This window comes from Nerophis lumbriciformis, linkage group LG10 (genome assembly GCF_033978685.3).
Source record: "Nerophis lumbriciformis linkage group LG10, RoL_Nlum_v2.1, whole genome shotgun sequence".
Taxonomy (NCBI): Eukaryota; Metazoa; Chordata; class Actinopteri; order Syngnathiformes; family Syngnathidae; genus Nerophis; species Nerophis lumbriciformis.
This window is the reverse complement of record NC_084557.2, coordinates 4137614-4209702: the sequence shown is the minus strand read 5'-3', so window position 1 is coordinate 4209702 and position 72089 is coordinate 4137614. Positions and strand designations below refer to the sequence as shown.

At 41.9% G+C, this 72089-nt stretch overlaps 2 protein-coding genes across 3 annotated transcripts; one reads left to right on the top strand and one right to left on the bottom strand.

Moving 5' to 3' along the window:
• Positions 1-12174: 12174 nt before the first annotated feature.
• slc35b4 (solute carrier family 35 member B4) lies at positions 12175-41682 on the bottom strand. 2 transcript variants are annotated; one of them, XM_061970406.2, is made up of 10 exons: positions 41015-41682; positions 36213-36326; positions 36040-36142; positions 31124-31173; positions 30970-31051; positions 30831-30891; positions 23229-23338; positions 19782-19857; positions 12565-12710; positions 12175-12446 (listed from the first exon to the last, which is right to left on the bottom strand). In XM_061970406.2, exons 1-9 carry the CDS (start codon positions 41089-41091, stop codon positions 12580-12582), a joined length of 804 nt encoding a protein of 267 aa, XP_061826390.1. In that variant the 5' UTR covers positions 41092-41682; the 3' UTR covers positions 12175-12446; positions 12565-12579. The 2 variants fall into 2 exon arrangements, with proteins under 2 accessions (XP_061826390.1, XP_061826389.2); XM_061970405.2 differs by having other exon boundaries at positions 12175-12564; positions 12635-12710.
• Positions 41673-71660, top strand: golt1bb (golgi transport 1Bb). The gene is made up of 5 exons (XM_061970407.2): positions 41673-41844; positions 61502-61593; positions 61679-61857; positions 61936-62017; positions 71216-71660. Exons 1-5 carry the CDS (start codon positions 41820-41822, stop codon positions 71252-71254), a joined length of 417 nt encoding a protein of 138 aa, XP_061826391.2. The 5' UTR covers positions 41673-41819; the 3' UTR covers positions 71255-71660.
• The last annotated feature ends 429 nt before the right edge of the window (positions 71661-72089 follow it).

The following is a 72089-nucleotide window of genomic DNA, read 5'->3' as shown; positions in this document are numbered from 1 at the left end:
ATTGCACTTTGAGAAAAGTTGTTCTTAAACTGTTCGACAATTTGCTCACGCAGTTGTGGACAAAGGGGTGTACCTCGCCCCATCCTTTCTTGTGAAAGGCTGAGCATTTTTTGGGAAGCTGTTTTTATACCCAATCATGGCACCCACCTGTTCCCAATTAGCCTGCACACCTGTGGGATGTTCCAAATAAGTGTTTGATGAGCATTCCTCAACTTTATCAGTATTTATTGCCACCTTTCCCAACTTCTTTGTCACGTGTTTCTGGCATCAAATTCTAAAGTTAATGATTATTTGCAAAAAAAAAAAAAAAAAGTTTATCAAAAGGTTCAGAGAATATGTTGTCTTTGTGGCATATTCAACTGAATATGGGTTGAAAATGATTTGCAAATTATTGTATTCCGTTTATATTTACATCTAACACAATTTCCCAACTCATATGGAAACGGGGTTTGTACTTCTCAGACCAGCTCCTAGTATCTTTTACAATCTAGCAAAACACAACAATCCATTGTGGTCGTCCTGCCACCGACACGAACCTCTTCCGTGTGTTTGCCATCATGTCAGCATAACTAACACACTTGAAGGACAAACACAGCAGCCGGCAGAAGGATTGACGCAAGAAAGCGAAACAAGTAAATAGCTAGTAGAGATGCGCGGATAGGCAATTATTTCATCCGCAACCGCATCAGAAAGTCGTCAACCATCCGCCATCCACCCGATGTAACATTTGATCAGAACCGCACCCGCCCGCACCCGCCCGTTGTTATATATCTAATATAGACGATGCAAGGCATTAGTGAGGTTATAAAGCTTTTGCCTGTTAAAGAAATGAGACTGATCCAATGCAGCACAGACATTCGCGTGCCACGCTGTCACGACCCAGACGCACACCAGTGCGCAATCATATGGGAGCCGCGCTGAGCGCACCTCCAAGCGCGTCTCGCTGCCGGCGACGGCCGGGTATGTGCCTGACGCTCCAGCGCCATCCATTTTCAGGGCTAGTTGATTCGGCAGGTGGGTTGTTACACACTCCTTAGCGGGTTCCGACTTACATGGCCACCATCCTGCTGTCTATATCAACCAGGGTGAGCCCCACCCCTTTCGTGAGCGCACTGCGCGCGGAGTGACCCCTGTTACGCGCCCCCGGCAACAGGGGTGGCGGGCAGGTAAGCTGCGCGGGCGGAGCGCGCGGAGTGACCCCTGTTACGAGCCCCCGGCCACGGGGGTGGCAGGCAGGTAAGCTGCTTACCTGCTGCGCGTGACGCCGGCCGCGGCGAAGGCGGACGAGGCGGGTTGTCGGTGCGGTGGGCGCGGTGGTGACCCTGGACGTGCGTCGGGCCCTTCTCGCGGATCGCCTCAGCTACGGCTCCCGGTGGGGCCCTCTCGGGGGAAGGGGCCTCGGTCCCGGACCCCGGCGAGGCGTCGGGGGCCTTCTCCGCTCCGTAAAAGTGTCCATCTCTTTTTTTTTTTTTCTTCTGTTGTGGCATATGCAGCAGGTGCCTGCTCGTTTTTCGTATGTGGGTAACAACATTTAACTATGTATATATATTTCCCAATTGGTTTAACTGCCACCCGCCTGAATCTATTTAAAATCTAATTTTTTTTTATTTCAACCGCCCGACCCGACCCGTGGATAAAATCTAATTTTTTTTAATTTCATCCGCCCGATCCGCGGATAATCCGCGGTTGTGCCCGCAAACCGCGCATCTCTAATAGCTAGCATCGGATCGTGCTAAGTCAACAACTTCTTTATTTTCATTCATCAAGATGTCCAAAGTCGTGACTGATTGCTTGATTGATTGATTAATTGATTGATTGATTGATTGATTGATTGAAACTTGTATTAGTAGATTGCACAGTTCAGCACATATTCCGTACAATTGACCACTAAATGGTAACACCCGAATAAGTTTTTCAACTTGTTTAAGTCGGGGTCCACGTTAATCAATTCCTGGTGACAAACTCACCATTACTGAAGCCGTCGTGTTTGCCCTGCTTCCGCCCTGTCAGTCAAACTTGGCGCCCTCGCCGAGCTCCTCAGACCACACCAGTCGAACTCAGATCAAACGATAAAGCCAACATGTATTTTTTTTTTTTTTTTTTTACATACCTTTATTTACAATATTCAACATTTACATACAAGCAAAGAAATAATAATAAACAAAACAAGTGCAGAAAGAGTACAAAAACAGTATAAAACAGCACCAGGGGGTTGTAAACTCAATAAAGCAACTAAAGTAGAATGCTAAATATATATAAAGTTTTTGGTGTGGTTTTTTTTGCCGGTGCTTGGGCTTGATGACGCAAAGCGTGTCAACCAATCATTTACCATATTTGTTATTTTATGTGTCATATTTTTTGTTGTATAATAATCATACTTGCCAACCCTCCCGGATTTTCCGGGAGACTCCCGAAATTCAGCGCCTCTCCCGAAAATCTCCCGGGACAAATTTTCTCCCGAAAATCTCCCGAAATTCAGGTGGAGCTGGAGGCCACGCCTGAGTCCGCTTTCCAACAATATAAACAACATCTACAGTAAAGCAGTTTGTCTGCCGTAAACAGCAATGTTGTGACACTCTTAAACAGGACAATACTGCCATCTAGTGCATTTGATGAAAGCACTTTTGTGCGTGCCACACAGCAATGCATCATCAGAGTTCAGCATGGTTAGAAAGATAGTGACAGAGAATAGAACAAGGATGGACAATTCAACCCTTAACTCAACAATGAGTAGATGAGTGTTATGTGTGTGTATATGTGTAAATAAATGAACACTGAAATTCAAGTATTTCTTTTATATATATATATATATATATATATATATATATATATATATATATATATATATATATATATATATATATATATATATATATATATATATATATATATATAATAAAACAAATATATTTTTATAGCTAGAATTCACTGAAAGTCAATTATTTCTTATATATATATATATATATATATATGTATATATATACATATATATATATATCCATCCATCCATCCATTTTCTACCGCTTATTCCCTTCGGGGTCACAGGGGATATATACATATATATATACATATGTATATATATATATATATATATATATATATATATATATATATATATATGAAATACTTGACTTGGTGAATTCTAGCAGTAAATATACTCCTCCCCTCTTAACCACGCCCCGCCCCCAACCACGCCCCTCGACCCCGCCCCCACCCCTCACCTCCCGAATTTGGAGGTCTCAAGGTTGGCAATAATGATATTAATATGCGAATAAGAATGCATGTTTGGGTAGGGTTTATTTTCCCGCAAATGTAGCCTTACGTAATTACGTCATCAAAAGTCGTTATATAATATTTTTCTTATATAATAATATGCGAATATAAATGCATGTTGGGGCAGGGTTTATTTTTTTTAGAATTTTATAAACCTTTATTTATAAACTGCAACATTTACAAACACTCAAAAAATAATAATATTCAAAATAAGTACAAAAACAATACAAATCAGCGCCAGGCGGTTGTAAACTCAATAAAGTAACATAATCGAACAATGTTTGCATGCTTTTAAGGTGACTAATTGTAAAAATGAGAAAATTGATGTATTCCCCTCGTCTATAAAGTAATGCGTCCTCCGACGCTTAGCAACCATTCTAACCTACTGTTGTACACATAGGAGAGTATCGGCGTCTGTGATTGGCTGTAAATGGTCAGCACTTCCCAATGGCGTCTATGATTGGTTGGAAAAAGTCAGCACTGCCCAATCAGCGCATCGATTGAAGATAGTTGAAAATTCGATGGGTTCGGTTAAAGTTGCGTTACTAAAACGCTGTATATGTTAATTTGCGGGTTTATAATGTAACCGAGGGTTTATATATGTCGCCTATACTGTATAAAAGTACAAAATAAGGAGGCTCCAGTTTTACACGAGGACCACTTTATTTTGTTTGTTTTCAAAACTCCGCTCCGCCACAGCGTGTCACCACTTCCGCTCTTGGCGCATTCAAAATAAGAGCTCAAGGCATATACTGTATAAAGACTTATAACAGGAACGTAACATCACAAAGAGATAAGTCCATAAAAATAGTGCAACCGAGGGTTGATATATGTCGCCTATACTGTATAAAAGTACAAAATAACAAACACGGAGGCTCCAGTTTTACACGAGGACCACTTTATTTTGTTTGTTTTCAAAACTCCGCTGCACCACAACGTATCACCACTTCCGCTCTTAGCACCTTCAAAATAAGAGCTCAAGGCATGCACTGTATAACGGCTTATAACAGGAACGTAACATCACAAAGAGGCAAGTCCATAAAAAATAGTGCAACCGAGGGTTGATATATGTCGCCTATACTGTATAAAACTACAAAATAACAAACACGGAGGCTCCAGTTTTACACGAGGACCACTTTATTTCGTTTGTTTTCCAAACTCCGCTCCGCCGCAGCTTGTCACCACTTTCGCTCTTATCGCCTTCAAAATAAGAGCTCAAGGCATGTACTAACAGCTTATAACAGGAACTTACATCACAAAGAGGCAATTCCATAAAAAATAGTGTAACCAAGGGTTGATATATGTCACCTATACTGTATAAAAGTACAAAATAACAAACACAGAGGCTCCAGTTTTACACGAGGACCACTTTATTTCGTTTGTCACCACTTCCGCTCTTAGCGCCTTCAAAATAAGAGCTCAAGGCATATACTGTACAACAGCTTATAACAGGAATTTATCATCACAAAGAGGCACATCCATAAAAATAGGTTACAATAATAATCCGAATTACACTTAAATCGAGGCACTGAACTCAACATAACACAGCATCGCGTACTCAGGCGTCTATTAGTTTTTTTATTCCTTTCGTACGTTAGTGAACTTTAAAGTGCTTGTCATTCTGCACTGTTGGATGGAGGAGACATTTGGACATCGTCGAACAATGTTTGCATGCCTGTAAGGTGACTAATTGACTTCATACCCGGCGGAAATATGACCAAAAAAATGATGTATTAATGAAGTCTTACGTCTTCCGCCGCCACAGTAGCCTACTGTTGTACAAGTGGGGCAGTATCGGCGTCTGTGATTGGTTGAAAGAAGTCAGCGCCGTCCAATGGCGTCTGTGATTGGTTGGAAAAAGTTAGTATTGCCCAATCAGCGCCGAGGGCTAAGCTAACTGATGCTAGGAGCACGATGTCGCAATAAAGACGTCATGTTGTAGTTGATGTAAAGATTGTGATGACGTAAAGGCGATATTGTCATGTTTTTTAGGGTATTGTCTTGAAAACACGTCTCCTTGTCGTGTCGCGCAAGTGCTGGCTTGATTGTTTGGCCTGTGAACGATGGCACGTCAATCGATTAGTCAGGTCTGGCAGGAAACCCGAGCAGGGATGACCACGCCCCCCGCCGCTCATGATTGGTCGCCGCAAAAGTGCCTTGAAGTGCTTACTTTGATTATTATTTCTCAACTGTTTGTAAATGTTGAAATTTATAAATGAAGGTTTATAAAAAGAAAAATAAACACAACTCTATTTTTATTCATGGATTACGTGCATAACTTGCAAAAAGGCTAAAATCTGTAGTTATTCTCACAGAGATCTCTACAACAAAAACTACAGAATGGCGGCCAAACGTAGCTATTCCCCCAATCTATACTTTATAAAGTATAGTTTGCCCAGCCCTGTGTTAACATGCTCATGTAACTGAATTGTGAATAAGTTTTTATGCTATTGGTAGTTCCATCCATCCATCCATCTTCTTCCGCTTATCCGAGGTCGGGTCGCGGGGGCAGCAGCCTAAGCAGGGAAGCCCAGACTTCCCTCTCCCCAGCCACTTCGTCCAGCTCCTCCCGGGGGATCCCGAGGCGTTCCCAGGACAGCCGGGAGAGATAGTCTTCCCAGCGTGTCCTGGGTCTTCCCCGTGGCCTCCTACCGGTCGGACGTGCCCGAAACACCTTCCTAGGGAGGCGTTCGGGTGGCATCCTGACCAGATGCCCGAACCACCTCATCTGGCTCCTCTCCATGTGGAGGAGCAGCGGCTTTACTTTGAGCTCCCCCCGGATGACAGAGCTTCTCACCCTATCTCTAAGGGAGAGCCCCGCCACCCGGTGGAGGAAACTCATTTCGGCCGCTTGTACCCGTGATCTTGTCCTTTCGGTCATGACCCAAAGCTCATGACCATAGGTGAGGATGGGAACGTAGATCGACCGGTAAATCGAGAGCTTTGCCTTCCAGCTCAGCTCCTTCTTCACCACAACGGATCGATACAGCGTCCGCATTACTGAAGATGCCGCACCGATCCGCCTGTCGATCTCACGATCCACTCTCCCCCCACTCGTGAACAAGACTCCGAGGTACTTGAACTCCTCCACTTGGGGCAAGATCTCCTCCCCAACCCGGAGATGGCACTTCACCCTTTTCCGGGAGAGAACCATGGACTCGGACTTGGAGGTGCTGATTCTCATCCCAGTCGCTTCACACTCGGCTGCGAACCGATCCAGCGAGAGCTGAATATCTTGGCCAGAGGAAGCCATCAGGACCAAATCATCTGCAAATAGCAGAGACCTAATCCTGCAGCCACCAAACCAGATCCCCTCAACGCCCTGACTGCGTCTAGATATTCTGTCCATAAAGATTATGAACAGAATCGGTGACAAAGGGCAGCCTTGGCGGAGTCCAACCCTCACTGGAAACGTGTCCGACTTACTGCCGGCAATGCGGACCAAGCTCTGGCACTGATTATACAGGGAGCGAACTGCCACAATAAGACAGTCCGTTACCCCATACTCTCTGAGCACTCCCCACAGGACTTCCCGGGGTACACGGTCGAATGCCTTCTCCAAGTCCACAAAGCACATGTGGACTGGTTGGGCAAACTCCCATGCACCCTCAAGGACCCTGCCGAGAGTATAGAGCTGGTCCACAGTTCCACGACCAGGACGAAAACCACACTGTTCCTCCTGAATCCGAGGTTCGACTATCCGGCGTAGCCTCCTCTCCAGTACACCTGAATAGACTTTACCGGGAAGGCTGAGGAGTGTGATCCCACGATAGTTGGAACACACCCTCCGGTTCCCCTTCTTAAAGAGAGGAACCACCACCCCGGTCTGCCAATCCAGAGGTACCGCCCCCGATGTCCACGCGATGTTGCAGAGTCTTGTCAACCAAGACAGCCCCACAACATCCAGAGCCTTAAGGAACTCCGGGCGGATCTCATCCACCCCCGGGGCCTTGCCACCGAGGAGCTTTTTAACAACCTCGGCAACCTCAGCCCCAGAAATAGGAGAGCCCACCACAGATTCCCCAGGCCCTGCTTCCTCATAGGAAGACGTGCTGGTAGGATTGAGGAGGTCTTCGAAGTATTCCCTCCACCGATCCACAACATCCGCAGTCGAGGTTAGCAGAGCACCATCCCCACCATACACGGTGTTGACACTGCACTGCTTCCCCTTCCTGAGGCGGCGGATGGTGGTCCAGAATTGCTTCGAAGCCGTCCGGAAGTCTTTTTCCATGGCCTCCCCGAACTCCTCCCATGTCCGAGTTTTTGCCTCCGCGACCGCTGAAGCCGCACACCGCTTGGCCTGTCGGTACCTGTCTGCTGCCTCAGGAGTCCCATGAGCCAAAAGAACCCGATAGGACTCCTTCTTCAGCCTGACGGCATCCCTCACCGCCGGCGTCCACCAACGGGTTCTAGGATTACCGGTAGTATAATCCATCAGATTATTGGTAGTTCTAAATAATAAATTAATTTGAATGCTTTTACTATTTTTTTTTACTCATTTCATGATTTGAAACACAATTGTTGTGTACTTGTAGGATTTTGTCCTGTTTCATTACTATATTGTTTATCACACTGCGACCGCAATATCATGAAATAACTATGTCCTGTATTGTTTATGCCAGACCTGGGCAATTTAAGGCCCGCCGGACATTCCCAAATAATTTTTTTTAGATCTTTAGAACCTCTAAAACAGGCCTGGGCAATTATTTTGACTCGGGGGCCACATTTAGAGAAAATAATGTGTCTGGGGGCCGGTATATCTATTTTTAAGAACACTAATACAAAACCTCACAATAATGTCTAATTGAATGCTAAAAACGTTATGACAGACCGCCTTAAAAAAACGTAATGGAATTTTAAATTTTTCTACGAACGATAAAACACTGAATATTGACAAAATATGAACGTCACACCCTCTTTCGATCGACATATTTTACAATGAAGCGAACGCAACAAAAAGGCAACAAACGGTGAAATATGAACGCGAAGGGTACAAAATAAACCCACCTACAATCTGATACATCACGAAGCTTCAGAACTTTGTTGTGAAAATCTCCTTCCAAGTCTGTGGAAACGCTTCCCTCCCACACTGCTTGGTGCCTTGTCTGAGCTGCTGTGACGTAGATGACCATAGTAACTAACTAGATGACCATAGTAACTAATTAGATTACCATAGTAACTAGTATATCATCCATAAGCGCAGATTCCAAGCACTGAAAGACTTAGTATTGTTGTAGACTAACGGTCAATAGAAAACATGACTGCACATCATAATGGCAGCTACACTTTACATCTTAAACATCTAAAAACAATTATTTGGGAATGTACGGCGGGCCAGATTGAAAGGCTTCACGGGCCCCATGTGGCCCCCGGGCCTTAATTTGCCCAGGTCTGCTCTAAAGGCTTAGTGGCCACATGCGTGGACAGCACCTTTTAGCTCTTTATTTCCGCAATTGTGTACACTACTGAATTTGGGGTCTTATGGCCCGCTTATGTGGACACTTATACTGCCACCTGGTGGTGTCAGAAGAGTATAACATACAATGGAATTTGGGAAAACAAAAAGTGTAAAAATAAGAATTAGCATGTCACTTAACATGATGTACACGTTTGTGTACTTATGGACTAAGTACATCATATCAAAAGATGATTGTTAGTTTTTATTCTAATTAGGGTCCAATAAGCCCAAATAGCAAAGAGAAATAATAAAAAAAAGAAAGCATGCAAACAAACAGCTTGGGCCTTAAGAGGTTAAGATGTAAAGTGTAGCTGCCATTATCAGTGTTGTGAGGGGGAGAAGGGGGGCAGCTTTCTTTGTGTACAAGGAGTGGGCTTTTCCGTTTGAATGTCAGATCAACTAGAGCAGGCGATATGAATGTATTGGTTAAGTTGACCTTCTAAAGCTTTAGTAAAACTTGAAAATATTCCAATTCTGTCTTGATGGTCCTTCTTACTCAGCATATACATGTAAAAGCCAGTAAATTAGAATATTTTGAAAAACTTGATTTATTTCAGTAATTGCATTCAAAAGGTGTAACTTGTACATTATATTTATTCATTGCACACAGACTGATGCATTCAAATGTTTATTTCATTTAATTTTGATGATTTGAAGTGGCAACAAATGAAAATCCAAAATTCCGTGTGTCACAAAATTAGAATATTACTTAAGGCTCATACAAAAAAGGGATTTTTAGAAATGTTGGCCAACTGAAAAGTATGAAAATGAAAAATATGAGCATGTACAATACTCAATACTTGGTTGGAGCTCCTTTTGCCACAATTACTGCGTTAATGCGGCGTGGCATGGAATCGATGAGTTTCTGGCACTGCTCAGGTGTTATGAGAGCCCAGGTTGCTCTGATAGTGGCCTTCAACTCTTCTGCGTTTTTGGGTCTGGCATTCTGCATCTTCCTTTTCACAATACCCCACAGATTTTCTATGGGGCTAAGGTCAGGGGAGTTGGCGGGCCAATTTAGAACAGAAATACCATGGTCCGTAAACCAGGCACGGGTAGATTTTGCGCTGTGTGCAGGCGCCAAAAACTTGCTGGTAGACGGCTGCGTTGACCCTGGATCTCAGGAAACAGAGTGGACCGACACCAGCAGATGACATGGCACCCCAAACCATCACCCAACCATGCAAATTTTGCATTTCCTTTGGAAATCAAGGTCCCAGAGTCTGGAGGAAGACAGGAGAGGCACAGGATCCACGTTGCCTGAAGTCTAGTGTAAAGTTTCCACCATCAGTGATGGTTTGGGGTGCCATGTCATCTGCTGGTGTCGGTCCACTCTGTTTCCTGAGATCCAGGGTCAACGCAGCCGTCTACCAGCAAGTTTTAGAGCACTTCATGCTTCCTGCTGCTGACCTGCTCTATGGAGATGGAGATTTCAAGTTCCAACAGGACTTGGCGCCTGCACACAGCGCAAAATCTACCCGTGCCTGGTTTACGGACCATGGTATTTCTGTTCTAAATTGGCCCGCCAACTCCCCTGACCTTAGCCCCATAGAAAATCTGTGGGGTATTGTGAAAAGGAAGATGCAGAATGCCAGACCCAAAAACGCAGAAGAGTTGAAGGCCACTATCAGAGCAACCTGGGCTCTCATAACACCTGAGCAGTGCCAGAAACTCATCGACTCCATGCCACGCCGCATTAACGCAGTAATTGAGGCAAAAGGAGCTCCAACCAAGTATTGAGTATTGTACATGCTCATATTTTTCATTTTCATACTTTTCAGTTGGCCAACATTTCTAAAAATCCCTTTTTTGTATTAGCCTTAAGTAATATTCTAATTTTGTGACACGGAATTTTGGATTTTCATTTGTTGCCACTTCAAATCATCAAAATTAAATGAAATAAACATTTGAATGCATCAGTCTGTGTGCAATGAATAAATATAATGTACAAGTTACACCTTTTGAATGCAATTACTGAAATAAATCAAGTTTTTCCAAATATTCTAATTTACTGGCTTTTACCTGTATGTTTAAGAGTTCTTTCTTTTTACATAGCCATGTTTAGAGTGGGTAGTACTTTTCCTTTGTATATTCTACCAGTTTCTTTCGACATTTCAGATGCCTGGTTAGTGTCTTCACCCTTGGAATGTGAAGACAACCCTCACGTCTTTTTCCTTATCAGTGTTGCGAGGGGGAGAAGGGGAGGGGGCTTTCTTTGTGTGCAAGGAGTGGGCTTTTCCGTTTGAATGTCAGATCAACTAGAGTAGCCGATATGAATGTATTGGTTAAGTTGACCTCCTAAAGCTTTAGTAAAACTTGAAAATATTCCAATTCTGTCTTGATGGTCCTTACTCAGCATATATGTGATCGAAAGAACTTGGGATTGACCAGTAACTTAGATTCTCTGGGAGGAAGAACTGGTCTGACGCAACAATAGATATACCGGCCCCCAGATACATTTTTTTTTCTAAAATGTGCCCCCCCCCAAGTTTTTTAGCATTAAATCAGACATTATTGTGAGGTTTTGTATTAGTGTTGCTAAAAATAGGACCCAAACACACACACATTGTACAGCAGATTGTCACAGCTTATATGGGTGTGTGTGTGTGTGTGTGTGTGTGTGCGTGTGTATATATATATATATATATATATATATATATATACATATATGAGTTATTTCTTTTTACATAGCCATGTTTAGAGGATCTAGTACTTTTCCTTTGTATATTCTACCAGTTTCTTTCGACATTTCAGATGCCTGGTTAGTGTCTTCACCCTTGGAATGTGAAGACAACCCTCACGTCTTTTTCCTTATCAGTGTTGCGAGGGGTAGAAGGGGGGGGATTTCTTTGTGTGCAAGGAGTGGGCTTTTCCGTTTGAATGTCAGATCAACTAGAGTATATGAATGTATTGGTTAAGTTGACCTCCTAAAGCTTTAGTAAAACTTGAAAATATTTCAATTCTGTCTTGATGGTCCTTCTTACTCAGCATATATGTCATCGAAAGAACTTGGGATTGACCAGTAACTTAGATTCTCTGGGAGGAAGAACTGGTCTGACGCAACAATAGATATACCGGCCCCCAGACACATTTTTTTTCTCTAAATGTGTCCCCCGAGTCAAAACAATTGCCCAGGCCTGGTTTATGCTATGAGACATGTTATTATTTGAAATACAGTTTTTGTGTATGTTTGCACAAAGTATCCGCCTTTCGCCCGAATGCAGCTGAGATGGGCTCCACCCCAAAAGGGACAAGCGGTAGAAAATGGTTGGATGGATGGATCAGATCGCTATCGTTGATACCATCCTGAATTGACCCCGATATTGGATTGGAAATAAAATTGGTGGCATCGCACATCACTGATACAAACACGGCCTTTCATTAGAACACTAACGATGACATAAAAGTCATAATTTGGACTTTTTCATGTAATAATTTCCACATTTTATCACCTATTTTATTTCAGACGTGCAGTTCTCAGGAAAACAGCACAAATGTCAAGTTTATTCCTCGCAAGAACTTCATCCTTTCAAAATGAGGATCTTGTTTTCCTAAAGTTGTTTCCGGTGCCAACTACAAATGTCCACGGAGCTCACTCGGCCTTCTTCTTCTTCCTGGACAAGGACCGAGTCACGCCGGCCCACACCTCCGTGTAGAGCAGCGTGCCCACGAAGACCACCGCCGTGCCCAGCCAGTGCCACGGCGTGAAGGGGTTCTGGAAGTAGACGATGGAGAAGATGAGGCTGAGGAACTTCCTGAGAGTCACCACCAGGGTGACGGTGAGCGAGGCGCACTCTGTGGTCAGGATGAAGACGCCGCGGATGCACACGTACCTGAAGGCCGGCGAGTTAAAGGCTGAAAGAAGGAAGTGGGGTGTGCAGTGACAAGGTGGGGCAAGGATACTGAGTGATGATGTTGACCAGCAGGTAGATCCACATGACTGGAACATGTCCGTCAATGACAGGAACCAGCACTGGAGCTGGGAAGGGAACACATACATACATACATTGAACCGTTTCGGTACGGGGGTTTCGGTTCGGTACCAAACGAGTTTCCACACGAACATATAAAGTAGCCGCCTAAGCTAAAGTCTTAACAAGCTGCTCCAAGCTACTAGTAACATCACTATGAGCCCGTTGACCTTCTAGAAATATATTCTATATATATATTCTATGAATTCTAGCTATATATATATGTTCTTTTATTACATATATATATATATATATATATATATATATATATATATATATATATATATATATATATATATATATATATATATATATATGTCTTAATAAGGTTATCCAAAAAAATAGTGCTCGATACCGTAGTAGAGCGCAATATATGTATGTGTGGGAAACAAATCACAAGACTATTTCATCTCTACAGGCCTGTTTCATGAGGGGGGGTACCCTCAATCGTCAGGAGATTTTAATGGGAGCATTCGCATACCATGGTTTATATAGGGCACAGAGTGGGTGGGTACAGGCTGGCCTAGGGGCGTGGTGATTGGCTCATGTGTTGCCTAGGAGGTGTTTCCGTCTATGGCGGCATGTTGTTACAATTTCGCTGCGCTTGTTGAGGGATGACAGGTCTGGACGGTAAATAATAAACAGTTTCTCTTTCAAGCATAGGTTGCATCTTTTATTACCACTATTGTAAGGTGTGCCGGATGCAAGAATTTGCCATGTTATTGAATATTCAACATTATTGTCTTTGAGGTCCCAAATGTGTTTGCTGAGTTCTGTGGTATTTCGCAGGTTTTTGTTCCTGAAAGAAGCCTTGTGGTTGTTCCATCTGGTTTTGAATTCACCCTCGGTTAATCCTACATATGTGTCGGATGTGTTAATGTCCTTGCGTATTACCTTAGATTGGTAGACAACTGATGTTTGTAAGCACCCCCCGTTGAGGGGGCAATCAGGTTTCTTTCGACAATTACATCCTTTGTTGGTTTTGGAGTCGCTCTGTCTGAGGGCCGACGGCTCATTTGCAATTGTTTTGTTGTGGTTTGAGATGATTTGTCGTATATTGTTCATGCAGCTGTAGCTCAATTTAATGTTGTTCTTGTTGAATACTTTTCTTAGGATGTTGTCTTTGGGAAAGTGTTTGTCAATCAGATTGAGGAATTTGTGTCCAATGTTCGTTGAGACGTTTTTGCTGTATGGGGGGTTGTACCAGATGATGTCATTCCGTTTTCTGTTCTTTTTTGGCTGGTTTCCTGGCGTGGGTTCATAGGTGAGGGTGAAATTGTATCCGCTTTCATCAAGGGCTTTTTGGTACGGGGGGGTTGCTTGGTCAAATTCAACCTATGCTTGAAAGAGAAACTGTTTATTATTTACCGTCCAGACCTGTCATCCCTCAACAAGCGCAGCGAAATTGTAACAACATGCCGCCATAGACCGAAACACCTCCTAGGCAACACATGAGCCAATCACCACGCCCCTAGGCCAGCCTGTACCCACCCACTCTGTGCCCTATATAAACCATTGAGGGTACCCCCCCTCATGAAACAGGCCTGTAGAGATGAAATAGTCTTGTGATTTTTTCCCCACACATACATATATATATATACATAAATAAAAGAAATACTTGAATTTCAGTGTTCATTTATTTACACATATACACACACATAACACTCATCTACTCATTGTTGAGTTAAGGGTTGAATTGTCCATCCTTGTTCTATTCTCTGTCACTATTTCAGAACACACACATTATACAAATATACATTATAAAATCAATAAGAAAACGGGAGCTCTAATTTGGGAGTCTGAATTAGGATCAGAAGTTCCTATACAAACATTGCGCACTCACGTCGCCTTTTTGTAATTGATTACTGCAGCTGTGCACTGGATTCATTCACAAATACAAACTACAACTCACAAACACTTTAGAGTGAGGCTCCACCATCAGAATGTGTACTTAAACTTATAAAGATGACATGGATATTATTCAGTGAGTTGATTCACCAAAACTAACCTGTTATACAGGAGGAAAAAGCACACAGGACGTTTCAATTGTTCACAGACTGGTCGCGCTCATCAGAATGACAAGACACTTCCGGTCTGCAGGTGATAGCATTCAATTGGGAAGAAACGCCCTACTGCCTCCTACTGATCAATGTGAATACTGATAAATGTGTTATGACAGCTCCAAAAACGAATTCAAACCACAAAATAAAATAAATAAATCAACACAAAAATGTGACACATTATGGGTGGGTCACATATGCATGTACAGTAGATGGCAGTATTGTCCTGTTTAAAAGTGTCACAACATTGCTGTTTACGGCAGACGAACTGCTTTACGGGGGACGAAAACTTGACTGCTGTTGTTGTGTGTTGTTACCGCGCTGGGAGGACGTTAATGAAACTGCCGTACAATAAACCCACATAAGAAACCAAGAACTCGCCCTCCATCAGTAGCTGTTTAAATTGTGGGAAAGCGGACGTGTGAACAGGCTGTCAACACGTCACTCAGGTCCGCATGGAGCTGGAGGGGGCGTGGCCTCCAGCTCGGCCTGAATTTCGGGAGGTTTTCGGTAGAAAATTTGTCCCGGGAGGTTTTCGGGAGAGGCGCTGAATTTCGGGAGTCTCCCGGAAAATCCGGGAGGGTTGGCAAGTATGTTTTAGCGTAATGTTAGCTCATTTTGCGGTGTGTATCTGTGTGTGTTACGGACAGCAAAGCCCTGTCTGTCTGTTATTTCACTTTACCTTTTTGTGTGTTGATCGAGCTGTGTTGAAGCAGCAAAAAAGGACATTATGTTAAATGAAGAGTTTCTGTCTCTGATAGTTGATATAATAATGTAAGTGCATCATTTAGCCTACATGAACTCCATGGTGTTCAGGGATGAATAGTCTCTCCTATTGCTATTGTACTATTTTTTCAGCTATATTTACATTAATCATTAGTAATGCAGCAGCCTAGTTTTGAATGGCAGGGTCCCTGCTATCACATGTTAGGAAAAATATAACATTTACATAATAAAAATCAACTACAGGCTTCCCAAATGCTGTAATAAATTAAGCATGATGAGTTGACTTGAAACTGTTTAATGTTGCACTTTTTATATGGAGAAGAAAAGTTTTGTCATTTTATTTAATCTGACATTATTATAGTGTTCCCAATGTTAAAAGGATAAAGCCATTGTTTACAAATTTGGTAAATAAATAACCAAAAAATGTATATATATATTTTTTTTTTACTGTACCGAAAATGAACTGAACCGTGACCTCTAAACCGAGGTACGTACCAAACAGAAATTTTTGTGTACCGTTACACCCCTAATATATATATATGTATATAAATAGGTATACATTTGATTCACTTCCTGAAACATAGACATAAAATCCCTTATTTGGTCCAAAAAAAAAGCTTCCATACTTTCTAAAACATTCAGTTTTTTTAATTTTTTTATTCTATTATATTTGAAAAATGACAATAATGTAGACCAGGGGTGTCCATTAGGTGGATGGTGGAGGGTGTGTCAGTCCATCACCAGCCAGGCATTACAAAAATAGAGCTAAAAATGATGGATCTTAAACTTAAACAAGTTGAAAAACTTATTGGGGTGTTACCATTTAGGGGTCAATTGTACGGAATATGTACTGTACTGTGCAATCTACTAATAAAAGTCTCAATCAATCAAAACGTGACTTTGGTCACTTGATTGACATTCACGGCACCCGAGGGTCTTGTGAGATGACGACAGATCATTATTAAGAAAAAATGACCGACAGGAAGGCCGGAAACACTTTTTATTTCAACCGTACCTGCGTCAAAACTCTAAAGACCGACTGCACAGTTCCTGTCTTCACAATAAAAGCGCTGCTCCATCCTGCCTGCGCTAACAAAATAAGAGTCTCAGAAAGCTAGCAAATGTGGAGAATGCATATATTTTTAAGAGTTTAAAGATTTTCTTTATCCATAGTCATGTTTAAATCAGCTAATATTTTCCCATGTGTACGCTTTATGCTTGTATCTTATGCCCGCAAGTAAACTCTGTGCCTTACCTTAAAGGCGTTGAAATGTGGATGCTGGTATTAGCGCATTGTAAGGGTCTCCTGAAGCTTTAGTAAAACTTGATGATATTCCTATTCTGTCTTGATGGTCCTTCTTACTCAACATATATGTCATCTGAAAGAACTTGGGATTGACCAGTGACTTTTATTCCCTGAGAGGAAGACTGGTCAGACGCAACACAAGCTAGGGAGTTTGCCGCCAATGTATTTCTTGTAAAGTGTATAAAAAGGATAAAGGAGGATTTTTTTTCTCCTCCATTTGAAAATGTGGAGGTTATCATCACTACTGTCTGATTCCAATCAATGCAAGTCATCACAATCATACCAACTTATATTCATGAAAGAAACATGCTTGTATTATCATTCAACACATTTAACTTGTTAACCTCTCTTTCATAAATAAATGAATATAAATGATAGATATAAATGATCCTTCACTTGGTACATTGAGAAGTATCTGGCCTGCAGACAAAGTGTGTCACCCCTGGTCTATTCGGTCCCCAAAAAAAACTTCCATACTTTCTAAAACATGCAGTTTTCTTCAAAATGTTCTTTTATTCTATTGTATTTTAGATGACAATAATGTCGGGGTCATGCAGTCTTCCCCATGTTGGCTGCATGGAGAATGTTTTTGCTTGGTTGTGTTGAAAAGAAGTGAATGAAATGTAAAGTTATGCCAGAATGAGAAAGATTGTTAGAACTTTGGACTGCAGCCTAACGTTAGTTCATGTTGTCCACTAGATCGGGGGTCAGCTAGTGGCTCCCTGGAGCATTTTTAAAAAAGGATTGAAAATGGTAAAAGATGGGGGGAAAATATTTTTTTTGTTTTAGTATGTATTTTGTTTGAGGACAAACATGACACAAAGCTTCCCAATTGTTAGAACTACCAGTTTAATATGTTTGTGTGTATGCTTCACTGATGAGAGTATTTAGTGAACATCGTTTTGTCCTACTAATTTCGGCGGTTCTTGAACTCACCATAGTGTGGACTGTGACGCAACAGTTTGTTTACATGTAAAATCTTCCACTCCTTTGTCTCATTTTGTCCACCAAACGTTTTATACTGTGTGTGAATGCACAAAGGTGAGCCTTGTTGATGTTATTGACTTGTTGGAGTGCCAATCAGGCATATTTGGTCAGTGCATGACTGCAAGCTAATCAATGCCAACATGCTATGTACTAATGTTACTAATTGACTCATGTTTTTTAATGTAAAAATGTGTAGAATATTAAGTTTCAACATTTCTGTCAACAAAGATTTGCTTGAGCCTGCGACACAGTCATTTTGATAGTAGGCTATTATAGCTCGACACTTACATCATGTGTTGCCTTCATTATAACACTTTCTGTATATACGGATTTTCATTTTTTGCGGCTCCAGATGGACTTATTTTTTGTATTTTTGGTCATATATGGCTCTTTCAATGTTTTGTGTTGCCGACCCCTGCACTAGATGAACAAACAATAGAGTTGTTTTCAAAAGCAGTTAACAAGTGTCACATACCAAGTTATATGACTGGAGTAAACACTTGCAAAATTAGCTAAAAAAAGCTAGCACTTTAATGCTAGCGTGCTAACGTAAACATGGTAAATATAGGGGCATTGGAGGGGTGTTTATTGTGAATGTCAAATGTAGCAAATATAGTTCCTGGAACCACAAAGTGCTGCTGATAAATTACGCTTTGAGATCCATTGTGTGGGGCAGCAGGGTGGAACAGGGGTTAGTGCGTGTGCCTCACAATACGAAGGTCCTGAGTTCAATCCCGGCCTCGGGGGCTTTCTGTGTGGGGTTTGCATGTGACTGCGTGGGTTCTACTCCCACCTCCAATGACATGCACCTGGGGGATAGGCCCCTCCCACCTCCAAAGACATGTGCCTGGGGATAGGTCCCTCCCACCTCCATAAACATGCACCGGGGATAGGCTCCTCCCACTTCCAAAGACATGCACCTGGGGATAGGTCCGTCCCACCTCCAAAGACATACACCTGGGGATAGGCCACTCCCACCTCCAAAAACACGCACCTGGGGATAGGCTCCTCCCACCTCCAAAGACATGCACCTGGGGATAGGCCCCTCCCACCTCCAAAGACATGCACCTAGGGATAGGCCCCTCCCACCTCCAAAGACATGCACCTAGGGATAGGCCCCTCCCACCTCCAAAGACATGTGCCTGGGGATAGGTCCCTCCCACCTCCATAAACATGCACCGGGGATAGGCTCCTCCCACTTCCAAAGACATGCAACTGGGGATAGGTCCGTCCCACCTCCAAAGACATGCACCTGGGGATAGGCCCCTCCCACCTCCAAAAACACGCACCTGGGGATAGGCTCCTCCCACCTCCAAAGACATGCACCTGGGCATAGGCCCCTCCCACCTCCAAAGACATGCACCTAGGGATAGGCCCCTCCCACCTCCAAAGACATGCACCTAGGGATAGGCCCCTCCCACCTCCAAAGACATGTGCCTGGGGATAGGCCCCTCCCACCTCCAAAGACATGCACCTAGGGATAGGCCCCTCCCACCTCCAAAGACATGCACCTAGGGATAGGCCCCTCCCACCTCCAAAGACATGTGCCTGGGGATAGGCCCCTCCCACCTCCAAAGACATGGACCTGGGGATAGGTCCCTCCCACCTCCATAAACATGCACCGGGGATAGGCTCCTCCCACTTCCAAAGACATGCAACTGGGGATAGGTCCGTCCCACCTCCAAAAACACGCACCTGGGGATAGGCTCCTCCCACCTCCAAAGACATGCACCTGGGGATAGGCCCCTCCCACCTCCAAAGACATGCACCTGGGGGATAGGCCCCTCCCACCTCCAAAGACATGCACCTGGGGGATAGGCCCCTCCCACCTCCAAAGACATGCACCTGGGGATAGGTTGATTGGTAACACTAAATTGGCCCTAGTGTGTGAATGTTGTCTGTCTATCTGTGTTGGCCCTGCGATGAGGTGGCGACTTGTCCAGGGTGTACCCCGCCTTCCAGGGGGGGGGGGGCAAGCGGTAGTAAGAGAAGTGACTCACCAGTGTGGCTGAAGAGGACGGCGTGTGTGTAAATGTCAGAGGACAGCAGCAGGAAGGCGGGCAGAGGCAGGAAGTGCTGCCAGGGACACAAAGACACAAGACATGAGGACTAGGAAGAACATTGACTTGCAGCAGAGGAACAAACTGTAAATATTATTTTCCAAACTGGTAAGTGGGAGAGAAAGTGGTGTGATGGTGAAAAGTGTGATGCAGCTGTGACTCCAGCAGAGGGCGCACAAGTCCATTTTTATTCTTGAAATGTGCTAAATAAGTCAAGTGGATTGGAGATGTGTTTGTTAGCATTAAATGAGCAATAGATGCATTGTTAGCATTGTTCCTGGTATGTGAGCATTGTTCCTGGTATGTGAGCATTGTTCCTGGTATGTGAGCATTGTTCCTGGTATGTGAGCATTGTTCCTGGTATGTGAGCATTGTTCCTGGTATGTGAGCATTGTTCCTGGTATGTGAGCATTGTTCCTGGTATGCATACTTGCCAACCTTGAGACCTCCGATTTCACGAGGTGGGGGTGGGGGGTGGGGGGCGTGGTCGGGGCGTGGTTAAGATATATATATATAAAAAATATTTGACTTTCAGTGAATTCTAGCTATATATATATATATATTTTATTACATATATATATATATAATAACGGTGGCAGAGGGGTTAGTGCATCTGCCTCACAATACGAAGGTCCTGAGTAGTCTTGGGTTCAATCCCGGGCTCGGGATCTTTCTGTGTGGAGTTTGCATGTTCTCCCTGTGACTGCGTGGGTTCCCTCCGGGTACTCCGGCTTCCTCCCACCTCCAAAGACATGCACCTGGGGATAAGTTGATTGGCAACACTAAATTGGCCCTAGTGTGTGGATGTGAGTGTGAATGTTGTCTGTCTATCTGTGTTGGCCCTGCGATGAGGTGGCGACTTGTCCAGGGTGTATCCCGCCTTCCGCCCGATTGTAGCTGAGATAGGCTCCAGCGCCCCCCGCGACCCCAAAGGGAATAAGCGGTAGAAAATGGATGGATGGAATTATTATTTATTTATCCATCCATCCATCCATCCATCTTCTTCCGCTTATCCGAGGTCGGGTCGCGGGGGCAGCAGCCTAAGCAGAGAAGCCCAGACTTCCCTCTCCCCAGCCACTTCATCCAGCTCCTCCCGCGGGACCCCGAGGCGTTCCCAGGCCAGCCGGGAGACATAGTCTTCCCAACGTGTCCTGGGTCTTCCCCGCGGCCTCCTACCGGTTGGACGTGCCCTAAACACCTCCCTAGGGAGGCGTTCGGGTGGCATCCTGACCAGATGCCCGAACCACCTCATCTGGCTCCTCTCGATGTGGAGGAGCAGCGGCTTTACTTTGAGCTCCTCCTGGATGGCAGAGCTTCTCACCCTATCTCTAAGGGAGAGCCCCGCCACCCGGCGGAGGAAACTCATTTCGGCCGCTTGTACCCGTGATCTTGTCCTTTCGGTCATAACCCAAAGCTCATGACCATAGGTGAGGATGGGAACGTAGATCGACCGGTAAGTTGAGAGCTTTGCCTTCCGGCTCAGCTCCTTCTTCACCACAACGGACCGATACAGCGTCCGCATTACTGAAGACGCCGCACCGATCCGCCTGTCGATCTCACGATCCACTCTTCCCTCACTCGTGAACAAGACTCCGAGGTACTTGAACTCCTCCACTTGGGGCAAGATCTCCTCCCCAACCAATTATTTATATATATATATATATATATATATATATATATATATATATATATATATATATATATATATATATATGTATATATGTATATATATATAAATAAATAAAATAAATACTTGAATTTCAGTGTTCATTTATTTACACATAAACACACACATAACACTCATCTACTCATTGTTGAGTTAAGGGTTGAATTGTCCATCCTTGTTCTATTCTCTGTCACTATTTCAGAACACACACATTATACAAATATACATTATAAAATCAATAAGAAAACGGGAGCTCTAATTTGGGAGTCCGAATTAGGATCAGAAGTTCCTATATAAACATTGCGTACTCAAGTCGCCATTTTGTGTTGATTACTGCAGCTGTGCACTGGATTCATTCACAAATACAAACTACAACTCACAAACACTTTAGAGTTAGGCTCCACCATCAGAATGTGTACTTAAACTTATAAAGATCACATGGATATTATTCAGTGAGTTGATTCACCAAAACTAACCTGTTATACAGGAGGAAAAAGCACACAGGACGTTTCAATTGTTCACAGACTGGTCCTCTCATCAGAATGACAAGACACTTCCGGTCTGCAGGTGATAGCATTCAATTGGGAAGAAACGCCCTACTGCCCCCTACTGACCAATGTGAATACTGATAAATGTGGAATGACAGCTCCAAAAACGAATTCAAACCACAAAATAAAATAAATAAATCAACACAAAAATGTGACACATTATGGGTGGGTCACATATGCATGTACAGTAGATGGCAGTATTGTCCTGTTTAAAAGTGTCACAACATTGCTGTTTACGGCAGACGAACTGCTTTACGTAGACGAAATGCTGTTTTTGTGTGTTGTTACCGCGCTGGGAGGACGTTAATGAAACTGCCTAACAATAAACCCACATAAGAAACCAAGAACTCGCCCTCCATCATTAGCTGTTTAAATTGTGGGAAAGCGGACGTGTGAACAGGCTGTCAAAACGTCACTCAGGTCCGCATGGAGCTGGAGGGGGCGGGGCCTCCAGCTCCGCCTGAATTTCGGGAGATTTTCGGGAGAAAATTTGTCCCGGGAGGTTTTCGGGAGAGGCGCTGAATTTCGGGAGTCTCCCGGAAAATCCGGGAGGGTTGGCAAGTATGCTGGTATGTGAGCATTGTTCCTGGTATGTTAGCATTGTTCCTGGTATGTTAGCATTGTTCCTGGTATGTGAGCATTGTTCCTGGTATGTGAGCATTGTTCCTGGTATGTGAGCATTGTTCCCGGTATGTGATTATTGTTCCTGGTATGTTAGCATTGTTCCTGGTATGTTAGCATTGTTCCTTGTATGTTAACATTGTTCCTGGTATGTGAGCATTGTTCCTGGTATGTGATTATTGTTCCTGGTATGTTAGCATTGTTCCTGGTATGTGAGCATTGTTCCTGGTATGTGAGCATTGTTCCTGGTATGTGAGCATTGTTCCTGGTATGTTAGCATTGTTCCTGGTATGTGAGCATTGTTCCTGGTATGTGAGCATTGTTCCTGGTATGTGAGCATTGTTCCTGGTATGTTAACATTGTTCCTGGTATGTGAGCATTGTTCCTGGTATGTGAGCATTGTTCCTGGTATGTGAGCATTGTTCCTGGTATGTGAGCATTGTTCCTGGTATGTGAGCAAACTGAAGGCATAAACAACCGGGGATTGTGGATGATTGGCATTAAAAGTATCACAAAGAAGTCTTTTAACAACGGTGCTCTAAATGGACTCACGTTATAAAAAAGAGCCTCCCTGGAGTGTTTTCCGTACTTCTTGTAGAGCGTCTCCTGGAAAATACCCATCCTGGCTGACATCAGCAGGGCAAAGGTCAACATGGCGATTCCTGAATGTGGATTGTGAAGCAGACCAAACACAAGAATATTATTATTATATATTATCATCAAGGACAACACACACACTCATCTATTGCAGCCTGTCTGATGGTGGGAGCTAGGGTTGTACTCTATACCAGTACTAGAATAATCACTCAAAAACGGTACTATACCCTGTTTGAAAAGCACCGCTTCCCCATATATATATATATATATATATATATTTTTACAGGCATGACGGCGCGTCAACGTCATGTCGTGACATTGCTGGAGCATGTTGGGCAGCGCACACACACAGAGTACTTACAAGCAGACACAGTGTGTAGACAGAAAAGGGAGAATGGACGCATGTTGGTGTAAAAAGTAAAGATAAAGGTGAAGTTATAACACTGAAACACCCTCAGGAAGAGCTGCTTTAAAACATGAAGCTAACAATCCATTCGCAGTGTTTTAGCTACTTCTAAATCACTAATCCCGGACTCCAAGTAGCATTATCACTGGAGGACGAGGAATAGCTAAACGTGCTTCACTACACACCGTAGGAGGATACAATAGCTCACCGGCGTCACAATGTAAACAAATGCCATGGGTGGATCTACACTGTAATGATACCAAGTACAAGAGCGTATCTAGTCGATACTACTATGATTACATTGATATTTTTTAGCATCACAAAATCTTTTTTTAAATTAATTTTATGTTTATAAAGTCAGTAAATACGTCCCTGGACACATGAGGACTTTGAATATGACCAATGTATGATCCTGTGACTACCGTATTTTCCGCACCATAAGGCGCCCTGGGTTATAAGCCGCGCCTTCAATGAACGGCATATTTCAAAACTTTGTCCACCCATAAGCCGCCCCGTGTTGTAAGCCGCATCTAACTGCGCTAAAGGAATGTCAAAAAAACAGTCATGGAATCGTATATCAACATGGACGGAGCTGCTGAAAAAAGCCACCCGGCCTCTTCGCGTAAACTTAAACTTACCTTAACCACTCGCTCATCTTTTCTTCATCCATCCCTTCGAGTTAGCTTTTATGATGACGCCGGCTGGAAAGGTCTCTTTTGGCAAGGTCTTCCTTTTGAATATCACCATGGGTGGAAGTTTCTGGCCATTAGCATGGCAAGCTAGAACCACAGTGAAGGATGACTTCTCATTCCCTGTGGTGCGAATATTCACCGTACGTGCTCCCGTTGTATCCACAGTGCGGTTCACAGGAATATCAGTTGCTGTGAAATAGTAATCCGTGTTTTTGTGGTCTTTACAGATGTAAACACACAAAGGAAATGAAACGTACGGTATATCCGCGCGCTTTTTCTTCTTCTACGCGGGCGGGTGGTTGCTTACAGTAGAAGAAGAAGCGCTTCCTGTTCTATGGGGGCGGTTGCTTGCGTAGAAGAAGAAGCGCTTCCTGTTCTACCGGGAAAAAAGATGGCGGCTGTTTACTGAAGTTGCGAGACCGAAACTTTATGAAAATGAATCTTAATATTTATCCATATATAAAGCACACCGGGTTATAAGGCGCACTGTCAGCTTTTGAGAAAATTTGTGGTTTTTAGGTGCGCCTTATAGTGCGGAAAATACGGTACTTGGTATCGGATCCATACCTAAATGTGTGGTATCATTAGGGATGATGTTCGAAATCGGTAAGAAAAGAACCGATTCCATGGACTCTAATCCCTTTTTGAGAACTGGTTCCCGTTATCGAGGCCACTGTAGTAAAGAAAAAGAGTTGGTTCTTTATTCGAATCCCTGGGAACGAATCCCTTCCCACGTACAGGAAATGCCCTGTGGGACCTGCAATGTTATGCCCATTTGATTGTAGACTCTTACTGACACCTTGTGGCCATATGAAAATACTACGCGTCATTAGTTTGGGCACTTGAGACAATTGAGAAGTAGACAAGTTGTGTTAGCTCTTACAAGCCTTGGAAAAGATAAGTCTGTAAGTAAACGGTTTAACTTGTTTATGTAACTCAATATTAAGGTGGAAAGTGTTTAAGTTTGATACTAAGATGTTTATTGAAAAACGATTTTTGTGCACTGTTTCAATGGATGTTTTGAGGACTTAAAATGGCTGCCAGTCATGTATTTCCACCATCAAAATAGTTTCAACACTCAGTATTTGTTTGATGCTAGTGCTGTATATTTGTGTGAAGCTCATATTTACATATTGTGTATTACATTTCAGTATGTTAGTTGAATCACATAGCTTATACATTTGTCATTGTGTGTATTTCAGTTTAAAAAATAAAAATAAAATAACAGTCCAGTGCATGACAAAAGTAAAGATAGGAAAAGACAAAGCAAGATCAACAACAATAAAGAGCCGAAATGGATTGTTTGTTAGCTGTCTGCCAAGCTGTATAACCTCAACACGTATAGTGAGGGCAGAACTGGCAATATGCAATTATTGCCAGGCTTCGCTCTCATGTAAGGGGGGAAGAATTGTTGATTGATGACTGTGGTGTTCTTAGCGTCATAGTGTGTGTAGTTAGTATGTTCCAATAGCAGCAGAAGTGCACTTTTTGGAGAGCTGTATTATTTTCAGTTTTGTGCCCAAGGGACTGATTTTATTTAACACTATATTATCATACCTGCCAACTACTCCGGTTTTCCCGTAATTAGTACGGTTTTCATCAACCTATTCCGGGTTACGGTTGCAGTGATAAAAAATACGGTTTTTCATTAATTAAAAAAAAAATTTTTTTTTTAAAGTTTTATTCACGAAATCGCGTAACAACAATGACATTCGACCTGCTTCCCGTAACTTCCTATCGAGCCATTCCGCGAGGCTATTTATAGCACCGCTGCCAAGCACGAGGCACCTGTTGTCATTGTTTCCAAACGAGCGAACGATCATGGAATCAGCCGGAGAAAAATCGCATACGAGTCTTAAACCGAAAAGAAAACTGCAGTCATTCCGTGAAGAATATTCAAAAGCCTATCCGGGAATAATTATCCGTTCCAAAAAGGGTGAAAACCACGCGAATTGCACCTTGTGCAGACAAGATTTTTCGATCGGACACGGAGGAATTACACGTTGGGACAAAAAAACACAAGTCTAATGCCGTTGCTAGCGATACAAGTGGAAAACGTTCAACGTTTTTCGGATTTTAGCCACAAAAAGGTAATGACACCAATGTTATCTATTGGAATTGTTTAGTACTGTTATACTGTTAAAAGTGTTTATACTATTTATGCTTTCAAGTCCAAGTTGAAGAAATCTTGTTAAATGTTGACAGCATAACTACCAAAATACAGAAGTATGTCCTTAATATTTTTGCAGTGCTATTTCTGTTGAAAAGTTAAAATGATTACATTAGAGATGTGATGTGCCACTTTTCAAGTGTCTGATGGCTTCAATTAATTGTCATTCATTTTTCATATTTTGAATTATTTTGAAAGGCTTACAAAAAAACTACATTTGAATTGTAATTCCATGCTATTGACGGGACTATTAATTTTAATGAAGTTAGCTTACCATGTTTACAGTATGATAATTGTGATAGAAATGTGAATTTTAGGCACAGAATCTTTTTTACAATTGAACAAGGCAGTAGATTATACAAGCTTGGACAGAAAGTTGATAATGACACCAATTTTTTTTTTTTAATGGAATTGTTTAGTACTGTTTTACCATTTGTTTACTGTAAAAAGTGTTTATACTGTTTATACTTCCAATTAACAAATTGAAGTCTTGTGAAAGGTTGACAGGATAACTGGCATTAACTGTCAAAATAATTTCAAACTATTGAAGTTAGCTTACAGAATAAACATGTCAATCAACCCATATGATTTTTGCTGTAATATTTTTGTTTTGAAAAGTCACTGTGACTGATAGAAAAGTGATGGTTTTAGCAACATTTTAACCTGTCTGAATGCTAATAATCATTTTGCGTCGGGGGGCGAAGCCTGAACCCCCCACCAGGACTTTGTCCTGGACCTACCGGGGCCTGCGGCCCCTGGACCCTGGCTACTAGGTTTTTCTGATTTCAAAAGTTGGCAGGTATGTATTATTATTTATACACCGATAGTGACCACAGAAACAGGTTGTTTTTGTGTTACTGTATACATTTGTTTTTCTGAAAAATCCCACTTAATATACTTTGGGTACTAACTTGGGATGTCCCGATCCAATATTTGGATCGGATCGGCCGCCGATATTTGCCAAAGAATGCGTATCGGCAAAGCATGGGAAAATGCCGATCCAGATCCAGTTTAAAAAAAAACTCCGGTCCGTGTTTTCCAACGCACCAATTTAAATAATACATTCCACTTTTCTGCTGCTCCGTAATTTCCGTTCCGCATTTTCCAGCACACCTTCAACACATCCACAGGTCTGTGGAATCTCACGCAGTTGCTTTTAGCTGCTGGCATTACACGACAGGCTCTTCTCACTCTTTCCTGTGTCTCCCTCTCACAGACAGCGAGCGCACCTTCTTACACACGTCACATACTGTCACGTCATACGTCACATACTGTCACGTCATACGTCACATACGTATACGTCTTCCCCGAGCAGAGAGGTAGCAGCATGGCTAACGTTAGCTGTGATGCTAGCGCAGCCGCTAAGGTGCGCGCCTGCTCAAGCGTCCTCTGCGCACGGCAAATCTATGCCACGCACAAAATCAAATAAAAAAATAAGCGCATAACAATTTTCGACACACGGACACGACAGAGAAAACCGTTTTCGTCATCGTTGTTCAAATATTGTAATGTCTGTCGAGACGCTTATCTCCGTTCGGTGCCACACGTCCACACCATCAAAATGCTGAGGCAAAAATTTCCACATCAACACCGTCTGAAAAAATTTGTGATCTATTTAGTTGTGATTTCCTGCTCTGCATGAACGTTTAAAAGTAGCATATATTAATGCAGTATGAAGAAGAATGTTTTAATGTAGACATGCAAGCCTTGAAAGAAAATGTTGAAAATCAAGACTACATTTCCTGCAAATGGGTGCATTTCTACCCTATATTTTAACTTTAGATTTATTCTCATATCAAACTCTTTTGGCTGTCTTTTTGGCACTTACATCCGGCGCCCCCCTCCACACCCTGGATTATAAATAATGTAAATAATTGAATGTGATTATCTTGTGTGATGACTGTATTATGATGATAGTATATATCTGATAGTATATATCTGTATCATGAATCAATTTAAGTGGACCCCGACTTAAAGAAGTTGAAAAACTTATTGGGGTGTTACCATTTAGTGGTCAATTGTACGGAATATGTACTTCACTGTGGAACCTACTAATAAAAGTCTCAATCAATCAATCAAAACACATAGAATCATCATACTGCTGTGATTATATGCATCAAGTGTTCATTCAAGGCTAAGGCAAAATATCGAGATATATATCGTGTATCGCAATATGGCCTTAAAATATCGCAATATTAAAAAAAGGCCATATCGCCCAGCCCTAGTTTCAATGATGCCATTTCTGTTTGTCATGTATAATTTTGTCCATTTTGTGTTTATCCTTGAATAAACAGGTCCGTTTCTTGTTACCAACCATTGTGTATTATTCAAACTCCCCTAATTCAGCTGGCTAGTTGTTATCAAGAGTACTAAAACCCTTTTCAACATGATTCTGACAACTAAGTAGGCTAAATAACTTTATACTTTAATACATGCTCGGATAGGCCAGTATCGGTCAGTATTGGTATCGGATCGGAAGTGCAAAAACAATATCGGTATCGGATCGGAAGTGCAAAAACCTGGATCGGGACATCCCTAGTACTAACAGTCAATATTTTTTTCACTTTTTTTTAGGGTGTAACAGTCAATATTTGTTTATTTATTTTATTTTATTTTTTTCTTACAAAATAAAAGTGAGCTTTTGTTAAACCAAATATTGTGTTTTTTTTCCATATACAACAACCTATCTGGATTCGATAAGACAATCCATAAGGAATCGTTTCGATAAGAGGATTCGATAATGGGCTCGAACTCGATAATTTCTTATCAAACATCACCCCTAGGTATCATCCAAAACTAATGTAAAGTATCAAAGAAGAGAAGAATAAGTGATTATTACATTTTAACAGAAGTGTAGATAGAACATGTTAAAACAGAAAATAAGCAGATATTAACAGTAAATGAACAAGTAGATGAATAATCATTTTTTACAGTTTGTCCCTCATAATGTGTACAAATTAATAGTAACACAATATGTTACTGCATACGTCAGCAGACTAATTAGGAGTCTTTGTTTGTTTACTTACCGTATTTTCCGCACTATAAGGCGCACCTAAAAACCACAAATTTTCTCAAAAGCTGACAGTGCGCCTTATAACCCGGTGCGCTTTATATATGGATTAATATTAAGATTCATTTTCATAAAGTTTCGGTCTCGCAACTACGGTAAACAGCTGCCATCTTTTTTCCCCGTAGAAGAGGAAGTGCTTCTTCTTCTACGCAAGCAACCGCCAAGGTAAGCACCCGCCCCCATAGAAGAGGAAGCGCTTCTTCTTCTACTGTAAGCAACCACCCGCCCGCGTAGAAGAAGAAGAAGCGCGCGGATATTACCGTACGTTTCATTTCCTTTGTGTGTTTACATCTGTAAAGACCACAAAATGGCTCCTACTAAGCAACAGGGATCCGGTTCATGAAAAGACGCAATCTCTCCATCCGCACACGGACTACTATTTCACAGCAACTGCCTAAAGACTTTCAAGAAAAGCTGGCTACTTTCCGTGCATATTGTAAAAACAAGATAGCTGAAAAAAAGATCCGGCCAGAGAACATTATCAACATGGACGAGGTTCCACTGACTTTTGATATTCCTGTGAACCGCACTGTGGATACAACGGGAGCACGTACGGTGAATATTCGCACCACAGGGAATGAGAAGTCATCCTTCACTGTGGTTCTAGCTTGCCATGCTAATGGCCAGAAACTTCCACCCATGGTGATATTCAAAAGGAAGACCTTGCCAAAAGAGACCTTTCCAGCCGGCGTCATCATAAAAGCTAACTCGAAGGGATGGATGAAGAAAAGATGAGCGAGTGGTTAAGGTAAGTTTACGCGAAGAGGCCGGGTGGCTTTTTTCACGCAGCTCCGTCCATGTTGATATACGACTCCATGCGCGCCCACATCACGCTGGTTTTTAATATATTATTAAAGTTTGACTGACCTATCTGACTGTTTTTTTGACATTCCTTTAGCGCAGTTAGATGCGGCTTATAACACGGGGCGGCTTATAGGTGGACAAAGTTTTGAAATATGCCGTTCATTGAAGGCGCGGCTTATAACCCAGGGCGCCTTATGGTGCGGAAAATATGGTACTACTAAAAGACAAGTTGTCTAGTATGTTCACTATTTTATTTAAAGACTAAATTACAATAATAAACATGTTTCATGTACACTAAGATTTATTGATACAATATTGACATTTTTTGTGGTCCTCTTTATTTAGAGAAGTATGGAAATACATTTTGGTAGCGGTACCAACATATCGGTATGGAGACAAGCCCACTTCCACTCACCTACAAGCCAGTGTAAGAAGGCGTGAAATCCTTGCTCCTCCGATCCCTCCTGGGCCGTATTCTGTAGGAAAAAAAAACCAAAGTTCCATGACTTCCTCAGTGGAAAACCCAAGAAGAGAAACACGACAAGCTGACTCACCACTTGCTTGGCGGACATGACGGTGCAGATGAAGATGCCAGCTGAAATCAACGCTATAGACAAATATTTGCTGGCTGAATATCTGCAGAAGGACGAGACAAGAAAAGAGGAGAGTTGAAAAGTTTGCGGAGAAGAAGACTGTGAGAGCTGAGACCTTTTCTTCAGGATGATGATCCCCAGAATCATGCTGGCGATGAGAGAGCCCTGCAAGAAGACGCCAGGCGGAAGTTAGCTGACGATACTGAGAGTCGATACCAGAGAGATTTGGAAACTTGTTCTTCATTTTTGACACTTTACTTGAATTTGTGACCATTTTGTCACCACAGTCGTGCAAAATTAAGGACAATAATGTAACAAAACATTATTGGGGGGTGTATTAGAGATGCGCGGATAGGCAATTATTTCATCCGCAACCGCATCACAAAAGTCGTCAACCATCCGCCATCCACCCGACCCAACATTTTATCAAAACCACACCCGCCCGCACCCGCCCGTTGTTATATACCTAATATAGACGATGCAAGGCATTAGTGAGGTTATAAAGCTTTTGCCTGTTAAAGAAAGGAGACTGATCCAATGTAGCAGAGACATTCAATGCGTGCCACGCATCTCTTGGCCACGCATTCGTGGCTAAGAGATGCGTGGCATCCTTCTGTACTGTTCCACATGTTTTTTCACCATGCTTTCTGTAACCAACCGGACCAAACTCACACGCATTACAAACATAGCAGCTAAAATCATCGGCCTACCCACACCCAACATTTCAGACATAAACCACAGGTCCATCACCCGACTGGCAAAAACAATAGTTCAGGATATCACTCACCCACTACACCAATACATCATCCCACTACCATCAGGGCGCAGGTACAGAACAATCAAATTCCGGAGGGCCCGCCTCAGGAAAAGCCTGATCCCTGCAGCTATAGCCGCCCTTAACAGCAGGCCCGGCCGACCTGTCTGACAAGCCTGTAAATGTGTGTTAGTCATGTATGATGTCTTTTTGTTATTTTTTTTTTTTTGTGTGATGTGTAATGTCTAGTGTTTAAATGTACGGCAGTGACAATGAATTTCCCCAAGGGGACCAATAAATCTAATCTAAGAGATATTAATGCGTGATAATATTATTTATCATTATTATAATATTATTGTCATTTCCATTAAGAAAGTGTTGACTATTGTTGCCAATGCCCTCAGATCAGGAGTGCGTTCCTCACACTTTGAGTGCGCAGTTGCAGCAAGCAGAACGAGGCTTTTAAGAAGTTAAAACAATGTTTTAGAAAGACTAGGCCTATATTTTCGTTAGGTAAAAAAAAATTTCTGAATTTATTTCAATGAATATTAACTTGTTAACGTTATAATGCTCAAATAGGGACGAGGGCGGGGTGCGCAGTGAAGCAGTGAACAATTTCGCGACAAAGATGAACCTTTATTGATTGATCTGCAGCCATGACAAAATATCAGACAATCTCCATTGTCAACGACAGGCAGGAAAATAAAGATAAACACATAGCCTATGTTGAAGGCATAGGCTCATACGTTTTTAAGTTGAAATAACAAAATAAATAAAAAATGTGCCTCATAAGCCTTAGGCTGTCAATCACGTGCACAAACTTAAATTATACAATAACATATGTATGTCATCTCTATTTAAACAAAAATAAATTAAATAAATAATAATAAATTACCTGCAACTTATTGGCCAAGGCAAATAGCTGAAGGGGGGAAATCAAACCCATCGGACTGCACTTTATCATCAAACTTGAATTATAATGAAAATAGACGGTCGCGACAAACAAAGCAGGCTAAATATCCTTACATTGTCGCCAATCGGAGATGCGCTTCACTTGAAAGCGAGGCCAAATAATTATTCACACATAGTAGTATATCTCCAATAGAAAAAAAACACAATAAACAACGCAATTGCCTTAATTCCTTTGCATTGTAGTGCGCCCAAACAACACGTAACCATCAAAATTATTTAGCTGACCGAACTCAATATAGGTTAGACATGGGCTTATTTGGTATAGCCTATAGGTAACGTAGACTAATTCCTTTAACATATCCAACCGTATGTCTACTTACTTTTTTTTTTGTTAGCACAAAGCAGGAACAAAATGGCATCTACAGTGCCAGGATTCATGCGAGAGCGCCTGGCCTCTAAAATGCGCCCTGCTGCGCTGAAGGAGCGCTCACTTTGCGCCACTTGTTGCTGGGACGCGGTGCCTGATGAATAATTGACTGTTTCAAAGAGTGCTGCTCGTTTTTTGTATGTGGGTAACAACATTTAACTATGTATATATATTTCCGAATTGGTTCAACCGCAACCCGTCCGCATCTATTTAAAATCTATTTTTACCCGCCCGACCCGCGGTTTATCCGCGGACTCCGCGGTTGTGTCCGCAAACCGCGCATCTCTAGGGTGTATATTGTAGCGTACCGGAAGAGTTGGTGCTGCAAGGGGTTCTGGGTATTTGTTCTGTTGTGTTTATGTTGTGTTACGGTGCGGATGTTCTCCCGAAATGTGTTTGTCATTCTTGTTTGGTGTGGGTTCACAGTGTGGCGCATATTTGTAACAGTGTTAAAGTTGTTTACACGGCCACCCTCAGTGTGACCTGTATGGCTGTTGACCAAGTATGCTTGCATTCACTTGTGTATGTGAAAAGCCATAGATATTATGTAATTGGGCCGGCACGCAAAGGAAGTGCCTTTAAGGTTTATTGGCGCTCTGTACTTCTCCCTACGTCAGTGTACACAGCGGCGTTTTAAAAAGTCATACATTTTACTTTTCGATACAGATAATTTTGAAACCGATACCGATCATTTCCGATATTACATTTTAAAGCACTTATCGGCCGATAATATCGGCAGTCCGATATTATCGGACATCTCTAGTCTTTGCACAACTTTTATTTATATTTTGTTACGTTATTGTAGTTTTTGTCCTTATTTGTGACAAAATGATTCAATAATCCTAACATTTGAAGTAAAAAGTCGGAATCAGGGTCTGGTGAATGGGATGCCATACCTGCCAACTACTCCGGTTTTCCCGTAATTAGTACGGTTTTCATCAACCTATTCCGGGTTATGGTTGCAGTGATAAAAAATACGTTTTTTCATTAATTAAAAAAAGTTTTATTCACGAAATTGCGTAACAACAATGACAATCGACACTGCTTCCCGTAACTTCCTATCGAGCCATTCCGAATGCCATGCGCGAGGCTATTTATAGCACCGCTGCCAAGCACGAGGCACCAGTTGCCATTGTTTCCAAACGAGCGAACGATCATGGAATCAGCCGGAGAAAAATCGCATACGAGTCTTAAACCGAAAAGAAAACTGCAGTCATCCCGTGAAGAATATTCAAAAGCCTATCAGGGAATAATTATCCGTTCCAAAAAGGGTGAAAACTACGCAAATTGCACCTTGTGCAGACAAGATTTTTCGATCGGACACGGAGGAATTAGCGATGTAAAAGACCACGTTGGGACAAAAAAACACAATTCTAATGCCGTTGCTAGCGATACAAGTGGAAAACTTTCAACGTTTTTCGTCGCCCAAACAGATTCTTTGGATGTGATAAATGCCGAAGTTTTATTTACGGAGGCAATAATTGAGCAAACAAAAAGGTAATGACACCAATGTTATCTATTGGAATTGTTTAGTACTGTTATACTGTTAAAAGTGTTTATACTATTTATGCTTTCAAGTCCAAGTTGAAGAAATCTTGTTAAATGTTGACAGCATAACTACCAAAATACAGAAGTATGTCCTTAATATTTTTGCAGTGCTATTTCTGTTGAAAAGTTACAATGATTACATTAGAGATGTGATGTGCCACTTTTCAAGTGTCTGATGGCTTAAATTAACTTTCATTAATTTTTCATATTTTGAATTCTTTTGAAAGGCTTACAAAAAAACTACATTTGAATTGTAATTCCATGCTATTGACAGGACTATTAATTTGAATGAAGTTAGCTTACCATGTTTACAGTATGATAATTGTGATAGAAATGTGAATTTTAGGCACAGAATATTTTTTACAATTGAACAAGGCAGTAGATTATACAAGCTTGGACAGAAAGTTAATAATGACACCAATTTTTTTATTTAATGGAATTGTTTAGTACTGTTTTACCATTTGTTTACTGTAAAAAGTGTTTATACTGTTTATACTTTCAATTAACAAATTGAAGTCTTGTGAAAGGTTGACAGGATAACTGGCATTAACTGTCAAAATAATTTCAAACTATTGAAGTTAGCTTACAGAATAAACATGTCAATCAACCCATATGATTTTTGCTGTAATATTTTTGTTTTGAAAAGTCACTGTGACTGATAGAAAAGTGATGGTTTTAGCAACATTTTAACCTGTCTGAATGCTAATAATCATTTTGCGTCGGGGGGCGAAGCCCTGAACCCTCCACCAGGACTTTGTCCTGGACCTACCGGGGCCTGCGGCCCTTGGACCCTGGCTACTAGGTTTTTCTGATTTCAAAAGTTGGCAGGTATGCATTATATACCCCCGCTACCAAACCCCGCTCACCTCAAACGACGCACAGAGGGGGGAGGGTGTATAATGTAGCCCGGAAGAGTCAGGGCTGCATGGGATTCTGGGTATTTGTTCTGTTGTGTTTATGTTGTGTTAAGGTGCAGATGTTCTCCCGAAATGTGTTTGTCATTCTTGTTTGGTTTTGGTTCAAAGTGTGGCGCATTATTAGTAAGAGTGTTAAAGTTGTTTTATATGGTCACCGTCAGTGTAACCTGTGTGGCTGTTGACCAAGTATGCCTTGCTGTCACGTTCGTGTGCAAGCAGAAGATGCATACTGTTCAACAAGTGGTTGGGCTGGCACGCTACTAATACAGATTTTAGCAACATTTTAACCTGTCTGAATGCTAATAATCATTTTGCGTCGGGGGGGCGAAGGAACCCCCCACCAGGACTTTGTCCTGGACCTACCGGGGCCTGCGGCCCTTGGACCCTGGCTACTAGGTTTTTCTGATTTAAAAAGTTGGCAGGTATGGGATGCTAATAAGACCACGATCGCGTAAAAACTGTTGATGTCTTACTGATCTGAAGATCATGTGCAGCGGCATGGCGATGTTGAAGTTGAGCGCGTAGTTGTTGATGACGCTGACTGTGAAGAACATGGTCACCATGATCACATAGTTCCTGGGTGGGGAAATACAGAAATGACATGACCGTGCTGTTTTTCCGCCGCCACACATTGTCAGGACTATACCTGATAGGGATGACGGGTCCCTTCCTGCCCAGCTTTGTTTCAAAGATGAATCCCTCCAAGGCGATGAACACAAACTGCGCAAATGTCACAATGTTGCCGCATCCTGGGAAGTCCCTGGACAACGACAAGACCGACACTTCATTTGATGCGTGCAACTCCACATACCGTGACTCTTTGTGGCGCCCCCTATGGGTTATGTTAAAAATGCTTTGGAAGACGTGTTAGCATACATGTCAAACAGATAACGCTGAAGCGTTACGACCATTGAACAAATGCTTAATGACTTATAGACAATTAGTTGCTAAGCTCCTGAAAACAATGTGTGGAATAAATGGAGAGTCATGTGCCTCTCAGTCCTTTCCATCGAGGACACGGAAGACATCTACCTATTTGGAACCGTGATTGCGGGGCACCTGCTGATTGGGCTGGGCATTGCTCTGGTGTATCGTCAAATTCGTAAGACGATGGCAGCCACTCAAGGAGCCCAAAGGCTGTTCGTCGCAATGGAAGGATTGGGCCGGGCTGTGGGATCACAGTCTGGGGCGATTTCTGAACTGAATCGCAAGATGGATCACATCATGGAAAAGCATACTTGCCAACTCTCCCGAATTTTCCGGGAGACTGACGAATTTCAGTGCTTCTCCCGAAAATCTCCCGGGACAAACATTCTCCCGATTTCCAGCCGGACAACAGGCACGCCCCCTCCAGGTCCGTGCGGACCTGAGTGAGGACAGCCTGTCGTCACGTCCACTTGGCCAACCAAAAAGTAACCACAGAACACTATACCGTATAGTGTTCTGTGGTTACTTTTTGGTTGGCCAACGGTTTACGTTGTATTGCGCACCCTGTGGGCAAGTGTGGGAGTCGGTTATGAAGTAAAGAGACGTAACTTCATCACCTCGCCTGGTTATTGACTCCAACCCAGAATATTACACTGCCCATACCTACGCTCCTTCAAAAGCTGTGCTACTGGCTGCAAAGCATTGCACTTTCAAATACAACAATGAGTAGAGAGGAGTGTTATGTGTGTGTGTATATGGCCGAACGGATATACTCACTCATGAACGGTCAGCGAAGCACAAGGCGGCAGCAGCGCAGCACCGGTCCCAGCCCAGTATTATGGGCCACCTCGCTAAATGGAGATCGAGGGTCTAACACAGGGGTCACCAACGCGGTGCCCGCGGGCACCAGGTAGCCCGTAAGGACCAGATGAGTAGCCCGCTGGCCTGTTCTAAAAATAGCTCAAATAGCAGTACTTACCAGTGAACTGCCTCTATTTTTTTTTTATTTACTAGCAAGCTGGTCTCGCTTTGCTCAACATTTTTAATTCTAAGAGAGACAAAACTCAAATAGATCAGTACCCAGCTCTTGGTTTCAAAAAGGTTGGTGACCCCTGGTCTAACATATGCCGAGACAAAGATGGCTATGCTGATAGCTGGAAGCAACATCCCGTTCTCATTTGCGGATGTCTTCAACAAATCCGTGAAGGATATGTTCCCGGATTCAGAGATCGCTCGCCAGTACGCAAATGGCAGAACAAAGGCTACTCAAATAGTGAAAGGTAAGTAAGCAGCAAGCACAGTACAGTTAGTAGAACAACTGTGTTTTCATTACTGTGTATTTAGTATGTATGTAGTATATAAGGCTGTGCTTCTGGCTGCAAAGCATTGCCTTTCAAGTACAACAATGAGTAGATGAGTGTTATGTGTGTATATGTATATGTGTAAATAAATGAACACTGAAATTCAAGTATTTCTTTTATATATATATATATAAATATATATATATATATATATATATATATATATATATATATATAATTAAATAAATATATATATATAGCTAGAATTCACTGAAAGTCAAGTATTTCTTATATATATATCAGTGACGTGCGGTGAGGTTGATGACTGGTGAGGCACTGACTTCATCACTGTCAGATTTACAAACATATGAACCCTAAAGAGTATCTTATTCACCATTTGATTGGCAGCAGTTAACGGGTTATGTTTAAAAGCTCATAACAGCATTCTTCCCTGCTTGGCACTCAGCATCAAGGCTTGGAATTGGGGGTTAAATCACCAAAAATGATTCCCAGGCGCGGCGCCGCTGCTGCCCACTGCTCCCCTCACCTCCCAGGGGTGATCAAGGGGATGGGTCAAATGCAGAGGACAAATTTCACCACACCTAGTGTGTGTGTGACAATCATTGGTACTTTAACTTAACTTTAACTTTACACATACAAACTGTAGCACACAAAAAAGCACATTTAATAAAAAAAACGTTATTATGGTCTTACCTTTACTTAGAAATTAAGTCCATGTGCCGCAACTAAAGCCCTCACTTAAACTTTCCACGTGCAAGATTGAATCTATTTAAAAAAGTGTAACCGAGGGTTTATAAATGTCGCCTATACTGTATGAAACTACAAAATAACAAACACGGAGGCTCCAGTTTACACGAGGACCACTTTATTGACCTTCTTTCAAAAACCTCCGCAACGTGACATCACTTCCGCTCTTAGCGCCTTCAAAATAAGAGCTCAAGGCATATACTGTATAACAGCGCATAACAGGAACTTAACATCACAAAGAGGAAAGCCCATGAAAATAGGTTACAAAAGTTATTTAATAAGAAGCCAAAAAGTGCAAAAACAATAATGTTCGTGTTGGAGGAGTTGTGAATTAGGTACACCTGCAGTCTGCAGGTGTATCTAATGTTCTGTCCCTGCAGTCATTCACAACTCCTCCAACACCAACATGATTGTTTTAGCACTTTTTGGCTTCTTATTAAATAATTTTTTTAAATAGATTCAATCTTGCACGTGGAAAGTTTAAGTGTGGGCTTTAGTTGATACAACAATTCTACGGCGGGGGTGCAGGAGGCGAGCCTCACACAGTGCGTCTTTTGCAGCCGTTTTATGATCGCTCAGCACCAGAAATACTTTACACACATACAGTTGTTGACAAAATACACTGTACATTATATACCTCAGCTAACTAAACTATGGAAATGTATAATATAGTTCATATAGCAATACAGTCTCACTGCACAGCAGGCCAGCAGTTAGCCGAGTCATTGTGCAATCCATGTTGAGGCACTGAGTGACGTGCCTCAACTGGCTGCTGTTCACCGCACCGTCTCCTCTCAGTATTTGAACGGCAAATGTGAGAATTCAGCGATTTTGAATACAAATAATCTAAAACTGGTGAAGTTAAATGGAAAATAACTTTATAGTATAATCACTGGATACATATAACAATTTAAGTTTTTTTTTTTCTTTTTTTTTCTTTCCATGATGGCACGTCACTGATATATACGTATATATATATATGAAATACTTGACTTTTGGTGAATTCTAGCTGTAAATATACTCCTCCCCTCTTAACCACGCTCCCGCTCCACCCCCCGAATTCGGAGGTCTCAAGGTTGGCAAGTATGTTCGGGCATACTTGCCAACCTTGAGACCTCCGATTTCGGGAGGTGGGGGGTGGGGGGGCGTGGTTGGGGTGGGGCGTGGTTGGGGGCGGGGCTAAGAGGGGAGGAGTATATTTACAGCTAGAATTCACCAAGTCAAGTATTTCATATATATATATATATATATATATATATATATATATATATATATATATATATATATATATATATATATATATATGTATATATGTATATATATATATATATATATATATATATATATGTATATATACATATATTTATATATATATATAAGAAATACTTGACTTTCAGTGAATTCTAGCTATATATATATATATATATATATATATATATATATATTTATATATATATATTTTTTAATTATATATATATATATATATATATATATATATATATATAAAAGAAATACTTGAATTTCAGTGTTCATTTATTTACACATATACGCACACATAACACTCATCTACTCATTGTTGAGTTAAGGGTTGAATTGTCCATCCTTGTTCTATTCTCTGTCACTATTTTTCTAACCATGCTGAACACCCTTTCGCAGGTACCCAGAAAGGTTTCGAGTACCACCAAAAAAACGGAATCTCTGAAGACAGTATAAAAATCTGTGTTAAAGGTGTACAAATACTGTTTGTATAATAAGCATGTTATTTTTTTTTACAAATGAGGGTTAAGAGTTCAGTACTAAAAAAAAAAAAAAGAGAAGAATGTGGCTTAAGTACATTTTTTTAATCGAGCTGCTGCATTTTTTGGTTGGGTTGTTTATTTATTTTGAGTAACTTCTATACATTTCTAAAAGGGGAGGAATGTAATAGACTGATCTATGTTTGTCTGTTGCCATCTCCTGGTGAATGTTGGGTATAGCGTACTGGGGTTACTTTTTGGTTGGCCAACGATTTACGTGGTGTTGCGCACACGACGTCACTCAGGTCCGCATGGAGCTGGAGGGGGCGTGGCTTCCAGCTCCGCCTGAATTTCGGGAGAAAATTTGTCCCGGGAGGTTTTCGGGAGAGGCGCTGAATTCCGGGAGGGTTGGCAAGTATGTGTTCGGGTGTTACCATTTAGTGGTCAATTGTACGGAATATGTACAAAAGTTTCAATCAATCAATCATATCCTGTGTCCCCCGCCCTTAAGTTCCCCTTACAATGGTTCCGGTATTGTTCTGAGTAACCAATAACTACTCCCCCCAACTACGTTGAAACCTCCCCAAACGTGTCCATTTGTTTGCGCTTCGTTTGTGCAGCATACATTTTTGGTCTAACTATTATCATGTTGAAGTTATTATCAAATTATTCTCACAAATGTCTTCTGTTCCATGCAGTGAGTGTGTGCCACTAACCTCACCAGCAGCTCCAGGGACACCACGTTGCTACAGCAGCCGACAAAAACAAGTATAATAGCAAAAAAGGTGCCCATTGCTGCTAACTAATAGCACCGACTTCGTGTGGGGAAATGTGAATTTTTTTTTTTTTTACAGGTCGACCATGGCTGCTATTTCGCTTGTATCAACACGAACTCCGGTAAAACATGTTCAGATCCGCGTTTCCGTGTTCCGGAGGATCATGGGAGTTGTAGTTTAAAATGGAAAACATAGGACAATGAGATGAACCGTCAAATTTTTTTAGGGTTTTGAAAAGTTATTTATACACTATATCGATGTATTTACATAAATACCTAAATATATTAGTGATATTTCAGTACAATATGTTTAGAAAGAACGGCTGACGTCATAGTTTGACGCATGCTCAGTTGTACACGCATGCGCCAAATATAAGCGCGAAGCACTCTCACTTTGACTGCTCGTCGGCTACTTTGCAAAAGCACACCACAAGGCACTAATGCAAAGCTTCAATCGCATTAAAAAGGGCGGTTTAAATTCATGTATTCAACCAAGTCCAGTTACAAAGCATAACATTACACACACAGCATGTATTTAACAACATCTGAGGATACAAAATGAGAGTGGGGCAGCATGCGGGAATAGACGATCTCAGAGAGGGGGGACGTGGCGTACTCGCTAGCATAGCATCTCTTCACACCCCCGCCGAGGAAGCAACAGTTTAGTTAGCGCCAACGTCAAACAGCCGTAGAGTTATTGTTGTTACAACAAGTACGAAGCTACACCCCCCCAGGCCGCTGCCGACATGATTTCACTCACGGACTCGCAAAGTAAGAGCCGCACGGACTTTGGTTCTTCTAAGTGTTTTGTATATGTGCGAAAAAGCCGGTTTGGCGACAGTGTTTCGTATGGAGCTAGGTGCTCAAACGCGATTGGTTGAGAGGCGTCGTGACGTCTTCACAAAAGCGGAAGTTGAAAGTCTACAACATTGTTTTTGCTGTGACGCGAGAAATTGGTCCGCCATCTTGAAGTGGTGATGAGGAGCCGGCGAGCAGCCTAAACTGACAGTTGACGGGTAGAAAACAAAGATGCTAAACTGACAGTTGACGGGTAGAAAACAAAGATGCTAAGCTGACAGTTGACGGGTAGAAAACAAAGATGCTAAACTGACAGTTGGCGGGTAGAAAACAAAGATGCTAAACTAACAGTAGACGGGTAGAAAACAAAGATGCTAAACGACAGTTGACGGGTAGAACACAAAGATGCTAAACTGACAGTAGAAGGGTAGAAAACAAAGATGCTAAACGACAGTTGACGGGTAGAAAACAAAGATGCTAAACTGACAGTTGACGGGTAGAAAACAAAGATGCTAAACTGACAGTAGACGGGTACAAAACAAAGATGCTAAACTGACAGTTGACGGGTAGAAAACAAAGATGCTAAACTGACAGTTGACGGGTAGAAAACAAAGATGCTAAACTGACAGTTGACAGGTCGAAAACAAAGATGCTAAACTGACAGTTGACGGGTAGAAAACAAAGATGCTAAACTGACAGTTGGCGGGTAGAAAACAAAGATGCTAAACTGACAGTTGGCGGGTAGAAAACAAAGATGCTAAACTGACAGTTGACGGGTAGAAAACAAAGATGCTAAGCTGACAGTTGACGGGTAGAAAACAAAGATGCTAAACTGACAGTTGACGGGTAGAAAACAAAGATGCTAAACTGACAGTTGACGGGTAGAAAACAAAGATGCTAAGCTGACAGTTGACGGGTAGAAAACAAAGATGCTAAACTGACAGTTGGCGGGTAGAAAACAAAGATGCTAAACTGACATTTGATGGGTAGAAAACAAAGATGCTAAACTGACAGTTGGCGGGTAGAAAACAAAGATGCTAAACTGACAGTAGACGGGTAGAAAACAAAGATGCTAAACTGACAGTTGACGGGTAGAAAACAAAGATGCTGAACTGACAGTTGACGGGTACAAAACAAAGATGCTAAACTGACAAATGACGGGTACAAAACAAAGATGCTAAACTGACAGTTGGCGGGTAGAAAACAAAGATGCTAAACTGACAGTTGACGGGTAGAAAACAAAGATGCTAAACTGACAGTTGACGGGTAGAAAACAAAGATGCTAAACTGACAGTTGACGGGTAGAAAACAAAGATGCTAAGCTGACAGTTGACGGGTAGAAAACAAAGATGCTAAACTGACAGTTGACGGGTAGAAAACAAAGATGCTAAACTGACAGTTGACGGGTAGAAAACAAAGATGCTAAGCTGACAGTTGACGGGTAGAAAACAAAGATGCTAAACTGACAGTTGACGGGTAGAAAACAAAGATGCTAAACTGACAGTTGGCGGGTAGAAAACAAAGATGCTAAACTGACAGTTGACGGGTAGAAAACAAAGATGCTAAACTGACAGTTGGCGGGTAGAAAACAAAGATGCTAAACTGACAGTAGACGGGTAGAAAACAAAGATGCTAAACTGACAGTTGACGGGTAGAAAACAAAGATGCTAAACTGACAGTTGACGGGTAGAAAACAAAGATGCTAAACTGACAGTTGACGGGTAGAAAACAAAGATGCTAAACTGACAGTTGACGGGTAGAAAACAAAGATGCTAAACTGACAGTTGACGGGTAGAAAACAAAGATGCTAAACTGACAGTAGACGGGTACAAAACAAAGATGCTAAACTGACAGTTGACAGGTCGAAAACAAAGATGCTAAACTGACAGTTGACGGGTAGAAAACAAAGATGCTAAACTGACAGTTGACGGGTAGAAAACAAAGATGCTAAACTGACAGTTGACGGGTAGAAAACAAAGATGCTAAACTGACAGTTGACGGGTAGAAAACAAAGATGCTAAACTGACAGTTGACGGGTACAAAACAAAGATGCTAAACTGACGGTAGACAGGTCGAAAACAAAGATGCTAAACTGACAGTTGACGGGTAGAAAACAAAGATGCTAAACTGACAGTTGACGGGTACAAAACAAAGATGCTAAACTGACAGTAGACGGGTACAAAACAAAGATGCTAAACTGACAGTTGACGGGTAGAAAACAAAGATGCTAAACTGACAGTTGACGGGTAGAAAACAAAGATGCTAAACTGACAGTTGACGGGTAGAAAACAAAGATGCTAAACTGACAGTTGACGGGTAGAAAACAAAGATGCTAAACTGACAGTTGACGGGTACAAAACAAAGATGCTAAACTGACAGTTGACGGGTAGAAAACAAAGATGCTAAACTGACAGTTGGCGGGTAGAAAACAAAGATGCTAAACTGACAGTTGACGGGTAGAAAACAAAGATGCTAAACTGACAGTTGACGGGTAGAAAACAAAGATGCTAAGCTGACAGTTGACGGGTAGAAAACAAAGATGCTAAACTGACAGTTGACGGGTAGAAAACAAAGATGCTAAACTGACAGTTGACGGGTAGAAAACAAAGATGCTAAACTGACAGTTGACGGGTAGAAAACAAAGATGCTAAACTGACAGTTGACGGGTAGAAAACAAAGATGCTAAACTGACAGTAGACGGGTACAAAACAAAGATGCTAAACTGACAGTTGATGGGTAGAAAACAAAGATGCTAAACTGACAGTTGACGGGTAGAAAACAAAGATGCTAAACTGACAGTTGACGGGGCGAAAACAAAGATGCTAAACTGACAGTTGACGGTAGAAAACAAAGATGCTAAATTGACAGTTGACGGGTAGAAAACAAAGATGCTGAACTGACAGTTGATGGGTAGAAAACAAAGATGCTAAACTGACAGTTGACGGGTAGAAAACAAAGATGCTAAACTGACAGTTGGCGGGTAGAAAACAAAGATGCTAAACTGACAGTTGACGGGTAGAAAACAAAGATGCTAAACTGACAGTTGACGGGTAGAAAACAAAGATGCTAAACTGACAGTTGACGGGTACAAAACAAAGATGCTAAACTGACAGTAGACGGGTACAAAACAAAGATGCTAAACTGACAGTTGACGGGTAGAAAACAAAGATGCTAAACTGACAGTTGACGGGTAGAAAACAAAGATGCTAAGCTGACAGTTGACGGGTAGAAAACAAAGATGCTAAACTGACAGTTGACGGGTACAAAACAAAGATGCTAAACTGACAGTAGACGGGTACAAAACAAAGATGCTAAACTGACAGTTGACGGGTAGAAAACAAAGATGCTAAGCTGACAGTTGACGGGTAGAAAACAAAGATGCTAAACTGACAGTTGACGGGTAGAAAACAAAGATGCTAAACTGACAGTTGACGGGTAGAAAACAAAGATGCTAAACTGACAGTTGACGGGTAGAAAACAAAGATGCTAAACTGACAGTTGACGGGTAGAAAACAAAGATGCTAAGCTGACAGTTGACGGGTAGAAAACAAAGATGCTAAACTGACAGTTGACGGGTAGAAAACAAAGATGCTAAACTGACAGTTGACGGGTAGAAAACAAAGATGCTAAACTGACAGTTGACGGGTAGAAAACAAAGATGCTAAACTGACAGTTGACGGGTAGAAAACAAAGATGCTAAACTGACAGTTGACGGGTAGAAAACAAAGATGCTAAACTGACAGTAGACGGGTAGAAAACAAAGATGCTAAACGACAGTTGACGGGTAGAAAACAAAGATGCTAAACTGACAGTTGACGGGTAGAAAACAAAGATGCTAAACTGACAGTTGACGGGTACAAAACAAAGATGCTAAACTGACAGTAGACGGGTACAAAACAAAGATGCTAAACTGACAGTTGACAGGTCGAAAACAAAGATGCTAAACTGACAGTTGACGGGTAGAAAACAAAGATGCTAAACTGACAGTTGACGGGGCGAAAACAAAGATGCTAAACTGACAGTTGACGGTAGAAAACAAAGATGCTAAATTGACAGTTGACGGGTAGAAAACAAAGATGCTGAACTGACAGTTGACGGGTAGAAAACAAAGATGCTAAACTGACAGTTGACGGGTAGAAAACAAAGATGCTAAGCTGACAGTTGACGGGTAGAAAACAAAGATGCTAAACTGACAGTTGACGGGTAGAAAACAAAGATGCTAAACTGACAGTTGGCGGGTAGAAAACAAAGATGCTAAACTGACAGTTGACGGGTAGAAAACAAAGATGCTAAACTGACAGTTGGCGGGTAGAAAACAAAGATGCTAAACTGACAGTAGACGGGTAGAAAACAAAGATGCTAAACTGACAGTTGACGGGTAGAAAACAAAGATGCTAAACTGACAGTTGACGGGTAGAAAACAAAGATGCTAAACTGACAGTTGACGGGTAGAAAACAAAGATGCTAAACTGACAGTTGACGGGTAGAAAACAAAGATGCTAAACTGACAGTTGACGGGTAGAAAACAAAGATGCTAAACTGACAGTAGACGGGTACAAAACAAAGATGCTAAACTGACAGTTGACAGGTCGAAAACAAAGATGCTAAACTGACAGTTGACGGGTAGAAAACAAAGATGCTAAACTGACAGTTGACGGGTAGAAAACAAAGATGCTAAACTGACAGTTGACGGGTAGAAAACAAAGATGCTAAACTGACAGTTGACGGGTAGAAAACAAAGATGCTAAACTGACAGTTGACGGGTACAAAACAAAGATGCTAAACTGACGGTAGACAGGTCGAAAACAAAGATGCTAAACTGACAGTTGACGGGTAGAAAACAAAGATGCTAAACTGACAGTTGACGGGTACAAAACAAAGATGCTAAACTGACAGTAGACGGGTACAAAACAAAGATGCTAAACTGACAGTTGACGGGTAGAAAACAAAGATGCTAAACTGACAGTTGACGGGTAGAAAACAAAGATGCTAAACTGACAGTTGACGGGTAGAAAACAAAGATGCTAAACTGACAGTTGACGGGTAGAAAACAAAGATGCTAAACTGACAGTTGACGGGTACAAAACAAAGATGCTAAACTGACAGTTGACGGGTAGAAAACAAAGATGCTAAACTGACAGTTGGCGGGTAGAAAACAAAGATGCTAAACTGACAGTTGACGGGTAGAAAACAAAGATGCTAAACTGACAGTTGACGGGTAGAAAACAAAGATGCTAAGCTGACAGTTGACGGGTAGAAAACAAAGATGCTAAACTGACAGTTGACGGGTAGAAAACAAAGATGCTAAACTGACAGTTGACGGGTAGAAAACAAAGATGCTAAACTGACAGTTGACGGGTAGAAAACAAAGATGCTAAACTGACAGTTGACGGGTAGAAAACAAAGATGCTAAACTGACAGTAGACGGGTACAAAACAAAGATGCTAAACTGACAGTTGATGGGTAGAAAACAAAGATGCTAAACTGACAGTTGACGGGTAGAAAACAAAGATGCTAAACTGACAGTTGACGGGGCGAAAACAAAGATGCTAAACTGACAGTTGACGGTAGAAAACAAAGATGCTAAATTGACAGTTGACGGGTAGAAAACAAAGATGCTGAACTGACAGTTGATGGGTAGAAAACAAAGATGCTAAACTGACAGTTGACGGGTAGAAAACAAAGATGCTAAACTGACAGTTGGCGGGTAGAAAACAAAGATGCTAAACTGACAGTTGACGGGTAGAAAACAAAGATGCTAAACTGACAGTTGACGGGTAGAAAACAAAGATGCTAAACTGACAGTTGACGGGTACAAAACAAAGATGCTAAACTGACAGTAGACGGGTACAAAACAAAGATGCTAAACTGACAGTTGACGGGTAGAAAACAAAGATGCTAAACTGACAGTTGACGGGTAGAAAACAAAGATGCTAAGCTGACAGTTGACGGGTAGAAAACAAAGATGCTAAACTGACAGTTGACGGGTACAAAACAAAGATGCTAAACTGACAGTAGACGGGTACAAAACAAAGATGCTAAACTGACAGTTGACGGGTAGAAAACAAAGATGCTAAGCTGACAGTTGACGGGTAGAAAACAAAGATGCTAAACTGACAGTTGACGGGTAGAAAACAAAGATGCTAAACTGACAGTTGACGGGTAGAAAACAAAGATGCTAAACTGACAGTTGACGGGTAGAAAACAAAGATGCTAAACTGACAGTTGACGGGTAGAAAACAAAGATGCTAAGCTGACAGTTGACGGGTAGAAAACAAAGATGCTAAACTGACAGTTGACGGGTAGAAAACAAAGATGCTAAACTGACAGTTGACGGGTAGAAAACAAAGATGCTAAACTGACAGTTGACGGGTAGAAAACAAAGATGCTAAACTGACAGTTGACGGGTAGAAAACAAAGATGCTAAACTGACAGTTGACGGGTAGAAAACAAAGATGCTAAACTGACAGTAGACGGGTAGAAAACAAAGATGCTAAACGACAGTTGACGGGTAGAAAACAAAGATGCTAAACTGACAGTTGACGGGTAGAAAACAAAGATGCTAAACTGACAGTTGACGGGTACAAAACAAAGATGCTAAACTGACAGTAGACGGGTACAAAACAAAGATGCTAAACTGACAGTTGACAGGTCGAAAACAAAGATGCTAAACTGACAGTTGACGGGTAGAAAACAAAGATGCTAAACTGACAGTTGACGGGGCGAAAACAAAGATGCTAAACTGACAGTTGACGGTAGAAAACAAAGATGCTAAATTGACAGTTGACGGGTAGAAAACAAAGATGCTGAACTGACAGTTGACGGGTAGAAAACAAAGATGCTAAACTGACAGTTGACGGGTAGAAAACAAAGATGCTAAACTGACAGTTGGTGGGTAGAAAACAAAGATGCTAAACTGACGGTTGACGGGTAGAAAACAAAGATGCTAAACTGACAGTTGACGGGTAGAAAACAAAGATGCTAAGCTGACAGTTGACGGGTAGAAAACAAAGATGCTAAACTGACAGTTGACGGGTAGAAAACAAAGATGCTAAACTGACAGTTGGCGGGTAGAACACAAAGATGCTAAACTGACAGTTGACGGGAAGAAAACAAAGATGCTAAACTGACAGTTGACGGGTAGAAAACAAAGATGCTAAACTGACAGTTGACGGGTAGAAAACAAAGATGCTAAACTGACAGTTGACGGGTAGAAAACAAAGATGCTAAACTGACAGTTGACGGGTAGAAAACAAAGATGCTAAGCTGACAGTTGACGGGTAGAAAACAAAGATGCTAAACTGACAGTTGACGGGTAGAAAACAAAGATGCTAAACTGACAGTTGGCGGGTAGAAAACAAAGATGCTAAACTGACAGTTGACGGGTAGAAAACAAAGATGCTAAACTGACAGTTGACGGGTAGAAAACAAAGATGCTAAACTGACAGTTGACGGGGCGAAAACAAAGATGCTAAATTGACAGTTGACGGGTAGAAAACAAAGATGCTAAACTGACAGTTGACGGGTACAAAACAAAGATGCTAAACTGACAGTAGACGGGTACAAAACAAAGATGCTAAACTGACAGTTGACGGGTAGAAAACAAAGATGCTAAGCTGACAGTTGACGGGTAGAAAACAAAGATGCTAAACTGACAGTTGACGGGTAGAAAACAAAGATGCTAAACTGACAGTTGACGGGTAGAAAACAAAGATGCTAAACTGACAGTTGACGGGTAGAAAACAAAGATGCTAAACTGACAGTTGACGGGTACAAAACAAAGATGCTAAACTGACGGTAGACAGGTCGAAAACAAAGATGCTAAACTGACAGTTGACGGGTAGAAAACAAAGATGCTAAACTGACAGTTGACGGGTAGAAAACAAAGATGCTAAACTGACAGTTGACGGGTAGAAAACAAAGATGCTAAACTGACAGTAGACGGGTACAAAACAAAGATGCTAAACTGACAGTTGACAGGTCGAAAACAAAGATGCTAAACTGACAGTTGACGGGTAGAAAACAAAGATGCTAAACTGACAGTTGACGGGTAGAAAACAAAGATGCTAAACTGACAGTTGACGGGTAGAAAACAAAGATGCTAAACTGACAGTTGACGGGTAGAAAACAAAGATGCTAAACTGACAGTTGACGGGTACAAAACAAAGATGCTAAACTGACGGTAGACAGGTCGAAAACAAAGATGCTAAACTGACAGTTGACGGGTAGAAAACAAAGATGCTAAACTGACAGTTGACGGGTACAAAACAAAGATGCTAAACTGACAGTAGACGGGTACAAAACAAAGATGCTAAACTGACAGTTGACGGGTAGAAAACAAAGATGCTAAACTGACAGTTGACGGGTAGAAAACAAAGATGCTAAACTGACAGTTGACGGGTAGAAAACAAAGATGCTAAACTGACAGTTGACGGGTAGAAAACAAAGATGCTAAACTGACAGTTGACGGGTACAAAACAAAGATGCTAAACTGACAGTTGACGGGTAGAAAACAAAGATGCTAAACTGACAGTTGGCGGGTAGAAAACAAAGATGCTAAACTGACAGTTGACGGGTAGAAAACAAAGATGCTAAACTGACAGTTGACGGGTAGAAAACAAAGATGCTAAGCTGACAGTTGACGGGTAGAAAACAAAGATGCTAAACTGACAGTTGACGGGTAGAAAACAAAGATGCTAAACTGACAGTTGACGGGTAGAAAACAAAGATGCTAAACTGACAGTTGACGGGTAGAAAACAAAGATGCTAAACTGACAGTTGACGGGTAGAAAACAAAGATGCTAAGCTGACAGTTGACGGGTAGAAAACAAAGATGCTAAACTGACAGTTGACGGGTAGAAAACAAAGATGCTAAACTGACAGTTGACGGGTAGAAAACAAAGATGCTAAACTGACAGTTGACGGGTAGAAAACAAAGATGCTAAACTGACAGTTGACGGGTACAAAACAAAGATGCTAAACTGACGGTAGACAGGTCGAAAACAAAGATGCTAAACTGACAGTTGACGGGTAGAAAACAAAGATGCTAAACTGACAGTTGACGGGTAGAAAACAAAGATGCTAAACTGACAGTTGACGGGTAGAAAACAAAGATGCTAAACTGACAGTAGACGGGTACAAAACAAAGATGCTAAACTGACAGTTGACAGGTCGAAAACAAAGATGCTAAACTGACAGTTGACGGGTAGAAAACAAAGATGCTAAACTGACAGTTGACGGGTAGAAAACAAAGATGCTAAACTGACAGTTGACGGGTAGAAAACAAAGATGCTAAACTGACAGTTGACGGGTAGAAAACAAAGATGCTAAACTGACAGTTGACGGGTACAAAACAAAGATGCTAAACTGACGGTAGACAGGTCGAAAACAAAGATGCTAAACTGACAGTTGACGGGTAGAAAACAAAGATGCTAAACTGACAGTTGACGGGTACAAAACAAAGATGCTAAACTGACAGTAGACGGGTACAAAACAAAGATGCTAAACTGACAGTTGACGGGTAGAAAACAAAGATGCTAAACTGACAGTTGACGGGTAGAAAACAAAGATGCTAAACTGACAGTTGACGGGTAGAAAACAAAGATGCTAAACTGACAGTTGACGGGTAGAAAACAAAGATGCTAAACTGACAGTTGACGGGTACAAAACAAAGATGCTAAACTGACAGTTGACGGGTAGAAAACAAAGATGCTAAACTGACAGTTGGCGGGTAGAAAACAAAGATGCTAAACTGACAGTTGACGGGTAGAAAACAAAGATGCTAAACTGACAGTTGACGGGTAGAAAACAAAGATGCTAAGCTGACAGTTGACGGGTAGAAAACAAAGATGCTAAACTGACAGTTGACGGGTAGAAAACAAAGATGCTAAACTGACAGTTGACGGGTAGAAAACAAAGATGCTAAACTGACAGTTGACGGGTAGAAAACAAAGATGCTAAACTGACAGTTGACGGGTAGAAAACAAAGATGCTAAACTGACAGTAGACGGGTACAAAACAAAGATGCTAAACTGACAGTTGATGGGTAGAAAACAAAGATGCTAAACTGACAGTTGACGGGTAGAAAACAAAGATGCTAAACTGACAGTTGACGGGGCGAAAACAAAGATGCTAAACTGACAGTTGACGGTAGAAAACAAAGATGCTAAATTGACAGTTGACGGGTAGAAAACAAAGATGCTGAACTGACAGTTGATGGGTAGAAAACAAAGATGCTAAACTGACAGTTGACGGGTAGAAAACAAAGATGCTAAACTGACAGTTGGCGGGTAGAAAACAAAGATGCTAAACTGACAGTTGACGGGTAGAAAACAAAGATGCTAAACTGACAGTTGACGGGTAGAAAACAAAGATGCTAAACTGACAGTTGACGGGTACAAAACAAAGATGCTAAACTGACAGTAGACGGGTACAAAACAAAGATGCTAAACTGACAGTTGACGGGTAGAAAACAAAGATGCTAAACTGACAGTTGACGGGTAGAAAACAAAGATGCTAAGCTGACAGTTGACGGGTAGAAAACAAAGATGCTAAACTGACAGTTGACGGGTACAAAACAAAGATGCTAAACTGACAGTAGACGGGTACAAAACAAAGATGCTAAACTGACAGTTGACGGGTAGAAAACAAAGATGCTAAGCTGACAGTTGACGGGTAGAAAACAAAGATGCTAAACTGACAGTTGACGGGTAGAAAACAAAGATGCTAAACTGACAGTTGACGGGTAGAAAACAAAGATGCTAAACTGACAGTTGACGGGTAGAAAACAAAGATGCTAAACTGACAGTTGACGGGTAGAAAACAAAGATGCTAAGCTGACAGTTGACGGGTAGAAAACAAAGATGCTAAACTGACAGTTGACGGGTAGAAAACAAAGATGCTAAACTGACAGTTGACGGGTAGAAAACAAAGATGCTAAACTGACAGTTGACGGGTAGAAAACAAAGATGCTAAACTGACAGTTGACGGGTAGAAAACAAAGATGCTAAACTGACAGTTGACGGGTAGAAAACAAAGATGCTAAACTGACAGTAGACGGGTAGAAAACAAAGATGCTAAACGACAGTTGACGGGTAGAAAACAAAGATGCTAAACTGACAGTTGACGGGTAGAAAACAAAGATGCTAAACTGACAGTTGACGGGTACAAAACAAAGATGCTAAACTGACAGTAGACGGGTACAAAACAAAGATGCTAAACTGACAGTTGACAGGTCGAAAACAAAGATGCTAAACTGACAGTTGACGGGTAGAAAACAAAGATGCTAAACTGACAGTTGACGGGGCGAAAACAAAGATGCTAAACTGACAGTTGACGGTAGAAAACAAAGATGCTAAATTGACAGTTGACGGGTAGAAAACAAAGATGCTGAACTGACAGTTGACGGGTAGAAAACAAAGATGCTAAACTGACAGTTGACGGGTAGAAAACAAAGATGCTAAACTGACAGTTGGTGGGTAGAAAACAAAGATGCTAAACTGACGGTTGACGGGTAGAAAACAAAGATGCTAAACTGACAGTTGACGGGTAGAAAACAAAGATGCTAAGCTGACAGTTGACGGGTAGAAAACAAAGATGCTAAACTGACAGTTGACGGGTAGAAAACAAAGATGCTAAACTGACAGTTGGCGGGTAGAACACAAAGATGCTAAACTGACAGTTGACGGGAAGAAAACAAAGATGCTAAACTGACAGTTGACGGGTAGAAAACAAAGATGCTAAACTGACAGTTGACGGGTAGAAAACAAAGATGCTAAACTGACAGTTGACGGGTAGAAAACAAAGATGCTAAACTGACAGTTGACGGGTAGAAAACAAAGATGCTAAGCTGACAGTTGACGGGTAGAAAACAAAGATGCTAAACTGACAGTTGACGGGTAGAAAACAAAGATGCTAAACTGACAGTTGGCGGGTAGAAAACAAAGATGCTAAACTGACAGTTGACGGGTAGAAAACAAAGATGCTAAACTGACAGTTGACGGGTAGAAAACAAAGATGCTAAAATGACAGTTGACGGGTAGAAAACAAAGATGCTAAACTGACAGTTGACGGGTACAAAACAAAGATGCTAAACTGACAGTAGACGGGTACAAAACAAAGATGCTAAACTGACAGTTGACGGGTAGAAAACAAAGATGCTAAACTGACAGTTGACAGGTCGAAAACAAAGATGCTAAACTGACAGTTGACGGGTAGAAAACAAAGATGCTAAACTGACAGTTGACGGGGCGAAAACAAAGATGCTAAACTGACAGTTGACGGTAGAAAACAAAGATGCTAAACTGACAGTTGACGGGTAGAAAACAAAGATGCTAAGCTGACAGTTGACGGGTAGAAAACAAAGATGCTAAACTGACAGTTGACGGGTACAAAACAAAGATGCTAAACTGACAGTTGACGGGTAGAAAACAAAGATGCTAAACTGACAGTTGACGGGTAGAAAACAAAGATGCTAAACTGACAGTTGACGGGTAGAAAACAAAGATGCTAAACTGACAGTTGACGGGTAGAAAACAAAGATGCTAAGCTGACAGTTGACGGGTAGAAAACAAAGATGCTAAACTGACAGTTGACGGGTAGAAAACAAAGATGCTAAGCTGACAGTTGACGGGTAGAAAACAAAGATGCTAAACTGACAGTTGACGGGTAGAAAACAAAGATGCTAAACTGACAGTTGACGGGTAGAAAACAAAGATGCTAAACTGACAGTTGACGGGTAGAAAACAAAGATGCTAAGCTGACAGTTGACGGGTAGAAAACAAAGATGCTAAACTGACAGTTGACGGGTAGAAAACAAAGATGCTAAACTGACAGTTGACGGGTAGAAAACAAAGATGCTAAACTGACAGTTGGTGGGTAGAAAACAAAGATGCTAAACTGACAGTTGACGGGTAGAAAACAAAGATGCTAAACTGACAGTTGACGGGTAGAAAACAAAGATGCTAAGCTGACAGTTGACGGGTAGAAAACAAAGATGCTAAACTGACAGTTGACGGGTAGAAAACAAAGATGCTAAACTGACAGTTGACGGGTAGAAAACAAAGATGCTAAACTGACAGTTGGCGGGTAGAAAACAAAGATTGTAAACTGACAGTTGACGGGTAGAAAACAAAGATGCTAAACTGACAGTTGACGGGTAGAAAACAAAGATGCTAAAATGACAGTTGACGGGTAGAAAACAAAGATGCTAAACTGACAGTTGACGGGTACAAAACAAAGATGCTAAACTGACAGTAGACGGGTACAAAACAAAGATGCTAAACTGACAGTTGACGGGTAGAAAACAAAGATGCTAAACTGACAGTTGACAGGTCGAAAACAAAGATGCTAAACTGACAGTTGACGGGTAGTAAACAAAGATGCTAAACTGACAGTTGACGGGGCGAAAACAAAGATGCTAAACTGACAGTTGACGGTAGAAAACAAAGATGCTAAACTGACAGTTGACGGGTAGAAAACAAAGATGCTAAACTGACAGTTGACGGGTACAAAACAAAGATGCTAAACTGACAGTAGACGGGTACAAAACAAAGATGCTGAACTGACAGTTGACGGGTAGAAAACAAAGATGCTAAACTGACAGTTGACGGGTAGAAAACAAAGATGCTAAACTGACAGTTGACGGGTAGAAAACAAAGATGCTAAACTGACAGTTGACGGGTAGAAAACAAAGATGCTAAGCTGACAGTTGACGGGTAGAAAACAAAGATGCTAAACTGACAGTTGACGGGTAGAAAACAAAGATGCTAAGCTGACAGTTGACGGGTAGAAAACAAAGATGCTAAACTGACAGTTGACGGGTAGAAAACAAAGATGCTAAACTGACAGTTGACGGGTAGAAAACAAAGATGCTAAACTGACAGTTGACGGGTAGAAAACAAAGATGCTAAGCTGACAGTTGACGGGTAGAAAACAAAGATGCTAAACTGACAGTTGACGGGTAGAAAACAAAGATGCTAAACTGACAGTTGACGGGTAGAAAACAAAGATGCTAAACTGACAGTTGGTGGGTAGAAAACAAAGATGCTAAACTGACAGTTGACGGGTAGAAAACAAAGATGCTAAACTGACAGTTGACGGGTAGAAAACAAAGATGCTAAGCTGACAGTTGACGGGTAGAAAACAAAGATGCTAAACTGACAGTTGACGGGTAGAAAACAAAGATGCTAAACTGACAGTTGACGGGTAGAAAACAAAGATGCTAAACTGACAGTTGACGGGTAGAAAACAAAGATGCTAAACTGACAGTTGACGGGTAGAAAACAAAGATGCTAAACTGACAGTTGACGGGTAGAAAACAAAGATGCTAAACTGACAGTTGGCGGGTAGAAAACAAAGATGCTAAACTGACAGTTGACGGGTAGAAAACAAAGATGCTAAACTGACAGTTGACGGGTAGAAAACAAAAATGCTAAACTGACAGTTGGCGGGTAGAAAACAAAGATGCTAAACTGACTGTTGACGGGTAGAAAACATAGATGCTAAACTGACAGTTGACGGGTAGAAAACAAAGATGCTAAACTGACAGTTGACGGGTAGAAAACAAAGATGCTAAACTGACAGTTGACGGGTAGAAAACAAAGATGCTAAACTGACGGTTGACGGGTAGAAAACAAAGATGCTAAACTGACAGTAGACGGGTAGAAAACAAAGATGCTAAACTGACGGTTGACAGGTAGAAAACAAAGATGCTAAACTGACAGTTGACGGGTCGAAAACAAAGATGCTAAACTGACAGCTGACAGGTAGAAAACAAAGATGCTAAACTGACAGTTGACGGGTAGAAAACAAAGATGCTAAACTGACAGTTGGCGGGTAGAAAACAAAGATGCTAAACTGACAGTTGACGGGTAGAAAACAAAGATGCTAAACTGACAGTTGACGGGTAGAAAACAAAGATGCTAAACTGACAGTTGACGGGTAGAAAACAAAGATGCTAAACTGACAGTTGACGGGTAGAAAACAAAGATGCTAAACTGACAGTTGGCGGGTAGAAAACAAAGATGCTAAACTGACAGTTGACGGGTAGAAAACAAAGATGCTAAACTGACAGTAGACGGGTAGAAAACAAAGATGCTAAACGACAGTTGACGGGTAGAAAACAAAGATGCTAAACTGACAGTTGACGGGTAGAAAACAAAGATGCTAAACTGACAGTTGACGGGTAGAAAACAAAGATGCTAAACTGACAGTAGACGGGTACAAAACAAAGATGCTAAACTGACAGTTGACAGGTCGAAAACAAAGATGCTAAACTGACAGTTGACGGGTAGAAAACAAAGATGCTAAACTGACAGTTGACGGGTAGAAAACAAAGATGCTAAACTGACAGTTGACGGGTACAAAACAAAGATGCTAAACTGACAGTAGACGGGTACAAAACAAAGATGCTAAACTGACAGTTGACGGGTAGAAAACAAAGATGCTAAACTGACAGTTGACGGGTAGAAAACAAAGATGCTAAACTGACAGTAGACGGGTACAAAACAAAGATGCTAAACTGACAGTTGACAGGTCGAAAACAAAGATGCTAAACTGACAGTTGACGGGTAGAAAACAAAGATGCTAAACTGACAGTTGACGGGGCGAAAACAAAGATGCTAAACTGACAGTTGACGGTAGAAAACAAATATGCTAAATTGACAGTTGACGGGTAGAAAACAAAGATGCTGAACTGACAGTTGACGGGTAGAAAACAAAGATGCTAAACTGACAGTTGACGGGTAGAAAACAAAGATGCTAAACTGACAGTAGACGGGTACAAAACAAAGATGCTAAACTGACAGTTGACAGGTTGAAAACAAAGATGCTAAACTGACAGTTGACGGGTAGAAAACAAAGATGCTAAACTGACAGTTGACGGGGCGAAAACAAAGATGCTAAACTGACAGTTGACGGTAGAAAACAAAGATGCTAAATTGACAGTTGACGGGTAGAAAACAAAGATGCTGAACTGACAGTTGACGGGTAGAAAACAAAGATACTAAACTGACAGTTGACGGGTAGAAAACAAAGATGCTAAACTGACAGTTGGTGGGTAGAAAACAAAGATGCTAAACTGACAGTTGACGGGTACAAAACAAAGATGCTAAACTGACAGTAGACGGGTACAAAACAAAGATGCTAAACTGACAGTTGACGGGTAGAAAACAAAGATGCTAAACTGACAGTTGACGGGTAGAAAACAAAGATGCTAAACTGACAGTTGACGGGTAGAAAACAAAGATGCTAAACTGACAGTTGACGGGTAGAAAACAAAGATGCTAAACTGACAGTTGACGGGTAGAAAACAAAGATGCTAAACTGACAGTTGACGGGTAGAAAACAAAGATGCTAAACTGACAGTTGACGGGTAGAAAACAAAGATGCTAAACTGACAGTTGACGGGTAGAAAACAAAGATGCTAAACTGACAGTAGACGGGTAGAATACAAAGATGCTAAACGACAGTTGACGGGTAGAAAACAAAGATGCTAAACTGACAGTTGACGGGTAGAAAACAAAGATGCTAAACTGACAGTTGACGGGTAGAAAACAAAGATGCTAAACTGACAGTTGACGGGTAGAAAACAAAGATGCTAAACTGACAGTTGACGGGTAGAAAACAAAGATGCTAAACTGACAGTAGACGGGTAGAAAACAAAGATGCTAAACGACAGTTGAAGGGTAGAAAACAAAGATGCTAAACTGACAGTTGACGGGTAGAAAACAAAGATGCTAAACTGACAGTTGACGGGTAGAAAACAAAGATGCTAAACTGACAGTAGACGGGTACAAAACAAAGATGCTAAACTGACAGTTGACAGGTCGAAAACAAAGATGCTAAACTGACAGTTGACGGGTAGAAAACAAAGATGCTAAACTGACAGTTGACGGGGCGAAAACAAAGATGCTAAACTGACAGTTGACGGTAGAAAACAAAGATGCTAAATTGACAGTTGACGGGTAGAAAACAAAGATGCTGAACTGACAGTTGACGGGTAGAAAACAAAGATGCTAAACTGACAGTTAACAGGTAGAAAACAAAGATGGTGTTCAGCGTTTTCCTACTCAAATGAGCGGACTGTTGAAAATAGGAATCGGGGGATTACTTTTCACAAGTAAGATTTAACATTAACGTACTATTGGCTGTATTTTGTGAAAAGAATATTACTATATTATTATAGTTCAATGCAAACCTATGGTGGCATCATGCCTTCAGTGTGCATATTGTATATAGTTCCCTGCAAACCTATGAAATGTTCTATTTTGTCTTCATTATTTTGTCAGAATGCACCAGAATGCTTAATTTGTATGTGAAAATCACTTAGAAATCTTCTGGGGGAGGATGACCCCCCTACAGGGGTTTGGTTTACAAACTTTCAGCCCCACCTAAAACAAAATTCACCAGCCACCACTGATTATGATGCATTCTCATTTTAGGCAAAGTATAAGACAATAAATACTTTAACAGTATAATTGTAACCAGGAATAAGTCTTCAAGTAACAATATTCAAATACTAACATTATTGGGTAAGACAGAATTTGGTTTTATTCTGAATCCAGTGAAACAGATTGGTGGTTTTAGCTGATATAAAGACTTTCAGGTGTTTATATATGTTTATGTTTAAGTATTTGGCAGACACTTTTATCCAAAGTGACATACATAAAACATACATACAAAACAATCATTTAAGGGAAGAATGTAATAGAAAATATCAATACAAAGTGTCAAGACAGAATAAACTCTCTGCTGCTGCAGCAACAGAGATACAGTCTATAGATATATAGATATCTAATGTATTCATACATTGTTTATGTAGGATATATGCATGTATATATAACCTAATCATATTGTTTCTTCAACTTAAAAATAGCTGACCATTTTTTTCCACCTTCTCTGGGATTATATTCCCAGTTTTGATCTTGGACGTATGGTCATTTATAGCATATAAGAATATTCTATTACTGTTAAGCAAACTATAAATAATAAAACATGTGTCCTTTATCATAGCTACACGTATGACAAAAAAAAGCATTGCTCCTGCCAAATGAATTGCACTGAGTGGAGCGGATCACCACTCCAAGATGGCGGCCCCGCGTCTCGTCAGCGCCAGTAGGCAGTAGCGCTCCATGCTGCGTACCCTTAGACATACTTGCCAACCCTCCCGGATTTTCCGGGAGACTCCCGAAATTCAGCGCCTCTCCCGAAAACCTGCCGGGACAAATTTTCTCCCGAAAATCTCCCGAAATTCAGGCGGAGCTGGAGGCCACACCCCCTCCAGCTCCATGCGGACCTGAGTGACGTGTTGACAGCCTGTTCTCACGTCCGCTTTCCCACCATATAAACAGCTAATGATCGAGGGCGAGTTCTTGGTTTCTTATGTGTGTTTATTGTTAGGCAGTTTCATTAACGTCCTCCCAGCGCGGTAACAACACACAACAACAGCAGTCAAGTTTTCGTCCCCGTAAAGCAGTTTGTCTGCCGTAAAGAGCAATGTTGTGACACTTTTAAACAGGACAATACTGCCATCTACTGTACATGCATATGTGACCCACCCATAATGTGTCACATTTTTGTGTTGATTTATTTATTTTATTTTGTGGTTTGAATTCGTTTTTGGAGCTGTCATTACAGATTTATCAGTATTCACATTGATCAGTAGGGGGCAGTAGGGCGTTTCTTCCTAATTGAATGCTATCACCTGCAGACCGGAAGTGTCTTGTCATTCTGATGAGAGCGACCAGTCTGTGAACAATTGAAACGTCCTGTGTGCTTTTTCCTCCTGTATAACAGGTTAGTTTTGGTGAATCAACTCACTGAATAATATCCATGTGATCTTTATAAGTTTAAGTACACATTCTGATGGTGGAGCCTAACTCTAAAGTGTTTGTGAGTTGTAGTTTGTATTTGTGAATGAATCCAGTGCACAGCTGCAGCAATCAATACAAAAAGGCGACGTGAGTAAGCAATGTTTGTATAGGAACTTCTGATCCTAGTTCAGACTCCCAAATTAGAGCTCCCGTTTTCTTATTGATTTTATAATGTATATTTGTATAATGTGTGTGTTCTGAAATAGTGACAGAGAATAGAACAAGGATGGACAATTCAACCCTTAACTCAACAATGAGTAGATGAGTGTTATGTGTGTGTATATGTGTAAATAAATGAACACTGAAATTCAAGTATTTATTTTATTTATTTATTTATATATATATATATATATATATATATATATATGTATATATATATATATATATATATATATGTAATAAGATATATATGTATATAGCTGGAATTCACTGAAAGTCAAGTATTTTTTATATATATATATCTTAACCACGCCCCTAACCACGCCCCCGCCCCACGCCCCCCACCCCCCACCTCCCGAAATCGGAGGTCTCAAGGTTGGCAAGTATGCCCTTAGAAGATGTCTATGGTTATTGTTGTACATTTGAAAATAACTTAGGTTACATTTTCCCTCATTCGTTGTATGTGATGTATGATATTGCATCTGTATACATGTTCCACTTCAAACATGACCGTATGTCAACATGCACAATAAGGGTGTTTTTGCTGTTTCTGCAGTGCATTTCCTTAACATTTGTGTTCACGTTATTATTTCCTGCAGAAATTGGAATGGGGCTGACGGGATTTGGCGTATTTTTCCTCTTCTTCGGGATGATGCTCTTCTTCGACAAAGCCCTCCTGGCCATCGGAAACGTGAGACGGCCAAAAGTTTCCTCACAAAGTCGGAAAGTGAAACATTTGGCTCATCTTCTGTGTTTGCTGTTGTCGTGCGTTTCAGATTCTGTTCGTCTCAGGGTTGTCCTTTGTCATCGGCCTGGAGAGAACCTTCAGATTCTTCTTCCAAAGACATAAAGCCAAAGCCACCAGCTTCTTTCTGGGAGGAGTGTTAGTGGTTCTGATAGGCTGGCCCATCATCGGTGTCATTCTGGAGATATATGGATTTTTCCTCTTATTTAGGTCAGCTCGAAGGAAAACATGTCATGGATTATTTTGCCTTTTGTGTTTGTTAACTCTTGTCATTTGATTTCTCAACAGGGGATTCTTCCCGGTTGCGGTGGGCTTCATCAGAAGAATACCGGTGCTTGGCTCCTTGCTCAGCTTACCAGGAATCAGAAATGTAAGTATGGACTTCACTGTGACCTTTACTCTTACTTTTCAACAACCCGCTTATAGTGAAATGTGTGTTCCAGAGTCAAACTGTCACCTTCATGTACAAACCCCGTTTCCATATGAGTTGGGAACTTGTGTTAGATGTAAATATAAACGGAATACAATGATTTGCAAATCCTTTTCAACCCATATTCAGTTGAATGCACTACAAAGACAAGATATTTGATGTTTAAACTCATAAACTTTTTTTTTTTTGTTGCAAATAATTAACTTAGAATTTCATGGCTGCAACACGTACTAAAGTAGTTGGGAAAGGGCATGTTCACCACTGTGTTACATCACCTTTTCTTTTAACAACACTCAATAAACGATTGGGAACTGAGGAAACTAATTGTTGAAGCTTTGAAAGTGGAATTCTTTCCCATTCTTGTTTTATGTAGAGCTTCAGTCGTTCAACAGTCCGGGGTCTCCGCTGTCGTATTTTACGCTTCATAATGCGCCACACATTTTCGATGGGAGACAGGTCTGGACTGCAGGCGGGCCAGGAAAGTACCCGCACTGTTTTTTTACGAAGCCACGCTGTTGTGACACGTGCTGAATGTGGCTTGGCATTGACGGCTCTTAGATGGCAGCATATGTTGTTCCAAAACCTGTATGTACTTTTCAGCATTAATGGTGCCTTCACAGATGTGTAAGTTACCCATGCCTTGGGCACTAATACACCCCCATACAATCACAGATGCTGGCTTTTGAACTTTGCGTCGATAACAGTCTGGATGTTTCGCTTCCCCTTTGGTCCAGATGACACGATGTCGAATATTTCCAAAAACAATTTGAAATGTGGACTCGTCAGACCACAGAACACTTTTCCACTTTGCATGAGTCCATCTTAGATGATCTCGGGCCCAGAGAAGCCGGCGGCGTTTCTGGATGTTGTTGATAAACGGTTTTCGCTTTGCATAGTAGAGCTTTAACTTGCACTTACAGATGTAGCGACCAACTGTATTTAGTGACAGTGGTTTTCTGAAGTGTTCCTGAGCCCATGTGGTGATATCCTTTAGAGATTGATGTCGGTTTTTGATACAGTGCCGTCTGAGGGATGGAAGGTCACGGTCATTCAATGTTGGTTTCCGGCCATGCCGCTTACGTGGAGTGATTTCTCCAGATTCTCTGAACCTTTTGATGATATTATGGACCGTAGATGTTGAAATCCCTAAATTTCTTGCAATTGCACTTTGAGAAAAGTTGTTCTTAAACTGTTCAACAATTTGCTCACGCAGTTGTGGACAAAGGGGTGTACCTCGCCCCATCCTTTCTTGTGAAAGACTACTGTATTTTCCGCACCATAAGGCGCCCTGGGTTAAAAGCCGCGCCTTCAATGAACGGCATATTTCAAAACTTTGTCCACCTATAAGCCGCCCGGTGTTGTAAGCCGCATCTAACTGCGCTAAAGGAATGTCAAAAAAACAGTCAGATAGGTCAGTCAAACTTTAATAATATATTAAAAACCAGCGTTCTAACAACTCTGTTCACTCCCAAAATGTACGCAAATGTGCAATCACAAACATACGTATATCAACATGGACAGAGCTGCGTGAAAAAAGCCACCCGGCCTCTTCGCGTAAACTTAAACTTACCTTAACCACTCGCTCATCTTTTCTTCATCCATCCCTTCGAGTTAGCTTTTATGATGACGCCGGCTGGAAAGGTCTCTTTTGGCAAGGTCTTCCTTTTGAATATCACCATGGGTGGAAGTTTCTGGCCATTAGCATGGCAAGCTAGAACCACAGTGAAGGATGACTTCTCATTCCCTGTGGTGCGAATATTCACCGTACGTGCTCCCGTTGTATCCACAGTGCGGTTCACAGGAATATCAGTTGCTGTGAAATAGTAATCCGTGTGCGGATGGAGAGATTGCGTCTTTTCATGAACCGGATCCCTGACGCTTAGTAGGAGCCATTTTGTGGTCTTTACAGATGTAAACACACAAAGGAAATGAAACGTACGGTATATCCGCGCGCTTTTTCTTCTTCTACGCGGGTGGGTGGTTGCTTACAGTAGAAGAAGAAGCGCTTCCTGTTCTATGGGGGCGGGTGCTTACCTTGGCGGTTGCTTGCGTAGAAGAAGAAGCGCTTCCTATTCTACCGGGAAAAAAGATGGCGGCTGTTTACCGAAGTTGCGAGATCGAAACTTTATGAAAATGAATCTTAATATTTATCCATATATAAAGCGCACCGGGTTAAAAGCCGCACTGTCAGATTTTGAGTAAATTTGTGGTTTTTAGGTGCGGCTAATAGTGCGGAAAATACGGTAAGCATTTTTTGGGAAGCTGTTTTTATACCCAATCATGGCACCCACCTGTTCCCAACTAGCCTGCACACCTGTGGGATGTTCCAAATAAGTGTTTGATGAGCATTCCTCAACTTTATCAGTATTTATTGCCACCTTTCCCAACTTCTTTGTCACGTGTTGCTGGCATCAAATTCTAAACTTAATGATTATTTGCAAAAAAAAAAAAATGTTTATCAGTTTGAACATCAAATATGTTGTCTTTGTAGCATATTCAACTGAAAATGGGTTGAAAATTATTTGCAAATCATTGTATTCCGTTTATATTTACATCTAACACAATTTCCCAACTCATATGGAAACGGGGTTTGTATTATAGTGTGGATAGCATTCTCCACTGTTATCAAAAGAGGTAATAATATTTGAACTGCCGTGACAAAGGTGTAATGCACAGGCTTGCCTCACGGGTCAATGATTTGAAACTTTCTTTATAGCGATGCAAGTGTAAAAAGAAGTGAACCACTAAACAACTTTAAAAGCAGCAATACACGTACTTTGATCACATGTCTTTTGTGCAACCTTTGAGACCTTTTTTTTGCTGAATACTTTGGCCCATACATGCGGAATTCTGCCAAACAAGTAACACTACATTCAGGTTCATATATACATACATTCATACATACGTGCACACATTGGTACTTACCTACATACAGAGGTATATATGCTCCCACATCCACATATACACATACTGTACATATATATTCACTATACATACATATATACAGTGGGGCAAAAAAATATTTAGTCAGCCACCAATTGTGCAAGTTCTCCCACTTAAAATGATGACAGAGGTCTGTCATTTTCATCATATGTACACTTCAACTGTGAGAGACAGAATGTGGAAAAAAAATCCAGGAATTCACATTGTAGGATTTTTAAAGAATTTATTTGTAAATTATTGTGGAAAATAAGTATTTGGTCAATAACAAAAATTCAACTCAATACTTTGTAATATAACCTTTGTTGGCAATAACAGAGGTCAAACGATTACTATAGGTCTTTACCAGGTTTGCACACACAGTAGCATGTATTTTGGCCCATTCCTCCATGCAGATCTTCTCGAGAGCAGTGATGTTTTGGGGCTGTCGCCGAGCAACACGGACTTTCAACTCCCTCCACAGATTTTCTATGGGGTTGAGGTCTGGAGACTGGCTAGGCCACTCCAGGACTTTCAAATGCTTCTTACGGAGCCACTCCTTCGTTGCCCGGGCGGTGTGTTTGGGATCATTGTCATGCTGGAAGACCCAGCCACGTTTCCTCTTCAAAGCTCTCACGGATGGAAGGAGGTTTTGGCTCAAAATCTCACGATACATGGCCCCATTCATTCTTTCCTTAACACGGATCAGTCGGCCTGTCCCCTTAGCAGAAAAACAGCCCCAAAGCATGATGTTTCCACCTCCATGCTTCACAGTAGGTATGGTGTTCTTGGGATGCAACTCAGTATTCTTCTTCCTCCAAACACGACGAGTTGAGTTTGTACCAAAAAGTTCTATTTTGGTTTCATCTGACCACATGACATTCTCCCAATCTTTGCTGTATCATCCATGTGCTCTCTGGCAAACTTCAGACGGGCCTGGACATGCACTGGCTTAAGCAGGGGGACACGTCTGGCACTGCAGGATTTGATTCCCTGTCGGCGTAGTGTGTTACTGATGGTAACTTTTGTTACTTTGGTCCCAGCTCTCTGCAGGTCATTCACCAGGTCTCCCCGTGTGGTTCTGGGATTTTTGCTCACCGTTCTCATGATCATTTTGACCCCACGGGATGAGATCTTGCGTGGAGCCCCAGATCAAGGGAGATTATCAGTGGTCTTGTATGTCTTCCATTTTCTGATAATTGCTCCCACAGTTGATTTTTTCACACCAAGCTGCTTTCCTATTGTAGATTCACTCTTCACAGTCTGGTGCAGGTCTACAATTATTTTCCTGGTGTCCTTTGACAGCTCTTTGGTCTTGGCCATAGTGGCGTTTGGAGTCTGACTGTTTGAGGCTGTGGACAGGTGTCTTTTATACAGATAACGAGTTCAAACAGGTGCCATTAATACAGGTAACAAGTGGAGGACAGAAGAGCTTCTTAAAGAAGAAGTTACAGGTCTGTGAGAGCCAGAGATCTTCCTTGTTTCAAGTGACCAAATACTTATTTTCCACCATCCATCCATCCATTTTCTACCGCTTATTCCCTTTTGGGGTCGCGGGGGGCGCTGGAGCCTATCTCAGCTACAATCGGGCGGAAGGCGGTATTTTCCACCATAATTTACAAATAAATTCTTTAAAAATCCTACAATGTGAATGAAAGAATGAATGGGGCCATGTATCGTGAGATTTTGAGCCAAAACCTCCTTCCATCCGTGAGAGCTTTGAAGAGGAAACGTGGCTGGGTCTTCCAGCATGACAATGATCCCAAACACACCGCCCGGGCAACGAAGGAGTGGCTCCGTAAGAAGCATTTGAAAGTCCTGGAGTGGCCTAGCTAGTCTCCAGACCTCAACCCCATAGAAAATCTGTGAAGGGAGTTGAAAGTCCGTGTTGCTCGGCGACAGCCCCAAAACATCACTGCTCTCGAGAAGATCTGCATGGAGGAATGGGCCAAAATACCAGCTACTGTGTGTGCAAACCTGGTAAAGACCTATAGTAATCGTTTGACCTCTGTTATTGCCAACAAAGGTTATATTACAAAGTATTGAGTTGAATTTTTGTTATTGACCAAATACTTATTTTCCACAATAATTTACAAATAAATTCTTTAAAAATCCTACAATGTGAATTCCTGGATTTTTTTTTTCACATTCTGTCTCTCACAGTTGAAGTGTACCTATGATGAAAATGACAGACCTCTGTCATCATTTTAAGTGGGAGAACTTGCACAATCGGTGGCTGACTAAATACTTTTTTGCCCCACTGTATACATACTGTACTTATACATTCACTTTACAAACATATAAATACACATAATTTACATATACATTCACTGTATATGTACATACTGTACATATACAAGTACATATACATACATACACTCTTGCATATAATCACGTTTCATCAAACATAAATGAACAATGTTGCCATGTAAACTGGGTAACACATGGCACACTGACAAAGTGTAACCTATTGTTACTATAACAATCTACAAGGTTAATACAGTTGGCTTCTCTTTCTTCCCCTCCGTTTATCCACTTTCCTTTGTATTTGAAGTTATCATGACATGTATGTATTGTTGCATTTGAACAACTGTATTGTTGATAATAGAGATAATTATTGTTATTGTTCATTATCAATAGTGATATTTCTATTGGTATTTGTTTTGATCCATTTGTAGTGTAATAATGTTCATTGTCATTTCTGTGTTGATATTTACTTCACTAACTGCTTTTGCTTTCACTTTTACTATCATATTTGTACATATCCTTATTTGTAGATGTTCTGTTGTTGTTATTGTTGTTGTCTCTCAGTCTTATCTCCCTCTGTCCTCTTTTTCTTCTTGCTATCCCCTCCTGCACCAAATAATAATATAAATGCATGTAACAAAGTCAAATACAAATAAGACAACAAGTGAGGTATCCCACACTTCTCTTGTGTACAGTAGATATAGATCAGGGGTCGGCAACCTTTACCACTCAAAGAGCCATTTTGACCCGTTTCACACATTAAAGAAAAAAATGGGAGCCACAAAACTCTTTTAAAATTTAAAATGAAATAAACACTGCATACAAAGTTTTTTTTTTTTGCTTTGTGCTATGTATAAACCAGGGGTCCCAGACACGCGGCCCGCACCTTAATATGAACATTTTATGTTAGTGCGGACCGCGAGTTTTATATGAATGGCGCTTGACAGCGTCATACTTGCCAACCCTCCCGATTTTTCCCGGGAGACTCCCGAATTTCGTGGCAACTATTCTCTCGAACGCCTGCTGATTTTCACCCAAACAACAATAATAAGGGTGTGCCGTGATGGCATTGCCTTTAGCGCCCTCTACAACTTGTACCAACAGCGTGCCAGCCCAGTTACATGTCATATGAGGCTTCTGCAAACACACATGAGTGACTGCAAGGCATACTTGGTCAACAGCCATACAGGTCACACTGAGGGTGGCCGTATAAACAACTTTAACACTCTCACTAATATGCACCACACTGTGAACCCACACCAAACAAGAATGACAAACACATTTCGGGGGAACATCCGCCCACCTCCGTGCGTCGGTTGAGGTGGGCGGGATTGGGGGGGGGGGGGCGGGGGGGTGTATAATGTAGTCCGGAAGAGTTAGTGCTGCAAGGGGTTCTGGGTATTTGTTCTGTTGTGTTTGTGTTGTGTTACGGTGCGGATGTTCTCCCGAAATGTGTTTGTCATTCTTGTTTGGTGTGGGTTCACAGTGTGGCGCATATTAGTAAGAGTGCTAAAGTTGTTTATACGGCCACCCTCAGTGTGACCTGTATGGCTGATGACCAAGTATGCGTTTGCATTCACTTGTGTGTGTGAAAAGCCGTAGATTAGAAATGCGCGGATAGGTAATTATTTCATCCGCAACCGCATCAGAAAGTCGTCAACCATCTGCAATCCACCCGATCTAACATTTGATCAGAACCGCATCCGCCCGCACCCGCCCGTTGTTATATATCTAATATAGACGATGCAAGGCATTAGTGAGGTTATAAAGCTTTTGCCTGTTAAAGAAAGGAGACTGATCCAATGCAGCACAGACATTCGCGTGCCACGCTGTCACCCACCTGTAACATCGATAATGACATCCAGGTTCGTGTTGGGTTAGCGTCTGCTGCCTTCGGTAGGCTCAAAACCAGGGTCTTCCTGAACAGAAACCTGACAGTTTCCACCAAAGCAGCTGTTTACAAAGCAGTTTGTCTGTCCACACTGCTATACGGCTCGGAAGCCTGGACCCCTTACCAAAGGCACGTCAGAATCCTGGAGAGATACCACATCCGCTGCCTGCAACGGATCCTGGGTCTGACCTGGGAGGACAGAGTCCCACATGTGGATATTTATGACCGGACCCAAACACCCAGCATCCAAGTGTTCCTTGCGCAAAGACATCTGCGCTGGGTGGGGCATGTAATCCGCATGCCCACCCAGAGGCTCCCCCGACAGATCCTCTACGGCCAACTCCAGGAAGGCTGTAGGTCTCCTGGGGGTCAGCGGAAACGCTACAAGGACCACATAAAAACCCTCCTGAAGCGCTGTGCTATCCAGCCTTCCGCACTGGAAGTCTTGGCTGCTGATCGCCACACCTGGCGCAACTGCAGTCATGCCGGCATTGCTCATCTCCAGGAGCAGACCACTGAGAGGAGAACAACGTTTACAGCGACATCAGCGCGCTGCAGGGGCCCCCCTCTCAAGCGTGGACTACATCTGCCCCACATGTGGCAAACCATGCGGGTCGCGCATTGGCCTGCACAGCCACATGCAATGGCATATACGAAACCCCCCTCAATAACCCATTACTGGAGCAACGTCATCATCGTAATCGATGGACAGCCGCAAGCATAGACGATGCAAGGCATTAGTGAGGTTATAAAGCTTTTGCCTGTTAAAGAAAGGAGACTGATCCAATGCAGCACAGACATTCGCGTGCCACGCTGTCACGACCCAGACGCACACCAGTGCGCAATCATATGGGAGCCGCGCGCTGAGCGCACCTCCAAGTGCGTCTCGCTGCCGGCGACGGCCGAGTATGGGCCCGACGCTCCAGTGCCATCCATTTTCAGGGCTAGTTGTCTCGGCAGGTGGGTTGTTACACACTCCTTAGCGGGTTCCAACTTCCATGGCCACCGTCCTGCTGTCTATATCAACCAGGGTGAGCACCACCCCTTTCGTGAGCGCACTGCGCGCGGAGTGACCCCTGTTACGCGCCCCCGGCAACAGGGGTGGCGGGCAGGTAAGCTGCGCGGGCGGAGCGCGCGGAGTGACCCCTGTTACGAGCCCCCGGCCACGGGGGTGGCGGGCAGGTAAGCTGCTTACCTGCTGCGCGTGACGTCGGCCGCGGCGAAGGCGGACGAGGCGGGGTGTCGGTGCGGCGGGCGCGGTGGTGACCCTGGACGTGCGTCGGGCCCTTCTCGCGGATCGCCTCAGCTACGGCTCCCGGTGGGGCCCTCTCGGGGGAAGGAGCCTCGGTCCCGGACCCCGGCGAGGCGTCCCTTCTCCGCTCCGTAAAAGTGTCCATCTCTTTTTCTTTTTCTTCTTCTGTTGTGGCATATGCTGCAGATGCCTGCTCGTTTTTCGTATGTGGGTAACAACATTTAACTATGTATATATATTTACCAATTGGTTTAACTGCCACCCGCCTGAATCTATTTAAAATCTAATTTTTTTTTATTTCAACCGCCCGACCCGACCCGACCCGACCCGACCCGACCCGACCCGACCCGACCCGCGGATAAAATCTAATTTTTTTTAATTTCATCCGCCCGATCCGCGGATAATCCGCGGACTCCGCGGTTGTGCCCGCAAACCGCGCATCTCTACCGTAGATATTATGTGATTGGGCCGGCACGCAGATAGTATGGTGAAAAAGCGGACGCGGCGACAAGGTTGTAGAGGATGCTAAAGGCAGTGCCATCAGGGCACGCCCTCAATATTGTTGTCCGGGTGAAAATCGGAGAATGTTTACCCCGGGAGAGGCACTGAAATCCGGAAGTCTCCCGGAAAAATCGGGAGGGTCGGCAAGTATGCAGCTGAGCCGCATCAGAGTGAGCAAAGAGCCGCGGGTTGCAGACCCCTGATATAGATCAACTCTATGATTAGTCTGAAAAATTCTACCTTAGCTCCATTCAAGTAAAACAGCCACAATAAATGAATGCATTGAGATTTGTTGACGTTTTTTGTTGACACTTTTGTCTTCTTGCAGCTGGTGGATAAAATCGGCGAGAGCAACAACATGGTATAGCAGCAACTATTTTTTTTTAGTTTTTTATTTATCTTGTTACCCCTCACATGGTCATTGCCACTCCAGAACTGCAACTGAACCTACACAACACAAACTAGTGTTTACCTTTTTGAATTTTTTTTTTTTTACCTGATTGATTTTGTCTGGCTTCCTGTCTGCCATTCATGGACTCGGGACCAATGGATCTTTTCAAAGAAGAGGTCCGGAATCCTCTCGGCATCCATTTTCACTTGGTCTTCCTCTGTGAAGTCACTGTGTGAAATATCGTATCAATGTCGCATGTACAAAACTGCTTTTCATTGGCTCCTTGAGCTGAACTTCGACTCTTCAACAAGCTTGTAGCTGTCATTTTTGTAAGTGCTTACTTAAAGTGTCGTTTTAGAGAAATAAACATTTTTTTTACCTGCAAACAGTGAATTGGTCCATTCTAGGGTCAAACTAAACCAGGGGTCGGCAACCTTCATCTGCACCGTAACACAACATAAACACAACAGGGCAAATACCCAGAATCCCATGCAGCCCTAACATTATACATACCTGCCAACTACTCCGGTTTTCCCGTAATTCGTACGGTTTTCATCAACCTATTCCGGGTTACGGTTGCAGTGATAAAAAATACGGTTTTTCATTAATTAAAAAAAAAAAAAAAAGGGTGAAAACTACGCGAATTGCACCTTGTGCAGACAAGATTTTTCGATCGGACACGGAGGAATTAGCGATGTAAAAGACCATGTCTAATGCCGTTGCTAGCGATACAAGTGGAAAACTTTCAACGTTTTTCGTCGCCCAAACAGATTCTTTGGATGTGATAAATGCCGAAGTTTTATTTACGGAG

Excerpts from the sequence above, each read along its gene's own strand:
- golt1bb (XM_061970407.2), top strand. The coding sequence starts at position 41,820 with ATGATTTCACTCACGGACTCGCAAA. Across the intron at positions 41,845-61,501 it reads TTCACTCACGGACTCGCAAA|AAATTGGAATGGGGCTGACG; the intron begins GTAAGAGCCGCA and ends TATTTCCTGCAG. Across the intron at positions 61,594-61,678 it reads CCCTCCTGGCCATCGGAAAC|ATTCTGTTCGTCTCAGGGTT; the intron begins GTGAGACGGCCA and ends CGTGCGTTTCAG.
- slc35b4 (XM_061970405.2), bottom strand. The coding sequence starts at position 41,091 with ATGGGCACCTTTTTTGCTATTATACTTGTTTTTGTCGGCTGCTGTAGC. Across the intron at positions 36,327-41,014 it reads TCCCTGGAGCTGCTGGTGAG|GGACTTCCCAGGATGCGGCA; the intron begins GTTAGTGGCACA and ends GTCGTTGTCCAG. Across the intron at positions 12,711-19,781 it reads CGTCCTCTTCAGCCACACTG|CTCCAGTGCTGGTTCCTGTC; the intron begins GTGAGTCACTTC and ends TTCCCTTCCCAG.